Below are 64,128 nucleotides of genomic sequence, written 5' to 3' on the forward strand. Positions count from 1 at the left end.
AGAGTCTCAAATCCTTAGTGTCAGAGGAAAATTAAATGAAATTTGCTCTGGATTTTGAGAACAGAAAACCTTTTGTAGGACTTCTCTCCTTACTCTCGCCAGTGATAGCACGAGTTAAGGAGATAACCCACTTCTCCAACCCGTTGCTGAGATTCAAGTGGAATACCACTCGTCCTTTATTCATCCTGGATGATGCAGAATAGACATGCTGTGTGGTATACTAAGCTTTCATTATGCGGTCTGTAATGTAATTCATTGGTGGAGAATCTGAGAGCAGGTTTGCCCATGCCAAGTTCAAAGCAAGACTCAAGAGCCATGTTTATACTGCAGCTGTAGAACACCTATGATATTTCAATTAAGCTCTCGCTTCATCTGGTGGACCAATCACTTTGTTTTTCTCTTGCTACTCTGAGAAGGAGTGTTGCCCTGCAGGAAGACTACACAGACAAGTGTGCAACAGGATCAGATTTAGCTGCAGAATCTAAACAAAAGGATTGTATATATCCTCTGAGGCCTGGAATGAGTGACCTTTTAAGCAAGTACGGGGTTTCAAATGTTTCACTGTCGTAACAGAAAGTTTGATCTTTCAGCTTACTCAGGCTGTCATTTCTGTACTATAGGGATGATGTTTTCAAAGTTTTGTTAGAAGTACAGATGATTTCAATACATTCTCAGTTTGCATTATATCTATCGTTTGGATTCATCATTTCAAAAAACTGACCAATCAGCACTGCCACAGTGTGAGAGAAAGTCTATAGGAGGAGGGATATTCAAGTTTACATCATCATCATCATTAATATCTGTCTGAACATATGTTTATAAATTACACAGCTCATTTCCCTCTGCGTAATCGATCGGATGCTTTCTCGAGTCTCGACACTCTTTACCACCATGTAAAGAGAGATGCCCCATGGCAGAGCAAACTGTGCGTTAGATCAGAGCACAAATAGTCTGTTGCTGGGTGGGGCCGTTACTAATAAGATAGGCCTACTCTACAGACAAGTCACAGTTCAAAGCAGCATTGCCACTCAAATGATAATCACTTTTAATTGATCATCACAACATTTTCACTGTTATGTGATCCATTAACTAAGCGTGAACACTGAAGATGGAGGAAGAAGTATGTTTTAGCCTGGCAACTTTTCGCATGCATCTTTTCCATTCAACTGGCCTTCAAAATGCTCAACGACATGAAGCTGTATTCTAATGCAGCACTACATTCTCTAAAGGCATTTTATAACCCTAAGCCCAAAATGGAGGGACCTTTCACATTCCTGGTCAGACATTTTCCTTCAGTTAACACAGTTCAGTGAATATCCCTCCCCCACTCTCACTCCCATCTCATCCCCCTTTAACTTACCAGGCTCTATCAGCAGTTTTACTCTAGTTTCTCTCTCAGCTTCCACACGGACAGATCTTCAGCTGGTCTATAAACCGTGGGAAATGAATTTCTGGAAGTTGGGAAAATAAGTATTTCAATGAGGTGCAGTGATTTTCCATGCACAGTGAGCTGAGCTGGGCCCTCCCACTGTATCCCATTACTGTGGAGCAGCTATGCAAGAGGGACTTTCCCCCTCCAGGTCCTAAAGCCTGAGACACACTGAGCGCTCATTCACACTGTAGACAGACATCTGGCAGAGTTTCTGTAAAGTTCATAGTTCTGTATTCTAAAATGATGCTAATTTAATATACTGTACACAGTTTTAGACCATGCAACATTATTTACCATAGCCCTACTGCAAGGCTGAAGGCTGAAGAATAATCATTTTTAGGGTGTAGAAAGTACTTCGGTATTATAATTGTTATGATTAGTAAAGTTTGCTTTCTAGTTGTGAAGGTTTTACTGTCCACCTCTTCCTCCCAGTGCCACGTCTGCGGCTGTGTCTGTCTGATTTGCGAGGCTGGTAGCGTGGGATGCAGGAGGGGGATGTGTCCATTCAATGCCTGGCCATGCCAAATTGTTACATTATGCCCTGGTGTCTAACGGCACATAGTTTGATTCTCTTTTCCCAAAAATGGGCACCATTTCTTCCTCTGTGGACTTGCAGTATATCCAATTATTCCTTGTCTAAAAAGCACTCATTTAGGCACTCTAAAACATAGTAGTGTTTCTACTGAGCAGTAATAAAGTTTAGGAAATCACTCAACATGCCACAGTAGCCCAGTGTTTGGTGCCAAGGAATTTGTGACATCATGTTAGAAATTAGGTCACATTACATTGGCTACGCCTCAGCACTGCTAGAGTGAAAAGGCTATGTATAAGAAGCATGTTCTGTTGATGTTTAGATTAATGAACTACTTACATAGAGCCAACATTGGTCTGAGGACGAAAAAAGTAACCCCACACCACATCTTCAACCTCAACATGAAAAGCATAGCTTTCAGCTACATGTTTAGTGCTTTTGTACTAAACTCAGCAAACAAAGAAACGTCCCCTTTTCAGGACCCTGTCTTTCAAAGATCATGCATAAAAATCCAAATAACTTCACAGATCTTCATTGTAAAGGGTTTAAACACTGTTTCCCATGCTTGTTCAATGAACCATAAACAATTAATGAACATGCACCTGTGGAACGGTCGTTAAGACACTAACAGCTTACAGACGGTAAGCAATTAAGGTCACAGTTATGAAAACTTAGGACACTAAAGAGGCCTTTCTACTGACTCTGAAAACACCAAAAGAAAGATGCCCAGGGTCCCTGTTCATCTGCGTGAATGTGCCTTAGCCATGCTGCAAGGAGGCATGAGGACTGCAGATGTGACCAGGGCAATAAATTGCAATGTCTGTACTGTGAGACACCTAAGACAGCGCTACAGGGAGACAGGACGGACAGCTGATCATCCTCGCAGTGGCAGACCACGTGTAACAACACCTGCATAGGATCGGTACATCCGAACCTCACACCTGTTGGGCAGGTACAGGATGGCAACAACAACTGCTCGAGTTACACCAGGAATGCACAATCCCTCCATCAGTGCTCAGACTGTCCGCAATAGGCTGAGGGAGGCTGGACTGAGGGCTTGTAGGCCTGTTGTAAGGCAAGTCCTCACCAGACATCACCGGCAACAACGCCGCCTATGGGCACAAACCCACCATCGCTGGATCAGACAGGACTGGCAAAAAGTGCTCTTCACTGACGAGTCGTGGTTTTATCTCATCAGGGGTGATGGTCGGGTTCTCGTTTATCGTCGAAAGAAAGAGCGTTACACCGAGGCCTGTACTCTGGAGCGGGATCGATTTGGAGGTGGAGGGTCCGTCATGGTCTGGGGCGGTGTGTCACAGCATCATCGGACTGAGCTTGTTGTCATTGCAGGTATTCTCAACGCTGTGCGTTACAGGGAAGACATCCTCCTCCCTCATGTGGTACCCTTCCTGCAGGCTCATCCTGACATTACCCTCCAGCATGACAATGCCACCAGCCATACTGCTCGTTCTGTATGTGATTTCCTGCAAGACAGGAATGTCAGTGTTCTGCCATGGCCAGCGAAGAGCCCGGATCTCAATCCCATGAGCACGTCTGGGACCTGTTGGATCGGAGGGTGAGAGCAAGGGCCATTCCCCCCAGAAATGTCCGGGAACTTGCAGGTGCCTTGGTGGAAGAGTGGGGTAACATCTCACAGCAATAACTGGCAAATCTGGTGCAGTCCATGAGGAGGAGTTGCACTGCAGTGCATAATGCAGCTGGTGGACACACCAGATACTGACTGTTACTTTTGATTTGGACCCCCTCTTTGTTCAGGTACACATTATTCAATTTCTGTTCGTCACATGTCTGTGGAACTTGTTTAGTTTGTGTCAGTTGTTGAACTTGATGGCACAGACCCTCTTTACATACTGTAATGGTTGATAACATCTTGTGGCTTTTGCTCACATTTCTACACATTCTTACAGACCAGTCCGTGATTAGTTTCATTGTGGTAAGGCTGTGTACAGTATATAAAGGGCTATATAGTGCAGTCTCCAACTAAGATCTTATAGGCAAAGGGAAACACAATGTTCTCCATCGTTATTATTATAGAACTTCATAGCTCACTTTGGTTACTGCCTGCAAATTATTGCATGTTAAGATGCATGTAAAAATAGCAACAATAGCAGCATGGGAATCTCATCAACATACAGTAGGGAAAAGGGGCAGGGGAACAGGATGTGCATCCGTCTCCATGTTGTCCAGCTTCCTGTGATGGCCTGCCTTTTTCCACATCCAGAAATAACACGTAGCATAGGGGTGGAGACACAGATCATGGAGGGGGGAAAATAAGTATTCAAGAGAAAAACAGGTTTCAGCACCTTAGCTTCACTTACTAAATTAAATTATCTCATTAATAAGGGAGTTAAAAAAAAAAAATTGTGTATCAAATGAAGTAATTTTTTGTTTGAGAGAACCATCAGTTATTTTATCCATAAAAGAACCATCAGTATAGAGCAGGGTTTCCCAAACTCGGTCCTGGGGCCTCCCAGGGGTGCATGTTTTGGTTTTTGCTCTAATGCTACTGCGCTGATTAAAATAATCAAAGCTTGATGATGAGTTGGTTATTTGAATCACAGAATTGACAAACATTTTTTTACTCATGCTCTAAACCAGAGTATCCAAAACTCGGTCCTGGGGCCCCACCTGGGTGCACATTTTGCCTTTTGCCCAAGAGACCAAGTTTTGGATACTCTGGTTTAGAGCACGAGTAAAACATTATTTTGTAAATCCTCTATTTTGAGAATGGCAACTTCCATATGTTAATATAGCTCACAGTTCTCATGTATTGAAGCAGAGGAGCATCCCCAAGAGACACCTTATTCTTCAGCTGTAAACAATTTTTCAGCAAATCTTAACTTTTCTCTCAAATCTGAGCTTTCTGCTGTGAGGAAGCAGGTCACAGTGTGGGGGTATTCTTCTGTTAGTAATGGAATGTTGCCTGATCTTCGTATGATGCAAGACCTCAGTAACGTTGCCCTGCATGCTGATGCAACCTTCAGCTGTTTTAATATCACCGACTATGGCCAAACCTACTCAAAGATGTGATTTACTGTACAAACTATGGTACAGTAGTTTAGTGCCTGTCTGGAAGGCGTGAAAGGGTTTAGAGATATTCTGTTATAGTTCATTCTGATCCCATTTATGCAGTGTTCTTCAATCCTGTCCCTGAAGACCCACTGAGCAGGCTTTTGTTCCATCCCAGGACTAACATATCTGATTCTAATCAAGGGGTTAGTTGATATTATTTGAGGAATTAGGTGTGTTATTGCTGGGCTACAGCAAAATCCTGCACACACAGTAGGTATTTTGAATGATGATTGAAGACCACTACACTAATGAATGGAGTTTGTGTAGACAATTAGTATCAGGCATAAATAGGTGTAATTTTCATCATATTGCTTACTCACGTAGCCAGTCCTTTCAGATGGTGTGTCTATTAGGGACTAGTTTACATTTGGAACTGGACAAATGTAAAGAGAGGCCCTCAAGTTAGCTGTGTGAGATACAGAAGGCAATAGCATCCTCTGGTGGATGAAAATCATCAAACGAATACAGGAGATGATGATGATTCACCACCAGGGGCTGCCAAGTGCTGGGGAATATTCATGCAGCCACAAGCTCTGTATCTCTCTTGACTAGGATTTAGATATTTGGGGGTTTTCTCCAGTGACAGTCACACAATTTCAATCATAGTTTATAAATCTGTAATAAACAGTTACAAAACAATCAATAAACTTACAATTAACAGTATAAACTCCTTCTAAACCCCCTTATAAATCAGTGCAGTTAATCTACAGAATAGTGCTCTCAGAGACAGACAGAGACACAGAGAGTGTGTAGACCCACCTAACCTTCTTTGCTCACCAATCTCTGTTACAAGATGAAGTAAATTTACTCCACTTGTCAGTTACACAAGATTAGCGGTACCTGACACAAATGTCTCCCAAGCCAGGGGTTAATCTGTGGCCTGGAATAGATCTCCTGCTGGATGTCACTCCCTCCCTGTGCCTGGTGTTGGCTCACTGCCTCAGAGCTGTAACAGAGGTTGGTGCTAGATGGCACTTGCGAAGGGCAGCCATCCTGATTCTTGGAGGTACCATAGACATCATCAAGGAGAACAGTTGAAATGCCAAGTGATGGAAATGATTAAATAGTGCAGGACATGTCAATTAAGGCTCCCGAGTGGCGCAGCAGTCTAAGGGATTGCATCTTAGTGCAAGAGGCGTCACTACAGTCCCTAGTTCGAATCCAAACTATCACGTCCGGCCATGATTGGGAGTCCCATAGGGTGGCACACAATTGGTCCAGCGTCGTCTGAGTTTGGCCGGGGTAGGCCATCATTGTAAATAAAAATGTGTTCTTAACTAACTTGCCTAGTTAAATAAAATAAAAATTGAAGCATCGACACCAAATTCACCCTGTAAAAATGACCAGCCTTCATGATTTAGGACTACGATCCAGGGAACCTATGGAAAAGAATTGATCCTTCAGTTATTGAGTCGTTATTGGAAAATGTCCTATACATTGTGCACTTTTATTTACCTATCCAATGTGTGGGCCTTATTCTGATTCATCTGATCATATGTCAGATGCTCATTGTCAGTCACTAGCTGCAACCTGGGTCAGGGGTAGACATAACATAGTGAATGTAAATCAGTTACACTCGTATGATATGTTACATTTAATTTGATATGTATTAATTTCTGGATGTCCATCATCCATTGTGTATGATATGGTATACATTCAAATTCGTATGATATGTTGCGAATTGCAATTCTTAAAAATATGTTACAAATTACAATCATACAATATGTTATGATTTAGCAAAACGTATCATATTTTATGAATTCCAATTTGTTGAGGCTAACGTTAGCCAGGTGGCTAGGTGGCTAGCTAGGCTAAGGGTTTTGGGTTAAGGTTAAGGTTAGGCGTTAGGTTAAAGGGTTAAGGTTAGGGTTAGGGGAAGGGTTAGCTAACAAGTAGTTGCAAAGTAGCTAAAAAGTAGTAATTCATTGCTAATTAGCTGAAATGCTAAAGTCCATGATGAGATTCGAACACACAACCTTTAGGCCCTACTTTCGTTTTTGTCTGAAGTAAGTAACCTACTGTCTTATATAACCATACCAAACATAACATATCATACTATATTGAACACACATGGGAACGCAACATGCAACAATTTCAAAGATTTGGCTGAGGTACAGTTCTTATCACGAATTCAGTCAATTGAAATATATGCATTAGGCCATAATATATGGATTTCACATGACTGGGCAGGGGCGCAGACATGGGTGGGCCTGGGAGGGCATAGGCCCACCACTTGGAAGCCTGACCCAGCCAATAAGAACATGTTTTCCCCCACAAAAGGGCTTTATTACAGACAGAAATACTCCTCAGTTTCATCAGCTGTCTGGGTGGCTGGTTACAGACGTTCCCGCAGGTAAAGAAGCCGGATGTGGAGGTCCTAGACTGGCGTGGTAACATGTGGTCAGCGGTTGTGAGGCTGGTTGGACGTACTGACAAATTCTCTAAAACGACATTAGAGGCAGCTTATGGTAGAGCTATGAATATTCAATGGTGGACATTTCTGCAGTCATCATGCCAATTGCACGCTCCCTCAAAACTTGAGACATCTGTGGCATTGTGTTGTGTGACAAAACTGCACATTTTAGAGTGGCCTTTTATGTGGCCATCAGTGGCCTGATCATGCTGTTTAGTCAGCTTCTTGATATGCCACACCTGTCAGGTTGATGGATTATCTTGGCAAAGAAGAAATGCCCACTAACAGGGATGTAGACACATTTTTGCACAACATTTGAGATAAATAAGCTTTTTGTGTGTTTGGAAATGTCTGGGATATTTTCTTTAAGTCCATGAAACATGGGACCACACTTTACATGTTGCATTTATATTTTTGTCCAGTATAATTTGATACTCCCGGATTTATGTTTACTATGTTACGTCTAGCCTATGAGACCAGGCTGCTAGTTTCTAAAGCCCATACCCTGAACCAGTGCCCGGCAGAGGATACGTAGCCTTTTCGTAACAGGTCTCTCAGTGCGAAGTGGGTTCACTACAGCTCCACCCACACCGTGTCGGACGGATTAAGGTTCTATCCTTTTCTGAGAAGTGTGTAAACCTTCGGTGAGTCACAATCTTGTGAGTTATTTTGTTAGAATTCCAATGAAAATTCACTTCGGACATTGTCATTGGAAATTATCATTCTCGGTGCGCCCGCGTCTGTAGTTTATGTACCCTAAATGTTATATTTTGTCATTAGATGGTTTGCCGACATAACCTGAAACCTAATTCTCGCGAACCATAAACTTTAGCGAATTATTTGAAGTCGAACGAACCTGCAATAACTTCAACTAGGGGACAAGTATCGGTGTACTATCACGGGAATATGGCTATGGCATATATATCTAATAGGCTACCTAGTTTTATAACTTTTGCTTTGGAGAAGATACGCAGTCGTGGAGGGAAGGTGAGTGTTGACATTGTGTTCAGGTTAACGGATTAAATTGAATATAAACCGACCAATATCACATAGTCTACTGTGTGGCTTGCCTTGTTTACCTGCGATCATTTCATGAGACCTAATGAGACATTGATGACCAGACAGTTGTACTGTAGGGGAGACCGGTAATGGCTGTAACACTTCTGACATTTTTGTCAATTTCTCATAGATTGTTTGAGCTACTACATTCAAAACGTGATAGGAACAGCTTCCATCTGTCTGCTACAAATGGGTATAGGTATTATCTCTCTAAATAAAACCGATAAATTGTGACTTTGTGGAAACATTACCCCACCTTCGGGTCAGTTGAAACAGGGCTTGGGGAAATGTAACAGTTTGAATAAATGCATAAATCACGACATGCAACGAAATATTGATAGCTTTTATTGAAAACATGAGAACAGCAGAATTAATCATGTTTATTATTTTTACATTCCATTAACTGGCCATTCTCAACTAAACTACAACATCTGGATTAAACAATTGAATGTTTGTGGTGTCCCTTATGGAAAAAACAAATGAATTCCACATGTGAACACGTGTGATCTTGTGTGATGACATGTGATTTTATGTGAAGTTGATGTGAAAACATGTGACATTTCACTTGTGAAAACGTGTTTCACATATGAAAACATGTTTTTGGAATACTTCACATTAGATATTGAAGGGGTTTGATTAACTGACACAGGTTGCCCCGGCGGGAGGAGATTTCCCCCAGTGTAACCGGTGTGAAATGGCTAGCTAGTTAGCGGGGTGCACGCTAATAGCTTTTCAATCGGTGACATCACTCGCTCTGAGACCTTGAAGTAGTTGTTTCCCTTGCTCTGCAAGGGCCGCGGCTTTTGTGGAGCAATAGGTAATGATGCTTTGTGGGATACCTAGTCAGTTGTACAACTGAATGCATTCAACTGAAATGTGTCTTCCACATTTAACCCAACCCCTCTGAATCAGAGAAGTATGGGGGCCTGCCTTAATTGACATCCTTGTCTTTGGCACCCAGGGAACAGTGGGGTAACTGCCTTGCTCAGGGGTAGAACAACAGATTTTTACCTCGTCAGCTCAGTGATTCGATCGAGCAACCTTTCGGTTACTGGCCCAACGCTCTAACCACTAGCCTACCTGCCTAGTGGTTTTGCTGATGTGTTCAGAGGGTCCCTGGTTCGAGCCCAGGTTGGAGAAGGACAGAAGCAAAACTGTTACATTGATGCTGTTGACCCGGATCACTGGTTGCTGCAGAAAAGGAGGAGGTCAAGGGGGGAGGGTGTGTAACTGGTGTGAAATGGCTAGCTAGTTAGCGGGGTGTGCGCTAATAGCGTTTCAATTGGTGACGTCACTCACACTGAGACCTTGAAGTAGTTGTTTCCCTTGCTCTGCAAGGGCTGCGGCTTTTGTGGAGTGATGGGTAACGGTGCTTTGTGGGAGGCAGTTGTTAATGTGTTCAGAGGGTCCTTGGTTCGAGCCCAGGTTGGGGCGAGGAGAGGGACGGAAGAGATACTGTTACACCAGGTAAAAAATGATTGCATTCATTTTGGAACCAGGTTGCCTCCCGGGCGTGAGCCAGGTGCCCTGTTCAAAGCCCATTGCGAAGTCGGCTCAAAACAAAAGTGACGTAGATTAAGCACACACATATTCTCAAGACATTTGTTTTACCAGTCTTCAGGATGTCACGTGATGGTCCCAGATAGTCCCAAACCATTATAAGTAAAGTAATGGTATGGTGGTTTTAAAGTAAGTGGTACGCTGTTCCATCTCATATAACCCCACCTGGGATTTGGACTCCCAGTTTCTGGATTTTAGGTGTGCTGATCTTTCTGCTGAGCAATAATGTCTGTAGCATTCCCCTACACATTCGATGCCTATAATAAATCTATGCACAGAGTGCCATCTGCACTGCTCTTTTAGTTAACAGTTCATCTGACTTTTCTCTCATCGTTGATTTAATTGACTTATTTCAGCAATTTGAGGGTATTCTGTATAGTTGTCTAATGTTGTTTCAATGTTACTCCTGAATTACTATGAGAAATACAATATCATAGTTTTTCTTGAGCGTATATTTAACAAAACTGAGATTTAATTTGAAGTCCAAAGTGCAGGAATACAGGTGTGGTGGCATAGCATAAATATCATAATGCAGGCAACCAAGAAGTTGTGAGTTCAAATCCCAGATGATGACACATTGAATAATAATTACTGTATAAATATACAGTTGAAGTCGGAAGTTTACATACACTTAGGTTGGAGTCGTTAACTTGTTTTTTAACCGCTCTACAAATTTCTTGTTAACAAACTATAGTTTTGGCAAGTCGGTTAGGACATCTACTGTGTGCATGACACAAGTAATTTTTCCAACAATTGTTTTCAGACAGATTATTTCACATAATTCACTGTATCACAATGCCAGTGGGTCAGAAGTTTACATACACTAAGTTTACTGTTCCTTCAAACAGCTTGGAAAATTCCAGAAAATGATGTCATGGCTTTAGAAGCTTCTGATAGGCTAAATTACATAATTTGATTCAATTGGAGGTGTACCTGTGGATGTATTTCAAGGCCTACCTTCAAACTTTGCTTGACATCATGGGAAAATCCAAAAGAAATCAGCCAAGACCTGGTTGATCCTTGGGAGCAATTTCCAAACGCCTGAAGGTACCATGTTCATCTGTACAAACAATAGCACACAAGGATAAACACCATGGGACCATGGTGTTTATCCTAGCCGTCATACCGCTCAGGAAGGAGACGCGTTCTGTCTCGTAGAGATGAACGTACTTTGGTGCGAAAAGTGTAAATCAATCCCAGAACAACAGCAAAGGACCTTGTGAAGATGCTGGAGGAAACGGGTACAAACGTATCTATATCCACAGTAAAACGAGTCCTATATCGACATAATCTGAAAGGCTGCTCAGCAAGGAAGAAGCCACTGCTCCAAAAACGCCATAAAAAAGCCAGACTACGGTTTGCAACTGCACATGGGGACGAAGATCGTACTTTTTTGGAGAAATATCCTCTGGTCTGATGAAACAAAAATAGAACTGTTTGGCCATAACGACATGTTTGGAGGAAAAAGGGGGAGGCTTGCAAGTCGAAGAACACCATCCCAACCGTGAAGCACAAGGTTAGCAGCATCGTGTTGTGGGGGTGCTTTGCTGCAGGAGGGACTGGTGCACTTCACAAAATAGATGGCATCATGAGGGATGAAAATTATGTGAATATATTGAAGCAACATCCCAAGACATCAGTCAGGAAGTTAAAGCTTGGTCGCAAATGGGTCTTCCAAATGGACAATGACCCCAAGTATACTTAAAAAGTTGTGGGCTAAATGGCTTAAGGACAACAAAGTCAAGGTATTGGAATGGCCATCACAAAGCCCTGACCTCAATCCTATAGAAATGTTGTGGGCAGAACTGAAAAAGCGTGTGTGAGCATGGAGGCTTACAAACCTGCCTCAGTTACACCAGCTCTGTCAGGAGGAATGGGCCAAAATTCACCCAACTTATTGTGGGAAGCTTGTGGAAGGCTACCCGAAACGTTTGACACAAGTTAAACAATTTAAAGGCAATGCTCTCAAATACTAATTGAGTGTATGTAAACTTCTGACCCACTGGGAATGTGATGAAAGAAATAAAAGCTGAAATAAATCATTCTCTCAACTATTATTCTGACATTTTCACATTCTTAAAATAGTGGTGATCCTAACTGACCTAAGACAGGCAATTTGTACTAGGATTAAATGTCAGGAATTGTGAAAAAGTCAGTTTAAACGTATTTGGCTAAGGTGCATGTAAACTTCTGATTTCAACTGTACATACACAATGTAGTCAAATATGTAAACACTATGTTAAAAGCACTGTGTGGTGTCACATGTGAAGTGTTCTAAAAACACGTGTCTTTTGTGTGTGTGAATGAATGTTGGACATGTTCACTCAAACAGACTCATTGTTGTGACAGTGGTATGGTAGTCCTGGGGTACGGGCTTGGTGGGTCCATCAATTTCATTCCCAGCACCCAGACCTCCTTAGGCGGGTCACAATTAATCTTGACCCTTGCAGCCATTAGCTATCTTCAATTTATTTACATGTTCAAACTTTAGCATTGTTAACTTACATCAAATATATCTACACACACTGGTTATAAACCTGATATAAGTTTGGTGAATCTAACGACAAAGCAGGTGATGCCAGCGCAAAAACAAATTTGGTCAAAAAAAAAAAAATCTTACCTCAAAATCAGATTAATTTCATTAAAATCTATCACAGGGTCTTGCTTCTTCAGATGAGGGTTGAGGACTAAATTGACCATGTGCACAGTGAGTCACATGATTCTAGCTTGTCCCTGATTAAACATATTGAGAGTGTTACAACTATCCTGTGTTAGAACCATCCCAATGTCCCCGAATTGATTTAAAACATGTTAATTGGCCTAGGTCAGGTAGCCCACAGTGGCTGACCAGACCTGGACTGTTTAAAAAGGATTTAAAATAAATAAGAATTCACAATATCTCATCAACATCATCCTACGGTACCTCATTGTATAATTTCTCACTGTACATGAAGTTGCACTGATACCTAGTTAAACAATTGTATTCACTTGCATAATTACCAAATAACCACACAGTAACTGTACTAGTAACTAATGCTAAAATAACTGGCCCAGTTGCTTCAAATCTAGTTTAATATTTGTTTTATACACCTTGTCTGAAAGTACAGTTTAGGCCTACAGCTGAGTAATTACACAATGGTTACAATATAGTTACAGATTCCAGAAGGGCAACTTCATGCAAAATGTTTCCCAACTCCTGTCTCCTGATCTATAACCAAATATATAAATGAAAGGCCAAATGAAGAAATAGCCAGTGAAGACATAAATGCAACCATCTAGCTTGGTATTTGAATACAATAAAAATATAGGCCTGTTTTGACAGTTTTACAGTCTAGTAGGTTATATACTGTCTGAAATCTTTTGAGCAGGTGTTGGCCAACCATATTGTGGTGTGGATCTCTTCCTATCTTTGTCTTGTGTGTTGGTCAGTAATGTATTCAGGTTTAGAGAGAAGGTTGGGATGAGCTCTTAAGTTATCACAGCAGCCAAATGCACCACGGCAGTTGTAACATCTCAGTCATAGTAACTCTAGGGTCTCTGTTAAATGAAATTGTCAGTCTTTTTGCGTTTGATATTCTGGTAGAGATATTATATAGTCACTGCATTTGTAACAACACTTTCCAGACTGTTGTATCCTGCTTTTCCCAACATACGTCATCATGAGGTTATTATCTGTCAGGTCTGAATCATCATTAATGATTGAATGATTAGGCTGCTACTTGGGAGACTGCATAAATGATCAAATGCTGGCCAAGAGGTTATACAGCTTTGCTACTGAGGAACATCTCATTCAGCCATTAAAAGTCACATCCTCCCACCATCTGATAAAGTCAGGTACATAAGTGTCAGCAAAGGCTATTTCTGGCACCAGCCACCCAAGTGATGATTGATTTGACATGTATGGGTCATGTCTGAAGCCATGTTTTCACGATGAGGGCAGTAGTAAATGTGTTATGTCCTCCCATCCCTTTGATGAGTAGCTAATGAGAACGTTGCTCAAACCCTATTGTGGGGCAGTGAATACACTGAATGAGTGATCCAGGGATGAATAATTCATGTGTGATATATTTTTCATGAGGGAATGAATGAATAATGGAGGAGCTTGGAAATAAGTGACACTGACCGATATAAAGGGCTAATTTTAGACATATCCATGGCTGAAACTCAGTGGATTATACTATGAATAACTATGGGCTGATGATTCTAATGACACAGGCAACTTTGTAATGTGCTGTCATCTGAGAGGCCAATTCTAGAACACTGCTGTCGTCAGAGAGGCCCATTCTAGAAAACTGCTATAGACCCAGTCAGTATTAGAACATAGTGACACTGCCCAGCTGTGGGGAAAACAACATGTGGTTACCTAGGTTACCCCAGTGGCTCACTGCAAAAGCTTGACCTTTTTCAAGCGCAATTTTCTTGTTTTCTGCTAGTTTTAGTCAACTACAAAACTACATTGAAGAAAAGTACATGTCTAAAGATTATTTTCAACATCGGCTGCTCCCTAGCATTCTCACTACTTAGAAAAACGTAATATTCTAGGGCTTCCCTCGTGCCCCTGTTCAAGAAAATGCTAGACCAGAACACTGAAGTGGAACTGCCAGCGTTTTAATTACTTTGCCAATATGAAACAAACAGACAATCATAATATCAGTCAAAAAGATCAAAATCCCAGTTCATGCTACAAAACCAACTTTATAAGAGGTTTTAAAAATAGGTTATATTTGACTCAACATTCCATAGTGTACACTAAGGCAATGTTGGCAGAACAGAGGGATGCAGTTCAATGCATGATTTAATATAATTCACCAATACATTTCTTGGTAGTCCAAAAAATATTGCTATCAGGATGTAAATCACAGTTGGCCTGGTACAGTGTTTGCTGCCTCCATTCGGGAGGCACTGTTTCAGTTTCAATGACTCAATATTTTGGACAAAAATTGACGAATGTAACTAAGGCTGGGAATGTCAATACAATCAAACTAGCAAGGACAATGATCACAAATTAGTCATAACGTGGCTAATAGGCTAGCATATCTACAGTTGAAGTCGGGAGTTTAAATACACTTATGTTGGAGTCATTAAAACTCGTTTTTCAACCACTCCACAAATTTCTTGTTAACAAACTATAGTTTTGGCAAGTCGGTTAGGACATCTAATTTGTGCATGACACAAGTAATTTATCCAACAATTGTTTACAGACAGATTATTTCACTTATAATTCACTGTATCACAATTCCAGTGGGTCAGAAGTTTACATACACTAAGTTGACTGTGCCTTGAAACAGCTTGGAAAATTCCAGAAAATGATGTCATGGCTTTAGAAGCTTCTGATAGGCTAATTGACATAATTTGAGTCAATTGGAGGTGTACCTGTGGATGTTTTTCAAGGTCTACCTTCAAACTCAGTGCCTCTTTGCTTGACATCATGGGAAAATCAAAAGATATCAGCCAATTTGTAGACCTCAAAGTCTGGTTCATCCTTGGGAGCAATTTCCAAACGCCTGAAGGTACCACGTTCATCTGTACAAACAATAGTACGCAAGTATAAACACCATGGGACCACGCAGCCGTCGTACTGCTCAGGAAGGAGATGCGTTCTGTCTCCTAGAGATGAACGTACTTTGACCCAAGTTAAACAATTTAAAGGCAATGCTACCAAATACTAATTGAGTGTATGTAAACTTCTGACCCACTGGGAATGTGATGAAAGAAATAAAAGCTGAAATAAACAATTCTCTCTACTATTATTCTGACATTTCACATTCTTAAAATAAAGTGGTGATCCTAACTGACCTAAGACAGGGCATTTTTACTTGGATAAAATGTCAGGAATTGTGAAAAACTGAGTTTAAATGTATTTGGCTATAGTGTATGTAAACTTCCGAATTCAACTGTTACGTAATTCCCAAACTTCTAAGAATTTATGAAAACTTGAAAATGACCATGACTGACTGCCTTCATTTGTCTTCTGTAGCAACATTTGATATTGTGTTTTTTACATTGGGTAAAAGTAGAGACTCCGAGCTAGAAAATGGTATATCATATACTACAGTTTAGGAACCATGTGAAAGTAATTCTGCTTTGAAAGTTGATGAACTTAAATGTTTTGGTACCTACTGGAGAGCTCTTCTTTGTCTACACCCATTCAGTATCGTTCACACCCTCTTAAGGTTTAGTTCCATCCATCTCTTCAATGATTCACATGTGAAGCTATGTACTAAACAACCAAAGAATTCAAGACTAATGGCTGTCTTATACTGCGGGTGTGTTCGTGAATTTAATCTGGAGTGCCAGAGTGAGCTCTGGGTGTTTGTAAACTAAGCGTTGTCAGATTGTCAGTTCGTAAATTCAGAGCATTTCGCTTTCGGAGGAGTAGGGTTGATCCGAGTGTTCTGACCTAACAGCAGTCAAGCACCCAAGCTAACTTGCTAATGTTGGTTAGCTTGCTAGCTACTTCCAGACACAAATGAGAGAACAGTTCATTACGACCATATTACACGCCCTAGCAGAGCTGGTTAGGCTGTTTTTATGTTATCCAGAGCGTTGGTGACGGCAACTGTGCTGCTGGCAAAAATTAAATCACCCTTTTTTGCCAACATTTATTGACACTGGCCATATTAAACGGGTGTTGAGTGTTTGTAAATTCGTCAGTTATTCTGTCACACTCAGACGAGAGTGTACTGAAATCAGAGTAGATAGCCAGAGCGAATTTACCAGCTACGTCTATCGGTAGTTGTTGCAGTGACATCATAAACATTCTATTGAAATAGTTATTTGCATAGTGTATAAGTATTTTGTTTAGACATGTAGCTAGCTAAACAATGAAGCATAATCCCAACTCATAACGTTACTACCCTGCATAAATCTGCAGGTAGCTAACCAACCAGGTTCAATGTTAAATAGATAACATTAGGCTATAACTAGCATTTCAAATAGCTCTGAGATACGAATAATATTAGTACACAGATAATACGTAACGCTAACTAGCTAGCTAGCGAACAGTACACTAACTTGAAATGAAAACAACTTTCTGACAAAATTAGAAACGTATAATATCTGAAAATGTAGCTAACTAGACTCTTTTACCAATATATCTGGACGGACGCTTCTCCCTCTGTCACAGATGCCATGGTTGCCCTTAGTTTGAAGATGTAATCCGGATAGGTTTTTTATACAACAGCCACAGAAGTGTGTTCTCTTTTTGACTCCGTCTGCATATTTGCAATCAAACGCCAGAATTTGCTCCATCTCCTTAGGTATCATCCTCTAATTCCACTCATTTCAAAACTCAGTCCTCCAGAAAATGGAGCGCAACACTTATGCAGTTATACTACGTGATATCTTTAAAAAAAAATCTGCGTTAGAAAAGATTACCTACACATACTGACCAGCTCATATTATAGACAGAAAGTGCTACATGGCAGACCAATCCGAACTCATCTCTCGGCATGTCCAGCCCCCTCATTATCTCAGCCACTCATGGCTAGCGGGAAGTTTGCTGACTTTTTCCATGAATAAACCAACTGGGCCTGTAATTTTAACAATTGTATTTGTAATTTTGATTTGAAAAAAATAAGTTTACATTCAAATGGCGCTCCTGTGAAGTAGTGATGCGCTACATACCCTTAGTTTCCTGAAACGAGTCACATATCTAAGTGCTCGCTTGTCAGAAAATGTTTTAACCTTTTCACAAGTACCAACAAAAGAGTGTGATCATTCTACAGTGGTCCCTGCAGCGGAAGCTCAGTCCGGTTTGATTAGAACGCTTATTTAGATTATTGCGTCAATCGAAACTGGACAGTCAGCATTTGAGCTAGCCACACTGTTTTTTCACAGAAACATTTTGCACAAACACAGTCCTTATAAAATTATGTCCTGAATGTGACAAGTTTATTTTTGGATGCCATGTTCAGACATTCACAGAAGTACCAACAGCATACACAGTCATCCAAACCGGAAAATGTAAGCTACATTAGTCCTAGCGCTAACTGAAGAAATATTGACATAACACTAGCGGTGATATTTAGATAACGCTCAGCTGACAATATGAATTAGTTAATGGCAATTACTATTTATAATTCATCACATCACGGTTGAGCTCAACATTGATCTAAATAATTGAGTAAAACAATTATTGGGTAGTTTGTGCACGCCGCCATGTTTGTTTTTTGCGTTAACCAAGGATAATAAGAGGAGACAAGATGAGTTGTCTGTTTGCAGTACGCGTGTTGAAGGGGGTGTGTCGTCTACAATCATTCACTTCCCTTCATTCACTTCCGGAAGTTTACCCGAAAGATGAGTGAACCATTCCTTCACCTCATTATAACATCTTTGGTCTGACAGACTTTTACGTGACACCCAGAATGCATTGTATAATGTCAACAAACATGGCACCACACATAGCTGGCAAATAGCTTAGCATTAGCTCATTATGATCAGTACAACCTTCAAAAAAGTATTTTACATACATCATAGGTGTCCGTTACAATCTATGTAATAATTGTCACCAGTACTTGAAAACGTGAATAAAACTGTAAATATATTATGCTCCATACATACATAATTCATGCTACAGTAGAAACGACAGCATGATATACAGAAAATAAGGCACTTACTTTGATAGGAAAGCACACTTGTCCAAAGTTATTATTTGAAAGGAAAACAACAATGGTGGCAAAGTGAGCACCAGCCAGAAAATGTGCCAGTTCGTGCAAGTCTGCATACTTGATGTGTGGACAAAATGGGTAAGGGCTGTCCTCGAAGAGGGAAAGCCTCAAACATAAATTGTCCGCAACACTGAAATTGGCTACTTCCCTATGTGAATTAATGAGGTGAAACACACCTCAATTCAAACTGTAGTTAGAAAATACAACTTGTTAGAAAATAATTTGAAATTGACATGTTGAAACAGCCTATAGATAATTAGCAGGCAGTGCGTGTTAACTGTCCTGTTGCGTCACAATCACATTTTGGAACAGTGAATGCATTCTGACATCACGTACATAAAACAACTCCCGCTGGGGCGATCGTTAGAGATATTTGGAACTCGCGTATGAAAAGGTTAAAAAGTGTAATATTCTTCCTGAGGGTGTATATGAACAGATTTTTATAAGATTTCATGTTGCTAAAATGCTGTCAGTTCCACTTTAAATGGGCCAAGACCAACAACACCAACAAACAGACTATACAGCTACACGTAGTGAGTGGAGTTACAAACGGACTGTACTAAACAAGTTAAATATCTTACCTGTGATGAAATGTTTTCCACACACACAGCTTCGTGTAGCCTACTTGGACACCGAGTCTCCACATTTCCCACTCTCCCACACCGAATAGCCTGAAGCCACAGGGCTCTTCTTGCAAGCTCTATGTCCCTACGTGGGAGCATTGCGAACCGTAGGTCGGGATTATTTACCTGGCTACATGTACATTGTACAACACAGCAGCTTTTCTGCATTTTTTGTTATTTCGGTATAAAATCAATGACGAAGTTGCCTCTTTTACAATGGAGGTCAATGGGGGGAATTATTGCGTGAATACCGACTGGGACTATTGCTTGAGGCCAATTCTCGCAAACTGCTGTGGTTTTAGAGGCCATTTATAAAATACTGATACCGTTTGAGAGGATGGTTCTAAAACATTGTCTGAGAAGCTAATTCTAGAACAGATTGTAAAGGAAGAGAAACACCCAGAGAGACAACCAGAGTCTTCTTAGGTAGTTGTGGGCTGCCTCTCAAATAATCATAACAGATTTCCTCCGTGTCTCCTCCGTGTCTCCTCCGTGTCTCCTCCATGTCTCCCCTCCATCTGCACTCTGGACAGAAGAAAATAAGTTCCTCTACTGTAAGGCTTTCACTTGGCTTGCCTTCACATACTGGTGCAGGTGGAGAAAAGGAGACAACCACTTTAAATGATTGAGACGCAGCCGTGGTGGTAGGTAGCTTCAAGGAAGGCAGACTCAAAAAGGAGATGAGAAGAAGAAGCCACTTTAGATGATTCAGATGCCGCCATGATATATTTTTCACCAGGGAATGCAGACTGAGGAAAGACATAATGACACCCCAACAGGAAGGAAGCCCTGTCTCTTCACTTAAGTCCCTTGGGCTGTGGACATATAAAACCACAAACAGCTGAGGAGGCTGTCGAGGAAAATATGTCACAGGAAGTTTAGGAGCCAGTCAGTTGGGTGGCTCTTCTGCATGGTTATTATAAGTTGCTAGGATGACGTTAAAACAACTGGTGATAGAGACACTCAGGTCAGTAGACTGAGAACTATACTGACATCTCCATCCCTCACAGGTGGAACTAGACATTGCCTTATGATAGTGTGTGTTGTTGATAGGTTGTCTGTCAATCAATGTCCCACTTCCGGCATTAAATTGCCACGGATTATGGAAGTTTGGTTTATTTATTCCAGGAGAAATAGGAAAACCACCATTGCACGGCAGCCCACACCTGCAAATGTTGCTCTAGTTTTGAACAATTTATTAAACTTACAACTAACTCTACACCCCTCTCTGTTATTTGCCAGTTGTTTTGTGATACACATCACCCTGTCTCCTGCCTTGTTTCAGGTTGTTTTGCTTTTCTCTGTTTAACCCTGGGCCACTTGTTCCTCAGTACCCACTGGGCACAGCCATCAATTCGACGTCTATTTCACGTTGATTCAACGTCATTTCGTTGAAATGTCGTGGAAACAACGTTGACTCAACAAGTGTGTGCCCAGTGGGTAGCTACAGAAAGGTGCCAGTTATGAAACTCCCTGCAGCGATCCTTTAAAGTCTTACTATCAGAGATTTTTTTTTCCTGCCCAGGGTCAATGTTTACATTCCAAATAGCTTGAAAGGCTTTGTTATAGGTTTTTTCCAGTTAACTGCATCAACCATTGGCAGTTTGATATGTTAAACCCCAAAGAGTGCTTGAACTTATTGCAAAAAATAACCTAGTCTCTGTTTAAGGCAGTTTGATTGATTGTAAGGTATGAGTGTTTTTTTCGGCTGACACTTCATCCCTCTAGCACCTGTCCTTCTGTCTATTTGACACCTATTCAGAAGAAAAAGTAAGGCCTTTACTTTTGTGTTCAACTATTCATTTGAATGGAACAGCTTAACAGAGAAAAATATTTAGCCTGTCATCAGATTTCTTGTTCTGAAAAGCCACAGTGTGTCAATAGGGGGGTGACCTGACCTGGGTAAAATCTTTCCCTTGTGATGGAAGGCTGAGCAGCCCTGCGTGACCCTCTCCTGGGGGCCCGTCCGGGATGTGGACTCTGGCAGGGTGCCCACGGCCCAGCTCCCCCCAGCATGGTGGGCCACTCTGGGCTAGGTCTCCAGGAAGTATCTCCCCTGGGCTGGGGTGTTCCCATACAAGTCAAACAATGAATAAACAGCGATTGGACCGACGCGGATCGCGGATTTCTCTCTCTGTCTGGGCCTTGTTATATGAATTTAGGTCGCCAGTGATTTACAAACAATATGTCCCCAATTAGTCCCCAGAGAGAGGTGGAATATGGTACATGGCCTGGGATAGAGATGTAACCTCTAAAGAGGACATGATAGTAGGGATGTAAAGGGCATGTATCATGATGGAGACAAGGCAGTGAGTTATCCGGTTTAGTTATGTTTAATAACTCTTATATTAACAGGCAGTCCACAGAACTACTATCTGCTAGTTCTCATTGCTAGGTTAGTCTTATTAGCGTAGTCCGCTAGGTCAGTCACATCTGGTTATGATGATGACACGCATAACCAATGATGGAATTTTGGATGACAGTTATTGGTCAGCCAAATGACCATGGTCACCAGAGTGCGAATTACGGGGAGCCCAGGGGGGTCTTAGACCTCCTGAATGAGACATGAGACCGCCTAAATTCAACAGTCAAACTAATGCTAATTTAACCATTCTCCTATTTGTTTATAATACAATTTGAGACGAGGCAACGAAGAATCGTCTTCAGGTCCTGATTGGCTCGCCCCGACTGGCCGTTAGATTGGGGATGAAACCCGGAGGACAGGCTGGCCGATGACCCAATGAGGGTGCAGAGCGCCTTCCAGAATCGGGATGAGAACTGAGGACCATGTCAACCGGAAGTCCATGGATCTGGAAAATGTGCTGGACCATGAGCTAGGCCGTCTCCTTGGCTGAGGGTAACTTGGGAAGGGGAATGAAATGGGTGGCTTTGGAAAACCTATCCACTACCGTAAGGATGGTCATGTTGCCATCGGACGGAGGGAGACCAGTGACAAAGTCCAGGGGTATATGGGACCAGGGGCGGTGAGGAACAGGGAGTGTTTGAAGGAGGCCTGCCGCAGCTTGCCGTGGAGTCTTACTCTGTGCACACACAATGCAGGCGGCGATGAACGTGGAGACGTCAGGAACCATGGTGGGGCACCAAAACCATTGTCGGAGGAAAGCCAGGGTCCGGTGGTAGCCGGGATGGCTGGTGAGGTTAGAGGAATGAGCCCAGGGCACTAGGAGATGGTCAAATTAAAACGAGTGAATAACCGAGCCCAATGAGCCTACCTTGAGTGGATTCTTTTGGTCGGTCCACACTAAGAATGGATGTTCTGCCCCTTCTAGCCAGTGTCTCCACTCCTCCAGCCCCATCTTGACCTCAAGAAGTTCCCAATTTCCCACGTCGTAGTTCGTCTCAGCGGGATTAAGACAATGGGAGAGGAAGGGTCAGGGATGCAGCTTTTGATCCTGGACAGAACGCTGGGAAAGGACGGCCCCCACTCCAACGTCCGAGGTGTCGACCTGCACCACGAACTGACGGGACAGGTCCGGATGGATTAAGATGGGGACTGTGGTGAATTGATGCTTGAGATCCGAAAATGCCTGGTCAGCAGCTGGGGACCACGTGAATGAAAACTTGAGTGAGGTGAGTGCAGAGAGGGGGGAAGCCAGGGTGCTGTAGCGGCGGTAGAAATGAGCAAACCCCAAGAAGCTTTGAAGCTACACTCTGGAGGTGGCTTGGGGTCACTCCACCACCGCTCTCACCTTGTTAGGATCCATCTGAATGTCCTCTGCAGCGATGACGTATCCCAGAAAAGAGATAGTGGAGGGATGGAATTCACATTTTCAGCTTTAACAAACAGCGGCGTTCCGAAGGTCCAACTTCGAGGAAATGGTCGCCCCCTGGAGATGCTCGAAAGCCGAGGAGAAGAGTGGTAAAAGGTAACGTTTCTTTACCGTGATGTCATTAAGCCCCCTGTAGTCAATACACAGGCGCAGAGTCTTTCTTCTTGTCCTTCTTCTCCACAAAGACACACGGAGAGGAGAGAGCAGTGCGAGTAATAGGAGATGGGAGACTCCCTGTATGGCCCACAGCTTACCTCCGTCATGAAATCCTCCAGACTAAGGCAAACGGTGGATTGTTGCTCCCACACCACCCTAGCCCAGGCGAGCACCCTCCTGGGCATCAGCGTTATAAGATACGCTATCCTCGAATGATCCAATGCAAACAAAGATGGCTGTAGCTCGAAGATGAGGGAGCACTGGGAGAGAAACGCCCGGCAGGTTCCAGGATCCCCAGCGTAGTGCTCATGGAGGAGGTAAGCGGGATTCTTGGGAAACTGGGGTAGGCTGGGGAGAAGCACCACTGGTAGAGGAGTTACTGGGAGTCTGGAAGGTTACCGTTGTGGCTTGCTGCCTAGTAGATAGTAGAATTGTTCCAACAATGCATGGAAGGCATGGTCATGGCATTCCGCCAAGATATGGAGTCCCTCCACAAGGTTATGCAGTAACTCCTTGTGTCTTCCAATGGTGGCTCCTTGGAGGGAGACAGTGTTGTGGAGCTTGTCCGAGTCTGCTGGGTCAGTCATGGCCAGTTCGTACTATAACGACTCAGGATATGACCCAGATGCAGACACCGGAGGTAGATAGTTCAGTTCTTAGAATATATATTATACAAAGGGGCAGGCAAAGTGCAGGTCGAGGGCAGGCAAAGGTTTGTAATCCAAGGCAGAGTCAATCAGGGACAGAACGGCAGGCAGGCTCAGGGTCAGGACAGGCAGAAAAGTCAGAACCGGGAAGACTAGAAAAAAATGACTGGAGAAATGGGAAATACGCTTGTAAGATCTGACAAAGCAAGATGAAATGGCAAAGACAAACAGAAAACGCAGGTATAAATACACAGGGGATAATGGGGAAGAATAGGAGACTCCTTGTAGGGGGTGGAGACAAGCACAAGACGGATGAAACAGATCAGGGTGTGACGAAAAGCGGATTTATGTGATTTTCAAGATTTCTTTTGGCCTTTTTAGTTGTGATTACAAACCTTATCAAAACATAAGGCCTATGGGCTAGGCTACATGAGGTGTGTGACTACGATTCGAAAAAGTCACACAAAAAAGTGATAATATATCATAAGTGATTGTCACCCATCACACTATTCTTGATTTAATCTTGTCTTTACATATACTAAATAATATATGTGTGAAATTTGTTTTGATTTAGAATGGGCCATTATCATGCACCTGTCTTGATTTATTTCCATGCCAGCCAGGTAGGCTATACTCCTGTTGTAAAGATAAGCAATGTGATTAATATTAGGAAAGTTGAGAAATAAATATAGTAGGCCTAGCCTATAGAAAGCTAATGGGATCTTCCTCTATTTACTCTTTTCTCTCGTAATTGCTAAGCCTATGGAAATGTTGCGCAACATGAGCTCATGGGCTCTCATGAAGTTTGAATTGATTTTAAATTACATTTGCATTGATGTCAGAGTGATTAGAGGGACAATAGAGTGCTGTGTACCAGGCAGTTAGCAAGTTTGGTTGGCTACTAATGACCATTAGCAGCATCAGAGCTTGGAGAAGACTAATTACCGTGACTAAACGGTCACATGGAATTTGACTGCCTTCATGACTCGTCACCGCCGGTGTGGCGGTAATACGATCACGCAAAAGCCCTACACATGTCCTGGTTTTACTTCCTGCTTTGCTCCTATGGGTACAGTCGCAATGGCCGGCAGTCCACCCATTATGCCATCATTGTCTTGAATGAGATCACCCGTTCTATTCAATGAAGGGATTCGACTAATCTGGCCTGAGCGCCCAGGTAGGTGTGTTTTACTCCATTTGGAACCGGGCTGCCTCCCAGGCATGAGCCAGCACATGGGGTCATGAGTAGGATTCTGTTTGAAGTTCTCAACTGCATAATCCTCACGTCCTCTCCTCGTCTCTTTCTCAAAACACATTGGATGAGAAAGCCAGAGATCCTCTAGCTTTCTCATTCAATGTGTTTTGAGAAGGAGAGAGGATGCAAATTGGGATCTTCCCTTTGTTTTACATAACCCCACGGTTCTCAAACCTTCTAGCTCGAGTGCTACTGCCCTATAGTTTTTCAATCCAACCCAACCCTAATCAACATCACCTGTTGGAGTGAAAACCTACAAAACGGCTGCTCCCCAGGAACATGTTTGTAAATCCCTTGTCTGAGTGACAGTGTGAATGGCATAGTAACTGTGTAATTGTTGTTTTATAATAACATTAAATTGTTCATAAAGAATTATTGAACTACAATGTTATTTCTTGAAAATGTCCTCAACAATGGTTGGATGTAATTGCTGCCACCACAGAGGCTGGGAGTACCCGTCGTTGACCTTGACCTAGATGTTCTCCCCTCAGCATCCACTCCAGGGTGATCCGATAAAAGACCAGTCTGTATTGTCTCTAGAGAGACAGAAAATAAATACATGACAATGTTATGTACAACAATCAAGAAAATAAATAGGCCTAGGCCTGTACAACATAAAATATAACAGGCTCAGGGATCATTAATCATGTTAATTTATAATCCGTATTGATGATGGCACATACATTTAGGTAATTTTAGCAGATGCTCTTATCCAGAGCAACTAACAGGAACAGTTAGGATTAAATGCCTTGCTCATGGGCACATAGGTGGATTTTTCACTATGTCGGCTAGGGATTTGAACCAGCAATCATTCGGGTACTGGCCCAAAATTCTGATAGGCTACATGCCACAATACTATTGATGTCTCTCTTTGTCTGTACAGAATGTACAGTATAGCCAACTCATTGTTCAAAGGGTTTTAGTGGTCAGCTGTTTTTCTTTCTCTTTTGTGTGGGTTTACAGGCTAATTAGGATATTATTGGTATAAAAGCTAGACTGGCATTTGCAAGTAACATGTTCTTCTCTACAAGCACTATTGACTTTATACTTCTTACACCTTTTGGTAATATAAATTATTGTTTATGTAGACCCAGATTGTGAAGTGTGCGTCCTATACATTTTATTTCTATGGCGCGCATCCTAGCCAGCATGTCATCATTGTCAGACCCTAACCCTAACTTGAAGGGGACTACAGTAGCCAGTTAAATTATGGGGTGTAGGCAGGATAATTGAAAATACAGTTGGAAGAGTGTCATTAGGTAGGCTATTTATTTATTTTTTATCTTAGAGAGTAATATAAATATACTCTGAGCAATGTTCCCTCAAAAATGTTTCTGCATTGAGCAAATTTCAGGTCTGCTGAGCGCAAACTTGAATGTTGTGAAAATTCTGTGCAACATCTGGTGCGTGTTAACTTGTGAACACTGAGGCTGTACCCGCTTTAAGTTCCAGCTATTTGATCATAGTGTAAGTGGTTTACCATAAAAAACTATGGAGAAGATTTATCCCATAACATTTTAACATTGAAATAGCTGTTCTATCATTCAGCCTACAGTAGCTGCAAGTGTGTGGGGTTCAATGTAGGCCTACATTCCATGAGACTTTTGACAAAAACTTGTAGGGATTGACATTAACCTGTTTATCAACTTGTCCTCTTTGCTTTGATCTCAAAACAAGCACATCTACTCATGACCACTCATGCTGTAAACACAGTCCAGTTCAAAGTGATTGGCACAGATCCATATATGACAATGGTCTATTTGCCGATAGGGATACTGCAGCTCTGATTGGTTATGTCTGTGTAGAGTATGGGCCTGAGTCATGCCTGTCAATGCAATAGAATCCTACTCCATTGCGCCCTGCCTACAAGAACATTTCTTGCATAGTTCATTTTGTTTCGATATGTTGCATTGAAAGTGGCTGATAGTGCATTGATTCGATCACAATTCCCACAGTAGATGGGGGAAAAGTATAGTGTTAAGGGGAAAACTAGAAAGTTGAGTGAAGTTCAGTCTCGTGCTTCTCTGCGCGAGCTGATAGTTCTTCTGGGTGGCGCTCACACGCACCCATCTTAGAGGTAACATTGCCTGTGAGTAATATTAGCCCAAACCTACGCTTCAGAGAGCTTTCCATTTAGACCGTCAGGTGTGGCACAATGTTTCCAGTTGATCCTGGGCATTCTAAAGAAAGTTTCCAGCACACCAGGATTGATGTGAGACAAGAAATCGGAGTGTTTAATTACACACATGCCATCTTCTACTGCATTGTCAGTCTGATTTTCTACCTCCTCCATTATCGGAATAAGCTGATCCCTTTCTCGACAGCTGACACATTCTCTGTCTGTTGGTAGAGGTTGGCATCTCCCGCAACTGCACCACCAGTCACCGTGCGTTTTGGGAAAAGCCTGTTTCCTCGACATCTGCTCGCTCCTGTCTCTCTGGCTCATTTCTCCTTCTGGTCTCTCTCTAGCTAATTTCTCTCGGTCAGCTGCAAATGGAATAACTCAGCCTCAGTATAATCCGTCACAAACCGATATGGCACGAGTACTATTCTGGAAAAAAAAGGCAGGTCTCCAATTTCCTCTTCGTTCTTGATCTGACATTCTTTACTCTAATTAAATTTGATGAGGGCAGCAAATACTGTGAGGGAGTGAGAACAGAAAATTTATTGTTTACATCCTTCAACCACGCCCACCTTGGAAGTCCCGACCTAGGTCCTGACTCGCGGCGCGCATTAATCAACTTCCTGGAATTAAATATGAAAATAACAAAATACGTTGGTAAAAATGTGTCTACTAAAATAAGTTAGCTGAAAAATTGTGCCGAGAAAGTAATTACAAGGACTATTGTGGTCATGGGAGGCCAGAGCGGTGTGTTTGGGAGGTATTTATGATGAACTTTGATGTTGCATGGGGTTTCTATGGGGAAGACTGGTTTAGAATCAGCTTATTATCTACATATAAATACTCAAGCAATGGACCTAAACACTGTCTGGGGTACTGACAAACAACCAGGCAAGTGTTATAAAGGGCCCAGAAGTGTATTTCCGGTTGCCAAGTCATTTATGGGTTCTATGCCTTTAGTTTTCCATGTGGACCAATTTATCAGTAAATTCTGAAAAGCTATCCTAGGATTGTTATATAAGGTTGTGTTTTTAGGAAGTGATATTGGTTCTTGTAGAATTTGTTTAATTTTCTTCCAAATTGTTATAGTGTTCTTAACTATGTAGTTAATGTTCTTCGATTTATCCTTTGAAAATAGACACGTGAAAAGATTCTGGGGATGAGCATACGCATCTTCAATATGTACCCATTGTTCCTCTTTAGTGCATTTAACTATAAACTAAGTATATCAAACATTAGGATTTTCCTAATATTGAGTTGCAATAATATTGAGTTCAGGCATGAATGCTACAAGGTGTCAAAAGTGTTCCACAGGGATGCTGGCCCATGTTGACTCTAATTCTTCCCACAGTTGTGTGAAGTTGGCTAGGTGGACCATTCTTGATGCACACGGAAAACTACTGAATGTGAAAAACCCAGAAGTGTTGCAGTTCTTGACACAAAACGTTGCGCCTGGCACCTACAACAATACCCCGTTCAAAGGCACTTAAATCTTTTGTCTTGCCCATTCACAGTCTGAATTTCACACACAAATAATCCATTTATCAATTGTTTCAAGGCTTAAAAATCCTTCTTTAACCTTTCTCCTCCCATTCATCTACACTGATTGAAGTAGTTTTAACAGCTGGATTCAGCTGGTCAGACTATGTCATGGAAAGAGGTGTCCTTAATGTTTTGTATAGTCAGTGTATGTCGCAAGTAAAAGCCTTAGGTAGCGAGTTGATGCAATTCCAAGTCTGGAAGTTTAAAACCACCCTCAGTCTTAGGAAGATGTAAAACTTTCCTTTTTATTTTAGTAATTTTATTTCCCCATATAAAGTCTGTTATGACCGAGTATACTTTTTAAAAGAATGTCTTCGGTGGGGTAATTGGTATTACCGAAAATAAATAATTACAACTTTGGCAGCCATGCCATTATAAAGAGGTTTATTCTACTTGTAAGATTTATGGGAAGATTATTTAATTTAATTAGATCTGCTATAAAATTGTTGAGTAATGGAATTCAGTTTTCTTTATATGTTTGTTACTTATTTAGCATCTTAAGTATTTAATATTTTTTGTGGTCCACTTAAAGGATTGCTGTAGATAGTGAGTTATTACTTTCTTTTTTTCACATGACTTTTATATGCTTTTTTTAAATTCTGAAAATATTTTTAGTTAAGGGGTCATTGAGTTTTCAATATTGGTCAGGTATATCAGGAGTTAATCTGCAAATAAGTTTAGTTTATATTCATGTTTACCAATACTGATATGTGTTACGTTTGGGTCCTGTCTAATTCTTTCTGCAAGCGGTTCAATTGCTAGTACAACAGGAGGGGGGAGCGAGGACATCCCTGTCTTCTGCCCCTTCCTAAAGCAATTCAATCAGATAAAGTATTATTTGTGTATATTTTTGCTTTAGGACATTTATACAACCTTTTTATTACTTTTATTATTTCAGCTGGAAAGTTGAAAGCTTCCAAAGTTTTGAATAGGAAAGGCCATTCAAGATGGTCAAAACCCTTTTTGTCATCAACAGCTATTATTGATAAATCTATATCTTGTTTTTGTTGTGTATTGTATTAAACTGAAACATGCTGTCACGCCCTGACCTTAGATATCTGTTTTTCTATATATTTTGGTTAGGTCAGGGTGTGACTAGGGTGGGTACGCTAGTTTTTGTATGTCTATGGTTTTTGTATGTCTAGGTGTTTTTGTATGTCTATGTTGGCCTGATATGGTTCCCAATCAGAGGCAGCTGTTTATCGTTGTCTCTGATTGGGGATCATATTTAGGTAGCCATTTTCTTCATTTGTGTTGTGGGATCTTGTCTACGTATAGTTGCCTTAGTGCACATCAGTAGCGTCACGTTTCGTTTGTGCTTTTGTTTGTTTGTTTTGTTTTGCTGAGTTTCGGTTTTATTAAAATTATGTGGAACTCTGTGCACGCTGCGCCTTGGTCTCATCATTACGACGATCGTGACACATGCTCTTGTATATTGTAAGTGTCTATTTTTAATAAACCCTGTTTGATTGATATGTATCAAGTCTAGTCAAACTTTTGCCATTCTATTGCTTATAAGCTTTGTTATTATTTTATTGTCAGAATGTATTCAACTTATGGGTCTGTAATCAGCAGGGCCTCTCCAGACTTTCCTGGTTTTAATATAACTTAAATAATTGTTTGATACATGGAACTAGGAAGTACTGAATTGCGTGACATGTGTGTTGTCATTTGTGTAAATAGGGGGTTACTTTGGCCCAGAATGTTGAATAAAATTCTATGGGAAAGCCATCCATTCCTGGTGCTTTTCTCTGTGCTAATGTTTTAACAGTATCTAATATTTTTTCTTGGGTGATCTCTGTTTTTAGGGATTTTTTGTTGTCTGTTGATAAGTGCTTCAGTTGTTGAGTCTAAGAAGGCTATAGGATCCATTCAACTGTTTAATTCTGATTTATATAAATTTTCATAGAAGCTTTTAAAATGGTAATTAATCACATTATTGTTTCTAATTACCACTTGTATCTTTAACTTAAAAAATTATAACTGGTTTAGCATGTATTTGTTTTGTGAGAGCTGCAAGATGTTTACCAGGTGGATGCCTGTCACGGCCGTTTAAAGGAGTGGACCAAGGTGCAGCGCGATTGGAATACATCTTAATTCCACGAAGAACACTTAACAAACTATCAAACGAAACGTGAAGCCAACGTAGTGCTCACAGGCAACTGAACATGGACAACTACCCACCAAACCAACATGGAAAATGGCAACCTAAATAGGATCCCCAATCAGAGACAACGATAAACAGCTGTCTCTGATTGGGAACCCACTCAGGCCACCATAAACCTACAACCCCTAGACAATACAAAATCCCCATAGATAACAAAAAACCCTAGATAAGACAAAAACTAAACAAACCACCCCTTGTCACACCCTGACCTAACCAAATAATAAAGAAAGCAAATATAACTAAAGTCAGGACGTGACAGTACCCCCCCCCCCCCCCCCCCCAAAGGCGCGGACTCCCGGCCGCAAACCTAAACGGGAGGGTCTGGGTGGGCATCTCCCCGCGGTGGCAGCCCCGGTTGAGGGACGCAGACCGCTCTTTACCTCTGGCTTGGCCAACTTTGGTGGCGCCTCTAGAGCGGGACCCTCGCAGCGGGCCCCGGACAGGAGGGTGACTGGCGGCTCCGGACAGGAGGGCGGCTCCGGACAGGAGGGCGGCTCCGGACAGGAGGGCGGCTCCGGACAGGAGGGCGGCGGCTCCGGACAGGAGGGCGGCTCTGGCGGCTCCGGACAGGAGGGCGGATCTGGCGGCTCCGGACAGGAGGGCGGCTCTGGCGGCTCCGGACAGGAGGGCGGCTCTGGCGGCTCCGGACAGGAGGGCGGCTCTGGCGGCTCCGGACAGGAGGGCGGCTCTGGCGGCTCCGGACAGGAGGGCGGCTCCTCCGGACAGGAGGGCGGCTCTGGCGGCTCCGGACTGGAGGGCGACGCTGGAGGCCTCGTGCCATGGATCCTCACTGGAGGCCTCGTGCCATGGATCCTCACTGGAGGCCTCGTGCCATGGATCCTCACTGGAGGCTTCGTGCCATGGATCATCACTGGAGGCTTCGTGCCATGGATCATCACTGGAGGCTTCGTGCCATGGATCATCACTGGAGGCTTCGTGCCATGGATCATCACTGGAGGCTTCGTGCCATGGATCATCACTGGAGGCTTCGTGCCATGGATCATCACTGGAGGCTTCTTGCCATGGATCATCACTGGAATAGAGAGACACACAGGAGGCCTGGCTCTGGGAGAAGGCACCGGACTCACCAGGCTGGGGAGACATGCAGGAGGGTTAGGACTTAGCACAGGCACCGGACTCACCAGGCTGGGGAGACATGCTGGAGGCCTTGTCCTTGGCCGAGGCACCGGATATACTGGGCCGTGGAGGCGTACCGGCGGTCTCGAGCGCAGAGCTGGCCCCACCCGTTCTGGCTGGATGCCAGCTTCCACCCGGCAAATGCTGATGATGCTGGCACCGAGCACACCGGCCTGTGAATGCCCCGCCTCGACACCGTGAGCATCACCCCATAGCACGGGGCCTGACCAGTCCCATGCTCGCCACGGTAAGCATGGGGAGTTGGCTCAGGTCTCCAACCTGACTCTGCCACACTCCCCGTGTTCCCCCCCCATTTTTTGGGGGGGGCTGCCTCTCGGGCTTTCTTGCCAGCCGTGTTCCCTCGTACCGCTGGTTCCCCTTTCCTGCTGCCTCCGCTCTCCTGGCTGCCTCCACCTGTTCCCATGGGAGGCGATCCCTTCCAGCCAGGATCTCCTCCCATGTGTAGGATCCCTTGCCGTCTAGGATGTCCTCCCATGTCCAGTCCTCTCCTCGACGCTGCTTGGTCCTTTTTTGGTGGGTAGTTCTGTCACGGCCCGCTTAAAGGAGTGGACCAAGGTGCAGCGCGATTGGAATACATCTTTTAATTCCACGAAGAACATTTAACAAACTAACAAACGAAACGTGACGCCAACGTAGTGCTCACAGGCAACTAAACATGGACAACTACCCACCAAACCAACATGGAAATGGCAACCTAAATAGGCTCCCCAATCAGAGACAACGATAAACAGCTCTCTCTGATTGGGAACCCACTCAGGCCACCATAAACCTACAACCCCTAGACAATACAAAATCACCATACAAAATCCCCATAGATAACAAAAAAAGAAAGCAAATATAACTAAAGTCAGGGCGTGACAATGCCATTAAGTAGTATTCTTTATTTGAGTTAACCTGTAGTTGTAGGCTTTCTTCAAAAGTGTAAGATCGCACTGTTTAAGTTCCGAATTTTCTTTTTACCTTGGAAAGATATTTTGTGCTTTTTCTAAGATAGATTTTAAAATGAAAGAAAAAGAAATCACTAAGTCAGATTAAATTTGTGCAGAGTATGATATTATCATCCCTCTAATGTATGCCTTAGTCGTCCCAAATTATATCAGGACTTGGCTTTTCTCTGTCCTGTATGTATACATTTGTAATGGTAAAGGTTTAAAAAAAGAATTTTTAACGTATAATATATTTCGTGTCCGGAAGATGCACTCTGTTCGTTCTCTAAACTCTATCCCTAAGTGTATTTTTTAATTGGTGTATTAAAACATGATACCAGAAAATGATCCGATATCACTTTACTGAATCCAGTAAATTGTTGAGTGCATTACATAGGGAATAGGGTTGCCATTTGGCTGGCCCAAAGTAGTGCACTACATGGGGAATAGGGTGCCATTTTTGTAAATAATTCTTGAATAACTTTTCTTACTTTGAGAAAAAAAGGGATAGTGTTTTGTAGTTGGGAATAATAATCTCCAGGTGTCCTGTTAATAATTTTTTTTATATAAAAATTTTCAGCCTCTTTAGAGGCTCTCTAAATTTGCCTTTTTTATTACTACACTATGGTTTAAAAGTTTGGAGTCACTTAGAAATGTTCTTGTTTTTGAAAGAAAAGCACAATGTTTTTGGTACATTTTTTAAATATCATCAAATTGATCACAAATACAGTGTAGACATTGTTAATGTTGTAAATGACTATTGTAGCTGGAAACGACAGATTTTTTTTTATGGAATATCTACATAGGTGTACAGAGGCCCATTATCAGCAACCGTCACTCCTGTTTTTCAATGCCTGTTTTCCTAACGTTGTGTTAGCTAATCCAAGTGTATCATTTTAAAAGGCTAATTGATCATTAGAAAACCCTTTTGCAATTATGTTAGCACAGCTGAAAACTGTTGTTCTGATTTAAAGAAGCAATAAAACAGGCCTTCTTTAGACTTGTTGACTATCTGGAGCATCAGCATTTGTAGGTTCGATTACAGGCTCAAAATGGCCAGAAACAAAGCACTTCCTTCTGAAACTCGTCACTCTATTCTTGTTCTGAGAAATGAAGGCTATTCCATGCGAGAAATTGCCAAGAAACTGAAGATCTCGTACAACGCTGTGTACTACTCCCTTCACAGAGCAGCGCAAACTGGATCTAACCAGAATAGAAAGAGGAGTGGGAGGCCCCGGTGCACAACTGAGCAAGAGGACAAGTACATTAGAGTGTTTCGTTTGAGAAACAGACGCCTCACAAGTCCTCAACTGGCAGCTTAATTAAATAGTACCCGCAAACACCAGTCTCAACGTCAACAGTGAAGAGGCGACTCCAGGATGCTGGCCTTGAGGACCTTGAGAAATTCTCTGATCTGATTGAACTCTTTTGCCTGAATGCCAAGAGTCACATCTGGTGGAAACCTGGCTGTACTCTATATCATCTACTGCATCTTGCCATCTTTATGTAATACATGTATCACTAGCCACTTTGAACTATGCCACTTTATGTTTATATACCCTACATTACTCATCTCATATGTATATACTGTACTCTATACCATCTACTGCATCTTGCCTATGCCGTTCTGTACCATCACTCATTCATATATCTTTATGTACATATTCTTTATCGCTTTACACGTGTGTGTATAAGGTAGTAGTTGTGGAATTGTTAGGTTAGATTACTCGTTGGTTATTACTGCATTGTCGGAACTAGAAGCACAAGCATTTCGCTACACTCGCATTAACATCTGCTAACCATGTGTATGTGACAAATAAAATTTGATTTGATTTGGCACCATCCCTACGGTGAAGGATGGTGGTGGCAGCATCAAGCTGTGGGGATGTTTTTCAGTGGCAGGGACGGGAGACTCGTCAGGATCGAGGAAAAGATGAACGGAGCAGAGTACAGAGATATCCTTGATGAAAACCTGTGCACTCAGGACATCCGACTGGGGTGAAGGTTCACCTTCCAATAGGACAACGACCCTAAGCACACAGCGAAACAGTTCATTCAGCCTAATTTACTGCCTTTTAAAAAAAAACATAGTTGATATGGCTTGCTTAAACAAATGTGGTTTCTACTGACAATTGAGATGTACAAACTATGGCATAAGGTGACGACGAGCGCATAAGAGGCAATCCATAATTTCGATGAAAACATTAATGAGCGAGCTAGGACGGACGTAGTCAAAACTTTATTCATCACTTTTGAAATGTACAGCGACAATTCGGAACATGGACTGTTCTTACAGTATTCTCCCATGTACACAAAGTCAGAACCGTAGGATAAATAAAAGGGGCATATAAGCAGACAAAGAAAGCTCTTACAATATTTGATGATTACATTTCTCTAAAACAGGCTATAGGCTACATGTGCACCACCAAGTCAGAACAGTACGCTAAGTTATGAGGGGGAAAGGGACCAAATTATTAGGGTGCGGTACATGGGCTACTAACAGCTTACTACACAACATACACTTAGTATTATTTGCTTAGCTACAGTATACATATCTCCCTGGCATATTACATAATATATGCAGCAGCATACAATACATTTTTGGACTCACTTTGTTGTGCTGTGCTCACTTGAAGAGGAAGTTGGTGCTGCGGTCCCTCTTGTGGCCAAATTTTGTCATCAAACTTTGTCATCAAAGTCTGGCATTCTCTGGATTTATGGTGCTTTCAAGACAACTGGGAACTCTGAAAAAAACAAAGGATGAATCATGATACAGGTGATCTTCAGGTCGGAGTTCTAGAAAGAGGACCGAGTTCCCGACTTGGAATTCCGAGTTGGATGACCGATCAAAACTTATTTTCCAGCCGGAGCTAACTTTTTTCCAGGGTTCCCAGTTGTCTTGAACTCACTGAAGTCTGATATTTCCCAGGACTGAGTTTCCAGTTGTTTTAAACGCAGCAGAAGTCATGTGGGATTGAACCGTTTCTGGCCCATGGTGTACTGCGAGTGAATATTTATCCTTTTAAGCTTGGAAAAGAGACCCTTAAACCCAGACGTGGGCCACACACCCTCTCCACTGAATAGCAGTCTAGTGATTGCTTTGCAAAGCTTGCAGTTAGCCACTGATTCCTTCCAAACCACTCCTTGTTGAATTTGCAGTTTACAACTTGTGTAATGTTAATAGCCGATGAACACCGATATGTTTTATCTATAATTTGGCCAGGAGATTGTCGACTTGATTCATGATAATGACCATACAGCTACACTCTTCGAAAAAAAAGGTTACAAAAGGGTATTTTGGCTGTCCTCTGGGTTCCATGTAGAACCCTCTGTGGAAAGGTTTCTACATGTAACCCAAAAAGGTTCTACCTGGAACCAAAAAGGTTTCTCATTTTACATTCTAGTCATTTAGCAGACTATCTTTTTCAGAGCAACTTACAGTATTCGTTTGTGCTGGTCCCCCATGGGAATGAAATCCACAACCCTGGCATTGCAAGTGTCATGCTCTACCAATTGAGCCACACAGGACCTATGAGGACAGCTGAAGAAGTCTTTTAGGTTCTAGATAGCACCTTTTTTCTAAGCGCGTGCACCTTCCAGCCTCTCACATCTTCAATCTCACTCTCTCTCTGTTTCTCCATTCTGAGAATCTGTCTGTTAGGAGATAAGGATCAGGGGAAAATGTACTGCTCTCTTTGTCTGGGAAGATTACCCAGGAAATGGGCTCTTGTCACTGTTCTATGTCCTCATGTGACAGCCATTCACTGAGGGAACACTGACGCTCACCCAGTCCGCTGGTGTGATTAAAAAGACCAATCAATATTTCCGTGCTTATCTCATTTAGGCTGGCATGGTAAATCAACAGAGTAGAGGAGATAGTGGAAATGTAGCTGTTGGCAATGATTGATAACATTAGTTCTCATGAAGGATTGATTTTCAGCTTGAGGTCAAGAAAAACTAAGAGGATTTCGCTGATGTATAGAGCTGCGACGATAACCGGAAAAGTATCAACACCGACCATACCAGGCTCCTCAGAGGAGGAAGGGAAGGACCATCCTACTCAGTGAATTTCATAAAAATATTAAAACATTAAAAAAGTTTTAGATAAAACAATATATTCAGATGTCACCAAATAACTGCTTAAAACACAGTTTTGCAATGAAGGTCTCCAGTAGCCTCAACAGCCATCTCTGGGGTAGCACCATGGTGTATCTAGAGGACAGCTATTTTCCATCCTCTTCTGGGTATATTGACTTCAACACAAAACCTAGGGTTAACTAACTTTAGCCACTGTTTGCTAAAAATCTATGGAAGTGAATAGGGCATGTGAGCACATTTTATTTATTTATTTCTGAATCACTTTTAAGTACTATCAAACCAAATATGGAGTTGATTTGAACTGATTTCAGGCAATTTTATTTTTTGTAACATGATCACATGATCACATCACCTCCATAGATTTTTAGCTAGCAGTGGCAAAAGTTAGCTAATGTTTTCTAATGGCTGTTTAAAGACAACTGAACCATGGATTGCAGTTTCTCCTGGCCCATAGACTACTTACAGGGTGAGGAAATATGTAAAATGGTGAACTACTCATTTAACATTTTAGTTTCGCTATAGCTTTTTTCTTATTGAATGATGTGACAACTCAACAATGTAGCTTCTCTGCCTTTATTACTAATAAGTTGTGTGGACGATATCACTGATTGTTGGAAGTGTTCATACTGTAGTTTGTTGTTATGGTTCCCAGACAACCAGATGGTCACACACAAATTGTATCTGTGTTAGCCAGCCACATGCAATCTCCAGCTGTGAGACCTGTTTTATTTCACAGCTCAGAAGATATAATGGACCAAAAGTGCAATCATGTTCTGTTTTAGAAGTAATCAATACTTTTATTGAGTGTTGGAAAGAGTATCACGTGGTTTGGCGTAGCCTCTTGTGACAGCCTCAGCTAATTTGGTTCTGGGTGCCGAGTTAATAATAATTGATGGGAAGGCTGAAACTTGAAATTGTTCACTCATTTACTATGGGACTAGGCTGCTTTACCCAGCTTTATATTCATCATGTGAGTATGTTTTACCTGCCATCTCTGCTATGTCAGGGGACCTCTCCAGTTTCTTGTTTGTTTGTTGCTCATAAATATTTGAGTGGTGTTTGTGTACTGTAACTACTAACTCCTGGAGGTGTGCTCTGGTTACAGTTTAATACTTCTGGTCTATGGCTTCTAGGCTAATTTGTCTGTGCGTCCAACTGCAGCTAGAAAGATAACTAAAGGTCAATGGTTTACAAAATCGACTCTGTAGACAATTGACCCTTTTTTGTTGTGTCTATGTAATATGAAGCCATGAGAAAGGTTCATACTACAGTAGTTGCATTGAGCCACTTTCAAAGGTATTGTTTACGGTAATGTTGTATACTGCTGTTTAAATGATTGTCAAGATGAAAATGTTGAACCAAAGAGTAATACAACAAACGAAGGACATTCATTGACTCCAGAACAGAAGTGTTTGAAATTTGAGGAAATGTTTCCATCTTCTCCAGAGGGGTGTGAAAGAACTCTTTTCATTTTTAAAATGTATTTCACCTTTATTTAACCAGGTAGGCTAGTTGAGAACAAGTTCTCATTTGCAACTGTGACCTGGCCAAGATAAAGGAAAGCAGTTCGACACATCCAACACAGAGTTATACATGGAATAAACACAAACATACAATCAATAATACAGTAGAAAAGTCTATATACAGCATGTGCAAATGAGGTAGGATAAGGGAGGTAAGGCAATAAATGGGCCATGGTGGCGAAGTAATTACAATATAGCAATTAAACACTGGAATGGTAGAATGTGCAGAAGATGAATGTGCAAGTAGAGATACTGGGGTGCAAAGGAGCAAGATAAATAAATACAGTATGGGGATGAGGGAGTTTGATGGGCTATTTACAGATGGGCTATGTACAGGTGCAGTGATGTGTGAGCTGCTCTGACATCTGGTGCTTAAAGCTAGTGAGGGAGGTAAGAGTCTCCAGCTTTAGTGATTTTTACAGTTTGTTCCAGTCATTGGCAGCAGAGAACTGGAAGGAGAGGCGGCCAAAGGAAGAATTTGCTTTGGGGGTGACCAGTGAGATATACCTGCTGGAGCGCGTGCTATGGGTGGGTGCTGCTATGGTGACCAGTGAGCTGAGATAAGGCGGGGCTTTACCTAGCAGAGACTTGTAGATGACCTGGAGCCAGTGGTTTTGGCGACGAGTATGAAGCGAGGGCCAGCCAACAAGAGTGTACAGGTCGCAGTGGTCGGTAGTATATGGGGCTTTGGTGACAAAACGGATGGCACTGTGATAGACGGCATCCAATTTGTTGAGTAGAGTGTTGGAGGCTATTTTGTAAATGGCATCACCGAAGTCAAGGATCGGTAGGATGGTCAGTTTTACGAGGGTATGTTTGGCAGCATGAGTGAAGGATGCTTTGTTGCGAAATAGGAAGCCGATTCTAGAGTTCCTTTTGGATTGGAGATGTTTAATGTGAGTCTGGAAGGAGAGTTTACAGTCTAACCAGACACCTAGGTATTTGTAGTTGTCCACATTCTAAGTCAGAACCGTCCAGAGTAGTGATGCTGGACAGACGGGCAGGTTCGGTTGAATAGAATGCATTTAGTTTTACTTGCATTTAAGAGCAGTTGGAGGCCACGGAAGGAGAGTTGTATGGCATTGAAGCTCGTCTGGAGGTTAGTTAACACAGTGTCCAAAAATTGCCAGAAGTATACAGAATGGTGTAGTCTGCGTAGAGGTGGATCAGAGAATTATCAGCAGCAAGAGCGACATCATTGATGTACACAGAGAAAAGAGTCGGCCCGAGAATTTAACCATGTAGCACCCCCATAGAGACTGCCAGAGGTCCGGACAACAGGCCCTCAGATTTGACACAATAAGCTCTGTCTGAGAAGTAGTTGGTGAACCAGGCGAGGCAGTCATTTGAGAAACCAAGGCTGTTGAGTCTGCCGATAAGAATGTGGTGATTGACAGAGTCGAAAGCCTTGGCCAGGTTGATGAATACAGCTGCACAGTATTGTCTCTCATCGATGGCGGTTATGATATCGTTTCGGACCTTGAGCGTGGCTGAGGTGCACCCATGACACGCTCGGAAACCAGATTGCATAGTGGAGAAGGTACGGTGAGATTCGAAATGGTCTGTGATCTGGCTTTTTGTTATCTTGGCTTTCAAAGACCTTAGAAAGGCAGTGTAGGATAGATATAGGTCTGTAGTAGTTTGGGTCTGGAGTGTCTCCCCCTTTGAAGAGAGGTATGACCGCGACAGCTTTCCAAGAGGACATTTTTAAACACAACCAAGACAACCAATATTTTGGGAAGGATGAAGTGAGTAGGAGCTGGACGTGCTGGGCCTCTTTCTCGGGTATACTGTTATTGTAACAGGCTGTTGTGAAATGTGCTGATGTGTGCTTGGTTGCCAAGTGAAGTCTTGGGCGATATACCGTATACCGGTGTATTTGAAATATGATTTTCAATACCGTCCCACTAAAGGGGCCCACTAAAGCTCTAAGCTCCCCGTGTGTTATGCCACTCCTTATAACTAGATGTGCCAAATAAATTATCTGCAGCTCAGGGGTCCAGCTACGTATTTGGTTTTCTAACTTGCTAAGTGGCTAGATGGCAATATTAAGCTTCTTAGTTATAGCAGACAATCAATCCCCTCCTGGATCAACATCCCTGCTGTCTAATATTTGTTTTGTGAGTGCAGCAAACTGTGAGTAGCCTTTCAAGATATTTGTATAACTTTATGAGCTGGGTTGTCTGTCCTTGCAATTTGTTTATGTTTGCTTGCGCTTCTTAGCATTTAGCTAGTGTCCGCTATGGGAATTTTCTAGTAATTTGTTAGCATTTGTTGGGACCCCAACCCCCAAAATTAGAGTAATAAATATATATACAGTGCATTCGGAAAGTTTTCAGACCCCTTCACTTTTTCCACATTTTGTTACGTTACAGCCTTATTCTAAAATTGATTAAATAAAACATTTTCCTAATTAATCTACACACAATACTCCATAATGACGAATTTTTGCAAATAGAAATACCTTATTTACATAAGTGGGCAGACCCTTTGCTATCAGACTCGAAATTGAGCTCAGGTGCATCCTGTTTGCATTGATTATCCTTGATGTTTCTACAACTTGGAGTCCACCTGTGGTAAATTCAATTGATTTGAACATGATTTGGAAAGGCACACACCTGTCTATATAAGGTCCCACAGTTGACAGTGCATGTCAGAGCAAAAACCAAGCCATGCGATCGAAGGAATTGTCCATAGAGCTCCGAGACAAGATTGTGTCGAGGCACAGATCTGGGGAAGGGTACCAAAGCATTTCTGCAGCATTAAAGGTCCCCAAGAACACAGTGATTGAACTCTTTGGCCTGAATGCCAAGCATCACACCTGGAGGAAACCTGGCACCATCCCTAGAGTGAAGCATGGGGGTGGCAGCATCATGCTATGGGGATGTTTTTCAGAGGCAGGGACTGGGAGACTACAGGACAACGACCCTTAACAAACAGCCAAGACAACGTAGGAGTGGCTTTGGGACAAGTCTCTGAATGTCCTTGAGTGGCCCAGCCAGAGCATGGACTTCAACCCGATCAAACATCTCTGGAGAGACCTGAAAATAGCTGTGCAGCAACACTCCCCATCCAACTTGAAAAAGCTTGAGAGGATCTGCAGAGAAGAATGGGAGGAACTCCCCAAGTACAGGTGTTCCAAGCTTGTAGCTTCATATCCAAGAATACTCGAGGCTGTAATCGCTGCCAAAGGTGCTTCAACAAAGTACTGAGTAGAGGGTCTGAATACTTATGTAAATGTGATATTTCCCTTTTTTATGTTTAATACATTTGCAAAAATATTTTTAAAAAACAGTTTTTGCTTCATCATTATGGGGTATTGTGTCTAGATTGATGAGGGAAAAAAATATTTTATCCATTTTAGAAGGCTGTAACGTAACAAAATGTGGAAAACGTGAAGGGTATGAATACTTTCCGAATGCAGTGTGTATACACTGCTCAAAAAAATAAAGGGAACACTTAAACAACACAATGTAACTCCAAGTCAATCACACTTCTGTGAAATCAAACTGTCCACTTAGGAAGCAACACTGATTGACAATAAATTTCACATGCTGTTGTGCAAATGGAATAGACAAAAGGTGGAAATTATAGGCAATTAGCAAGACACCCCCAATAAAGGAGTGGTTCTGCAGGTGGTGACCACAGACCACTTCTCAGTTCCTATGCTTTCTGGCTGATGTTTTGGTCACTTTTGAATGCTGGCGGTGCTTTCACTCTAGTGGTAGCATGAGACGGAGTCTACAACCCACACAAGTGGCTCAGGTAGTGCAGCTCATCCAGGATGGCACATCAATGCGAGCTGTGGCAAGAAGGTTTGCTGTGTCTGTCAGCGTAGTGTCCAGAGCATGGAGGCGCTACCAGGAGACAAGCCAGTACATCAGGAGACGTGGAGGAGGCCGTAGGAGGGCAACAACCCAGCAGCAGGACCGCTACCTCTGCCTTTGTGCAAGGAGGAGCACTGCCAGAGCCCTGCAAAATGACCTCCAGCAGGACACAAATGTGCATGTGTCAGCATATGGTCTCACAAGGGGTCTGAGGATCTCATCTCGGTACCTAATCCCAGAACCACACGGGGGGACCTAGTGAATGACCTGCAGAGAGCTGGGACCAAAGTAACAAAGCCTACCATCAGTAACACACTACGCCGCCAGGGACTCAAATCCTGCAGTGCCAGACGTGTCCCCCTGCTTAAGCCAGTACATGTCCAGGCCCGTCTGAAGTTTGCTAGAGAGCATTTGGATGATCCAGAAGAAGATTGGGAGAATGTAATATGGTCAGATGAAACCAAAATAGAACTTTTTGGTAAAAACTCAACTCATCGTGTTTGGAGGACAAAGAATGCTGAGTTGCATCCAAAGAACACCATACCTACTGTGAAGCATGGGGGTGGAAACATCATGCTTTGGGGCTGTTTTTCTGCAAAGGGACCAGGACGACTGATCCGTGTAAAGGAAAGAATGAATGGGGCCATGTATCGTGAGATTTTGAGTGAAAACCTCCTTCCATCAGCAAGGGCATTGAAGATGAAACGTGGCTGGGTCTTTCAGCATGACAATGATCCCTAACACACCGCCCGGGCAACGAAGGAGTGGTCCTGGAGTGGCCTAGCCAGTCTCCAGATCTCAACCCCATAGAAAATCTTTGGAGGGAGTTGAAAGTCCGGGTTGCCCAGCAACAGCCCCAAAACATCACTGCTCTAGAGGAGATCTGCATGGAGGAATGGGCCAAAATACCAGCAACAGTGTGTGAAAACCTTGTGAAGACTTACAGAAAACGTTTGACCTCTGTCATTGCCAACAAAGGGTATATAACAAAGTATTGAGAAACTTTTGTTATTGACCAAATACTTATTTTCCACCATAATTTGCAAATAAATTCATTAAAAATCCTACAATGTGATTTTCTGGATTTCTTTTCTCATTTTGTCTGTCATAGTTGAAGTGTACCTATGATGAACATTACAGGCCTCTCATCTTTTTAAGTGGGAGAACTTGCACAATTGGTGGCTGACTAAATACTTTTTTGCCCCAATGTGTGTGTATAAATATATATATATATATAATATTCATACCATTCCTGTACCATAATGGGTATATAGTATTACCGTCAATGCACACAAGGATATATATATATAATACTGTATACCCGGTATGGTACAGGAACGGTTTGAAAATCAGGATACCGCCCAACCCTAGCAGAGAGAGCAACCAATCCACTGATCCACAACCCGACTACCCCTTACATGACTAAGTCACAGTATTCATGCAGGTTTTATAGGGTTCCTGTTGTTCCTCACAACGATCACCATGGAGTTCAGTTAATGAAAAGACAGGCACCATGTTGAGTAACTGGAAAATGTAATAAATGGTCTTCTACACAAACACTCTGACAACAAATTCCTTTTGGCCCATCTTCCTTCAAGATATAATATTTTCAAATTTTCCTTCTACTTTCTCCTCTCAACATTATTTCTCCAGTCTTGAATTATCTTCAATATGTTTCTGACTCCTGTCTTTTTTCCCTGCAGTGTTCCCTGTTCAGTGTGGGATGCTAGCGGACCGGTGGCGAGCCGAGGCTGAAGGAGCATGGTGAAGCACCAACCCTTGCAGCAGGTCTATGAGAAGCAGCTGTGTTTGTCCTTCCTCACTGGGATCTATGGCTGCCGCTGGAAACGCTACCAGCGTTCCCATGACAACAGCTCCAAGGTGAGAGTAAAGACGAATGCAAATGTCACAAGATGTTCTGTTGTGGACAAATTATGGGTGTATTGGTATGTTCTCTTCTCATACCAATCAATGGAATATCTGAGAGTTAGATTGTCCTGACCTTTAATTGCACATGCTGGCAACATGCCTGGACTTGTTACGGAAGACCACTCTTGTCCTCAATCAGTCAACTGACTTATTATTAAAGGGAGTGATGTACAGAGAGACCTGTCGTCTTGTCTCCTCTCATCGCCGTGTGGCACAGACTGGGGTAAGCTAGGCCTCAGTATCAAATTCCAAAGGAACTGATGCCCTTTCACTCACCTAATCAAACTGAGACAAACTGATGCCCCTTTAAGGAGTAAAACATATATAACCCGTACTGAATGACTGTAAGACATAATATCTATTTACCCACATGGATTGAGGCCAAAACAGGGGATCTGTGCTAATGATGCATGGCTGGAAAGCCTGCGTTAATAACTAGGCTTTGAGCTCAATAGAAAACGCTTTGGATCTCCTCATCGGACATTTACTGAGCAGCATGAGACCGCAAATCATCAATGATAATGATGAGTTACCGATATAGGGATTGATACACTTTCACAAGCACAGTTTGTGTGTGTGGGTGTGTCTGTGCGTGTGTGTGTGTCCCTGTACAGGATGTAGAACAAAAGTCGGCTAGCCTGTTTATTAGGCTGTCATTAGCACTACTGCAGCACCTGATTTAGCTCCAAGTACCAAAGTGGAATCACTATGGAAATTATGTAAAAATGTACCACTAGCCACTTTAAACAATGCCACTTAATATAATGTTTACATACCCTACATTACCCATCTCATATGTATATACTGTACTCTATATCATCTACTGCATCTTGCCATCTTTATGTAATACATGTACCACTAGCCACTTTAAACTATGCCACTTTATGTTTACATACCCTACAGTACTCATCTCATATGTATATACCGTACTCTATACCATCTACTGCATCTTGCCATGCCGTTCTGTACCACCACTCATTCATATATCTTTATGTACATATTCTTTATCCCTTTACACTTGTGTGTGTGTATAAGGTAGTAGTTGTGGAATTGTTAGGTTAGATTACTTGTTGGTTATTACTGCATTGTCGGAACTAGAAGCACAAGCATTTCGCTACACTCGCATTAACATCTGCTAACCATGTGTATGTGACTAATAAAATTTGATTTGATTTGATTTGATGTTTAAACCAGAATGATCTTTCATGAACTGGTTACCGTCTGATATGTTTTTATGGATAGGCTACTTTGAGATTTTAGTGTAAGCAATGAAAAGCTTGGCAAACGTCAGCAGCTGTGTTGAGCTAAATGATGAAACCAGCCTTGCTCTCAGTGGACAGTTTTACAAAACTTTGCTTAGCTTTTATTTTAGGCCACTGGCATGAAAGTAGGTATTTGGGCAGTGTAGGGCTACGAGCAGTGAGGGGCAACAGTAGTAAAAATGTCACTACACAACAGAAGTCTGTTAATTGAAGAACTGCCTTGTTCAGACCACGAGTGACAGATGAATTTCCAACACTGATAGTGAGGCTTGTTTGTAAGCAAAACAAAGCCAGGAGACGTATCACCTGCAGGGAAAGAACAGTGAACTTGTTTTGGGGACTTAGATACAGTAACCTGACACGTGTGAGATGGAGCACAACGATATCAGTCAGCCTGCCCAGCAAGAGCCTGCCTGAATGACCCCTACCTTAGATATATGCTTCCTGGAGATAAATAACATATTATAAGCCTTATAATAAGACATTATAGTTCATAGGTGCTTATAACAAGTAATAAAGTGTTATACCTGTCAGCTTTCTGTAAAATGTTACCATGTACTGTATTTTCTTGTCTAGAAGGGTGCAGAGTGTAGAGTGAGTAGTGTGCATTGCTATAGAGGTCAGTGTGTACTATAACACTCAACTCACTAAAGGGCTAGCAGAACATAGTTCTGCCCATCCTGCATTGAAACCTTATCACACCTCAGGAATAATTGAAACGTTTACCATTTGTCTGATTCTGTTCTGGAGGCCCAGAAATCTTTTCAAGCCTCTTCATACAAGAAAAAAGTGACAGACAGACAGGCAGGCAAGCAAGTATTTACCAAAAGCAAAAGTCTGAGTTATCCAATGCATTCAACCTTTCAGGAAAGCTTTATTATAGCTACCGTCCTTGTTAAATTGTTAAATTTATCCAATAGCATACTTTAAAAAATGTAATATTATTAAATGTAACTCAAATGATATTTTCTGTAAATAGTGGTCTGTAAAACTTTGCTCATTGTAAAGTATTAGGTTTATGGCAGGCATTGGTAGCCATAAGCTTGTTGTAGAAGTCAATGGGGGTGTTTTAATATAATGCTTCTACCCAGATTCCCAGCTGTGTGTGCAGACTGCTGTTCTTAACTTGTCATTGGACTACAAAAACCCAGTATGTTGTCCATAAATTAGGCCAGTTAGTAGGGAATGTGTGAGCGGGGCAGTAATGAGGTGCTGACCAAGAGGAAAAATACAAACACACAGCTGCACACCTGCTTTCCCTCTCTCCATTTACAAAGCACTCACTCACACGCGCACACGTGCACACTCATGCACATAGACATTCATATCATCCAAATACACATCAATGAGAATCACATGTACATCCCTACACATTCTAAATGCAACTCTCTTACAATACCTATCTCTCTGACTCTTATTATTAGAGTTCATTCTGCTATTGACTTGACCATTGAGATAGTGCTACTGTGATTCCCAGGCCTGAGTTGACCCTCCTGTGTTTGTATATCATCGCTTTCTCTTCTGGTACTTAGTGGTATTACTTTGAGTGGTAGGTTGTTATTTCTCAGAAACAGGTTACCTCTGTCCTGCTCTTCAAGCCCATAGAGAACTTTGTAATTAATGACCTAGAAACGCTTTCGCTCAAGATTAGCAAACCATAAAGCAGCCCATGCTGAACAAGTTACATTTCCAGCTGGAGTTGGATTCATAGCTCCATCAGTTGTCATTGAGACACAAATTATATTTGTCCTATTTTTATGTACCTATTTTCATGTAGTACCATGCTCCTGATATGGCAAAATCCATAGGATAATAAGTGTGCATAGTACTGTATCATACAGAAGTGAGATGTACACGTCAGTCTGAGGAGGTTTGCCAGAAATGGTAGGTAGTCATACTGTTTCTCTGACTTAGCTACTTCATTGTGATGAATCAATGTTCTTCTCAATAGATGAAACAGTGTGGTAGGGCAGCACTGTCTAGCAGGGTTATAATTAGCAGGCTGTGAAGACGTTAGAGAGGGAAGGAGAATGAAGCCAAGGCACAGTCTGGAGGAGGAAGTGATGGGATTAGAAGGACGTCAGAATTAGACGTCATCAGCTTGGTGACAATGGCACTGTGCTAAAGACTGACTTCCTGTATCATCGATAGTGTGGTTGGTTATGGTTGTGTCTGAAATGGCCCTACTATACTGTAAAATGACTTCCACAGTGACTGGCTGTGCACTGGGCTGGTTGATGTATCTCACATATCGTTAAAAAAAAGACTACACCTGGAAAGGTGCAGTCTGCAAAATGATTCATTTCGACTCGGCATAGGGATGCTTCCTGTTTGCCCAATATGACTGGGGGTACCTAAGGACCAGAGTTGAGAAACAGTGAAATGTGCTAATGTGCACTTAGTGTTTGTCCAGTGGGAGAGTGTTTTTCAGTGAAACTTAAGAGAGTTAACTCTGAGCCCCATCATCCCTCTATTGATAAACCAGTAACCACAGATGGTCTATGGAGCTCAGGGAGAAGAACCAGGCTGGGGTCACTGGCTGGACTTCATGGTTTTCAGGAACTACTATGTGGATATTTCTACCCCCTTGAGTTTTAAAGGTGTGTGAGAGGTATGATCACCCACTGTAATGTGTTGTCTGCGAAAGGTGCAGAAAATATTATTATCCTTGGTTCTCTCCCAGCACTAGCTAACTTCCTGAATTAACGGAATCGAAAATAAAATTCAACCCAACCCTGCTTCCTCCAACTGTTCTTGAGTGAGTGTTAGATTCATAATGTGGCTGTAGTCCTACACCTATGCACTTTCACCTCAGCGTAAGTCAACCTTAAACCAATTAAATAAAACCTGACATTGTCAGAGCCCCTTCCCCATGTCACTTTCTATTACCTCTATTTGTCACATTAGGTCCAGAGTCTGACATTACTCCTTTTAGTGCCATGAAAAAGTGTTTGCCCCCTTCCTGATTTTCTCAATATTAGCATATTTTTACTTATGCTGAATGTTATCAGATCTTCAACCAAAATATTAGATAAAGGGAACCTGAGTTTACAAATAACAAAAATTGTACTGATTTTATTTATTTAATTAACAAAGTTATGCAACACCCAATTCCCATGTGAAAAATAAATTGCCCCCTTACACTCAATAACTGGTTCTGCCACCTTAAGCTGCAATGACTGCAACCAAATGCTTCCTGTAGTTGTTGATCAGTCTCATATCACTGTGGAGGAATTTTGGCCCACTCTTGCATGCAGAACCGCTTTAACTCAGCAACATTTGTGGGTTTTCAAGTAGAGGTCGACCGATTATGATTTTTCAACGCCGATACCGATTATTGGAGGACCAAAAAAAGCCGATACCGATTATTCGGCCAATTTTTTTATAAATTAAAAGAAAAATTGTAATAATGACAATTACAACAATACTGAATGAACACTTATTTTAACTTAATATAATACATCAATAAAATCAATTTAGCCTCAAATAAATAATGAAACATGTTCAATTTGGTTTAAATAATGCAAAAACAAAGTGTTGGAGAAGAAAGTAAAAGTGCAATATGTGCCATGTAAGAAAGCTAACGTTTAAGTTCCTTGCTCAGAACATGAGAACATATGAAAGCTGGTGGTTCCTTTTAACATGAGTCTTCAATATTCCCAGGTAAGAAGTTTTAGGTTGTAGTTATTATAGGAATTATAGGACTATTTCTCTCTATACGATTTGTATTTCATATACCTTTGACTATTGGATGTTCTTATAGGCACTTTAGTATTGCCAGTGTAACAGTATAGCTTCCGTCGCTCCTACCTGGGCTCGAACCAGGAACACATCGACAACAGCCACCCTCGAAGCAGCGTTACCCATGCAGAGCAAAGGGAACAACTACTCCAAGTCTCAGAGCGAGTGATGTTTGAAACGCTATTAGCGCGCACCCCGCTAACTAGCTAGCCATTTCACATCGGTTATACCAGCCTCATCTCGGGAGTTGATAGGCTTGAAGTCATAAACAGCTAATGCTTGAAGCACAGCGACGAGCTGCTGGCAAAACGCATGAAAGTGCTGTTTGAATGAATGCTTACGAGCCTGCTGGTGCCTACCATCACTGTCAGACTTCTCTATCAAATCATAGACTTAATTATAACATAACACACAAACACGAGCCTTAGGTCATTAATATGGTTGAATCCGGAAACTATCATCTCGAAAACAAAAAGTTTATTCTTTAAGTGAAATACAGAACCGTTCCGTATTTTATCTAACGGGTGGCTTCCATAAGTCTAAATATTCCTGTTACATTGCACAACCTTCAAAGTTATGTCATAATTACGTAAAATTCTGGCAAATTAGTTCGCAACGAGCCAGGCGGCCCAAACTGTTGCATATACCCTGACTATGCGTGCAATGAACGCAAGAGAAGTGACACAATTTCACCTTTTTAATATTGCCTGCTAACCTGGATTTCTTTTAGCTAAATATGCTGGTTTAAAAAATTATACTTCTGTGTATTGATTTTAAGAAAGGCATTGATGTTTATGGTTAGGTACAGTTGTGCAACGATTGTGCTTTTTTCACAAATGTGCTTTTGTTAACTTATGGATGAAATCCCGTTAACGGGATCGATTTGACAACAGCCAGTGAAAGCGCACGGCGCTGTCACTGCCATCAACAGAAATAGACCAAAGCGCAGCGTTGTGAGCGTACATATTCCTTTATTTATATGACGCCGACAAAAACAATAAACAATCCAAAACAACCGTGAATCTAAAGGGCTATGTACCACAAACAAAGTTAACCTCCCACAAAGACAGGTGGGAAAAAGGGCTACCTAAGTATGGTTCTCAAGAACCCTACCCGGCCAAAACATAGAAATACAAATAATAGAACTAAAGAACATAGAATACCCACCCCAAATCACACCCTGACCAAACCAAATAGAGACATAAAAAGGATCTCTAAGGTCAGACAGGCGCCAAATTCAAACAACAGAAATCTCATAATTAAAATTCTTCAAACATACAAGTATTTTACACCATTTTAAAGATTAACAATAAGTTTATCTCACCACAGTGTCCGATTTCAAAAAGGCTTTATGGCGAAAGCATACCATGCGATTATGTTAGGTCAGCGCCAAGTCACAGAAAAACACAGCCATTTTTCCAGCCAAAGAGAGGAGTCACAAAAAGCAGAAATAGAGAGAAAATGAATCACTAACCTTTGATGATCTTCATCAGATGACACTCATATGACTTCATGTTACACAATACATGTATGTTTTGTTTGATAAAGTTCATATTTATATCCAAAAATCGCAGTTTACATTGGCGCGTTATGTTCAGTAATGTTTTGCTTCCAAAACATCCGGTGATTTTGCAGAGAGCCACATAAATTTACAGAAATACTCATCATAAATGTTGATGAAAATACAAGTGTTATGCATGGAATTAAAGATATACTTCTCCTTAATACAACCGCTGTGTCAGATTTCAAAAAAGCTTTACGGAAAAAGCACACCATGCAATAATCTGAGTACAGCGCTCAGAGACCAAAACAAGCCATACAGATACCCGCCATGTTGTGGAGTCAACAAGTCAGAAATAGCATTATAAATATTCACTTACCTTTGATGATCTTCATCGGAATGCACTCCCAGGAATCCCTGTTCCACAATAAATGTTTGTTTTGTTCGATAAAGTCCATCATTTATGTCCAAATACCTCCTTTTTGTTCACGCGTTTAGTTCACAATTTCAAATTCAAGAGGCGCAGGCCCTTAGTCCAGATGAAAAGTTAAAAAAGTTATATTACAGTTCGTAGAAACATGTCAAACGATGTATAGAATCAATCTTTAGGATGTTTTTAACATAAATCTTCAATAATATTCCAACCGGACAATTCCTTTGTCTTTAGAAAGGAAAAGGAACGCAGCTAACTCTCTTGGCATTCTGCCAGACACCTGACTCAAACAGGTCTTATTCTCTCCCTCTTCACAGTAGAAGCCTGAAACAAGGTTCTAAAGACTGTTGACATCTAGTGGAAGCCTTAGGAAGTGCAATCGGACCACATTTTACACTGTATATTGGATAGGCAAAGACTTGAAAACCTACAAACCTCAGATTTCCCACTTCCTGGTTGGATTTTTTCTCAGGTTTTTGCCTGCCATATGAGTTCTGTTGTACTCACAGACATCATTCAAACAGTTGTTTTCTATCAAAATCTACTAATAATATGCATATCTTAGCTTCTGGACCTGAGTAGCAGGCAGTTTACTCTGGGCACCTTATTCATCCAAGCTACTCAATACTGCCCCCCAGCCATAAGAAGTTAAATCATCCCCCGTTTGGTGAAGTTGGCTGTCTTTGTTAGGAAGAAATAGTCTTCACACAGTTCGCAACGAGCCAGGCGGCCCAAACTGCTGCATATACCCTGACTCTGTTGCAAGAGAAGTGACACAACGAAATTCATGTTAGCAGGCAATATTAACTAAATATGCAGGTTTAAAAATATATACACTGCTCAAAAAAATAAAGGGAACACTTAAACAACACAATGTAACTCCAAGTCAATCACACTTCTGTGATATCAAACTGTCCACTTAGGAAGCAACACTGATTGACAATAAATTTCACATGCTGTTGTGCAAATGGAATAGAATAAAGGTGGAAATTATAGGCAATTAGCAAGACACCCCCAATAAAGGAGTGGTTCTGCAGGTGGTGACCACAGACCACTTCTCAGTTCATATGCTTCCTGGCTGATGTTTTGGTCACTTTTGAATGCTGGCGGTGCTTTCACTCTAGTGGTAGCATGAGACAGAGTCTACAACCCACACAATTGGCTCAGGTAGTGCAGCTCATCCAGGATGGCACATCAATGCGAGCTGTGGCAAGAAGGTTTGCTGTGTCTGTCAGCGTAGTGTCCAGAGCATGGAGGCGCTACCAGGAGACAGGCCAGTACATCAGGAGACGTGGAGGAGGCCGTAGGAGGGCAACAACCCAGCAGCAGGACCGCTACCTCCGCCTTTGTGCAAGGAGGAGCACTGCCAGAGCCCTGCAAAATGACCTCCAGCATGCCACAAATGTGCGGTCCTGCTGTGTACTTGTGTATTGATTTTAAGAAAGGCATTGATGTTTATGGTTAGATACACGTTGGAGCAACGACAGTCCTTTTTCGCGAATGCGCACCGCATCGATTATATGCAACGCAGGACACGCTAGATAAACTAGTAATATCATCAACCATGTGTAGTTAACTAGTGATTATAATTGATTGATTGATTGATTGTTTTTTATAAGATAAGTTTAATGCTAGCTAGCAACTTACCTTGGCTTCTTACTGCATTCGCGTAACAGGCAGGCTCCTCGTGGAATGCAATGTAAGGCAGGTGGTTAGAGCGTTGGACTAGTTAACCGTAAAGTTGCAAGATTGAATCCCCGAGCTGACAAGGTAAAAATCTGTCGTTCTGCCCCTGAACAAGGTAGTTAACCCACCGTTCCTAGGCCGTCATTGAAAATAAGAATGTGTTCTTAACTGACTTGCCTAGTTAAATAAAGGTGTAAAAAAAATATATATATATTTTTTAAATAAAAAAATCGGTGTCCAACAATACCGATTGCCGATTGTTATGAAAACTTGAAATCGGCCCTAATTAATCGGCCATTCCGATTAATCGGTCGACCTCTATTTTCAAGCATGAACTGCAACATCTCAATTGGGATTATATCTGGACTTTGACTAGGCCATTCCATAACTTCAAATGTGATGCTTTTTAGCCATTTTCATGTAGACTTGATTGTGTGCTTTGGATCATTGTCTTGCTGCATGACCCAGCTGCGCTTCAGCTCACAGACGGTTCCTTCTATTAAGGCAAGTCACCCCAAACCAAAGCATCCCCAAACCATCACACTACCACCACCATGCTTCACCGTTGGTATGAGTTTCTTACTTTGGAATGCAATGTTTGGTTTTCGCTAGACATAATTGGACCCATCTCATGCAAAAAGTTGACTGAAGTTTGCCAAAAAAGCACCTGTAAGCACCTGGATGATCATCAAGACTCTTGGAAGAATGTTCTCTGGACAGATGAGTCAAAAGTATCACTTTTTGGATGACATGGGTCCATAATGCTTGGCGAAAACCAAACACTTCATTCCACAGTAAGAACCAAATACCAACAGTCACCCATTGTGGTGGAAGTGTGATGTTTTGGGGATACTTTGCTACCTCAGGACCTGGACGACTTGCCTTAAAAGAAGGAACCATGTATTTTGCTCTGTATCAGAGAATTCTACCGGAGAATGTCAGGCCATCTGTCTGTGAGCTGAATCTGAAGCGCAGCTGGGTCAGGCAGCAAGACAATGATCCAAAACACTCAATCAAGTCAACATGAACATGGTTAAAAAGCAATAATGTGAAGTTTTGGAATAGCCAGTCAAAGTCCAGACCTAATCCCAATTGAGATGTTGTGGCAGGACTTGAAACCAGCAGGTCATGCTTGAAAACCCACAAATGTCGCTGAGTTAAAGAAGTTCTGTATGCAAGAGTGGGACAAAATTCCTCCACACTGATGTGAGAGACTGATCAACAACTACAGGAAGCGTTTGATTGGAGTCATTGCAGTTAAAGGTGGCACACCAACCAGTTGAGTGTCAGGTGGCAATTACTTTTTCACACAGGGGCATTGGGTATTGCATAACTTTGATTATGAAATAAATGAAATAAGTATGTAATCGTTGTGTTATTTGTTCACTCAGGTTCCCTTTATCTAATATTAGGTTTTGGTTGGAGATCTGATAATGTTCAATATAAAAAATATACAACAGTAGAGAAACTTATGTAGTGGGCAAATACTTTTTCACAGCACTGTACACACACAGACACACACAGACACACACACACACACACACACAGTCTTGTCACGGCTGTGAAGTATTGTGTGAGACCAGGTAATTGACTACCTCAACAGAAGTAGTGTGGTGGTTACCTCAGAAACCAGACTTCATTAAAACACCAGCCCTCTACTCTCCCATTCTCCCCTGTGCATTAACTCTAACCAGCAGAAGGTGAGGCCTCACTGATGAGATTCCTAGCCTTTCCTCTGAGTGCAGTGTAAGTGTTAATGTGGTATTCCCCTCTTAACTACCACGCGTCTACACATTATCGCCAGGCCTCTAATAATAGACTGTAGGAGATGTGGAAGAGATGCAGCACTAGTCTGGCCAGCATGAGATGTAAAGCTGATCACTGGTCAACTCCACCTGGCTGTGGTCTGACCTGGGCCACATTCAGTACGCAAACGTTGTAAAACATGGCAGATAGAGATGTCATGAATACAGCTGACATTATTCCATATTCTTTATAATTACTTATTTACATTTTAGTAATTTACCAGATGCTTTTATCCAGAGTGACTTACAGTTAGTGCATTCATCTTAAGATGGCTAGGTGAGACAACCACATGTCACAGTAAGTACATTTCCCCTCAATAAAATAATTATAACTGGGAAATTTGCTATTTCGCAACCTTGTTCCCTTTCTGCATGCGCCCCTGACCTGTTTTACCCCCCTCAATCCAGTCAATTACTATGGGAGAAGTGCCTGGTAATCTGACCAGACTTTCATGCCAGTCATGCCAGAGGACAGATGAAAGGTGGAAGTTATGTTACCAATCAAAGGGGAAATTCATAAAAATTGGATTTTTATACGGTTTTGTTTCGTTTTAAGAGGTAATTTGTTTTAACTTGTTTTACACGTTGTGTGATTGTTTAAGCTGAAGGTTGTGGAACGTTATGTTAAAAGTGTTATAGAAAGTACATGTCTTCTTCATTCTGTTGTGTGTTCACCAGTGGGAATGTGCATGGTTCATCATCTTGTGCAGCACCTTCTCCCTGCTCCTCTTCTGGGCTTACTTCTGGTTGGAGGCCCACAATGACTACAACCAATTCAACTGGTGAGTGTAAGTTAGTCCTTACCAGAGTGGCTGTGAGCTGAGTTTGCACCATTGTTTCTGTCCCCCAGAAGCAATCTCTCTTTTGGGCAGTTTTCAATTAGTAATTTAATGTGTGCATATTTCAATATCTCCTATCAGGGCTGGTCCTCTTCTTATCAAGACACTGGCTCACCTTCCACACCCTCTGTCTCTCTTTCTCAGGTTACTATACAACCGTTCTGGGGAATGGAAGGACGGCACTGTCCCCATTCTCGCAACCACCGCAGTTGGCTTTAGTTACATAACATTTTTAATGGTGAGTAAGTTTCATGTTTGGTTAAATGCCTGTACACACAGTAAAACACATGTTGCTGCTGCAGGTTCAGTAAGATATAACCTGATTGTGGCGCTGTTCGTATCCAGATTTTAGCACTCTGTCATATTTCACTGGGACAGCAGCTGAACCTCTACTGGATCCACAAGGTAGGCCTTCAAATGAACTCTGACCTACTGATGAGGAAATGAATACCATGTTACTGTTAGCCCTGCATAGGAATGTGTAGAACAAATCAAACTGTGATATGTTGGTCCCCACAGATTAGTGTGTTGGCTGCCTTGATCACCACTGTCAGTGGGGTGGTCTCCATCAGTGACGTGTGGGGGGACGAATGGGACATCATTCTTATATCGCTACAGGTCAACATCTCTATTTGTTGGTTTCTCTACGTGTGTGTGTGTGTGTATGTATGTGTGTGTGAACAAGGTTATAAAACTCCTGTCTTCCTGTGTTGTAATTCAGTCCACAGGTCCTTTCCTGCACATAGGAGCTCTGGCTGCTGTCACAGCGCTGGGTTGGCTGGTCGCTGGACATGTGATCCGTGCAGGGAGAACCAGTAAGTATTGGGTTGGATTTTGATTGGCTTTCACTGTAACTCAAATCAGGATACCAATAATATCAATATTATACATTATTACATTACTTCATGATTATTATCATTATAACCATAAAGATGTTTGATAATGAACAATGATTGCAGCAGCAGTCAGAAATCTGGGAACTAATGTCCTCACTTTATGGTCTTCCTCCTTCCCAGAGTTCCACTTGATTGTGCTGCTTGTCTACCTAAGTTTCCTGCTGGTCCTCTACATGGCTCCCCTTGCCATCACCTCACCCTGCATCATGGACAGGAACAGCCTCAAACCTCGACCTGATGTCATTGGAAGACGGGGGGCTCCAATGGTGAGTCCGTGTCCCCCTACAGAAATATCTTCTTGCCCCCTACTCTCTAGTCGCTTCATGTAGATCCTAAGGAATCTCCACATGTATTCGGCTGCTAACCTATTTCCTATTTCATTAAAGCTGAAATAATTTGCCTTTCCACCACTAGCTCAAATGACTGCCATCAAATTCTAACAACCCCTGATAACCCATTGTACCTCCTGTGTGTGTGTGTGTGTGTGTGTGTGTGTGTGTGTGTGTGTGTGTGTGTGTGTGTGTGTGTGTGTGTGTGTGTGTGTGTGTGTGTGTGTCCTGTGCTGTAGCTGGCTCCAGAGAACACCCTGATGTCCTTCAACAAGGCCCTGCAACAGGGGGTCAGCTCCCTGGAGGCCGACGTCTCCGTCAGGTACCCAACTATACTCTACCAGCCAATAACCTAACCCCACCCTACCACCTTAATGTTAGGAGTAATGAGTTCTCTACAGTAGACCGGTAACGACGGGTGGGCCTTTCTGTAGTGAAGCCATAGCAACATTCACAGCGTGTAAAAGGTTATGGAGAAAATCTAAACACCCCCATTCTGACCCTGCCTTTGATATAGTCAACTTGTTTTAAGACCATTTTAATCTCACATCCATTCCTTTTCACTAGTGCATTATAGCCTGTTATTACAGGCCCATTTTAGTACTCCCATTGCCACAGAACCTCTTTATTTTATTTATGAAAGCAGTGACATAAATGACATAAGTGTTACTGGTTCAGTGATGTCAGTCTGTGTTCCCAACTGTCCTCTACAGTCTGGACGGGGTGCCCTTCCTGATGCGAGACCGCACCCTGAGAAGGACCACTAACATCGCCAAGGTCTTTCCAGACAAACAGCACGAGGACGCCTCTCTCTTCAATTGGACAGAGATTCGCTCTCTAAATGCGGGGCAGTGGTTTTTGGAGGTACCTCTCTCTCTCTCTCTCTCGCTCTCGCTCTCGCTCTCGCTCTCGCTCTCTCTCAATGGGTATATGTCTCTCCCCCTCCTTGTATTGCTCTTTCTCTTAGTCTCTCCCCTTCTCTAGTCTACCCTTCCCTCTCCCCACACCAAGTATATTTTTTCACTCCACTTTGCATCACTTCATAAAATAAAACACCTCTCTTCTCTCTCCAGAGCGACCCCTACTGGACGGTTGGGTCTCTGACAGGGAGGGACCGGAACCGAATGGGGAATCTGACAGTGTGTAGCCTGGTAGAGATGCTCCGCCTGACAGCCAGGGCCAACCGCTCAGCCCTGTTAAACCTCCATAGACCTCCCCCAGAACACCCACACTACAAGACCTGGATCATGGACACCCTGTGGGCCGTCCAGAGGTCTGGGATATCACAGAAGAGGGTGAGGAGGACTTTCTGTGTATCTATCTGTCACTGAGTCCTTAGCAACATTGGTAGAAATGTGTGAATCAAAAAGCAGGTCCAGACTCTTACCCTGTGTCTTGTGCCCTGTGGTTTTTTTAGGTGACATGGACCCCGGACACAGACAGGGGCCGTGTCAGGGGGCTGCAGCAGACCTCCTTAGAGAAACTGTCAGTGGAGGAGCTCAGACACAGGGGCATCAGCAGCCTCACCCTGCGCTACTCACAGGCCAGTAACAAGGACATTCAGTAAGACATACTACTGTTACTCTCAAACTCTAACCCTAACCATTCACCTGCTGGGATTGTCCAAAATGTTATCTGGGAGGTCCAAACATGTCATCTAAAAAGTCCTAGAATCTTATCTTAAACCCTAACCTCACCCTGCGTTACGGTTACTCACAGACCAGCATGTCCAATAACTATTTATCTTTGTAGGGACTTCCTGGTGAACAACATGAGTGTGATGGTGTACCCGGTGAATGAGCCGTGGCTTTACTCAGTGCTGTGGTGCAGCGGAGTGCCTTCTGTCTCCTCCGACGCCCCCCAGGTCCTCCGCAAGGTGCCCTACCCCATCTGGCTCATGGTAAGAATCTCCGTCTACACCACTTCATTGCAATAACTACACTTTTAGTACAGTATAGACATATGGAAGATACCCATGAGTGTAACAGTACATTTTCTATGACTGGGTACCCCTTTTAACTGCTACAGTACAGAGGCAAGGCAACACAGAGAGGCTGGGGATCGCAGGGGAGAGTACAGATAGTGACTAGGGAACAGCAGAATAGCTGGGTAAGAGCGAAGTGAGGCACGGGGACACAGCAGCAGACCCAAGGACACAGCTCGAGACTAGGACTTAAAACTCAAGTAGTTTCATTCATGTTCTGATCGTCATCGCATGTTCATCATGATAAGAGGTATAGTATATTTGTGGTGATGCTGCGATCTAGTGGTGGTTGTTGGTTCTGAACAACTGTTCTTGTTTACAGAGCCCATATGAATACTGCTTAGTCTGGATCACCTCAGATCTTGTCTCCATCGCCATAGTTACAGGAATATTCATCTTTCAAAAGTAAGTTCCCATTTTCCATTACGATCAAACTGAATCTCCTTTCATTTAGCTGTGAATGGTTGTGTATTTGCAGCATACCCCTCACCCTCACACTTTTGAGTATTTCCAGAGTATTGTAATAACACTGCAAAGTTCTCTACTACACTGATCCGCGAATAAAGCTGGATGCACACACTTCAGTGATATGTCTGCTCTGCTCCATTGTCTAGTCTGATGTACTAAGTGTTTCTCAGGACTGTTGTGTAAATGTAAAGGTCTGTGTGTTCTGAACTTTGTGTTGCGTAGCCTTCTGCTTCTAAACTGACGCTTCTGCTCTTTCCCTTTCACTGCCCTGTCTCTCTTCTCCTCATCTGGCAATTTCTCTCCTTCTGTTTGTCCATATCATATTTTTTTCTTATGTCCTCTTTCATTCCCTCCTCTCTCTCGTTCTTCCCTATTTGTCCTCTGTTCTGCCTGATCTGTTCCGACTGATTTTGTTCTGCCTGATCTGCATGCTACGTTTCTCTGCTGCACTCTGGCGTCTGTCAGCTATCACTTGATCAGGTAACTGGGGTGACTCCCATGTTGCTTTGTTGTTTTCTGTCCTTGTGCTTTACTTGTGTCTGAAGCTCAAACGCTTGTACTCAGTGTACACTGTTTCATTTAGATATGTATTCATCAATATGTATTCATCATTTGACTATGTTTATATTGACTCTAAATGTGTCTCTGACGGTGCGGTGTCGCCCTGTCAGATGGAGGATGAGTGGCATGCAGAACTACAACCCAGAGCAGATCATGCTGAGTGCTGTGACACGCCGGCCCAGCCGAGACGTCAACATCATGAAGGAGAAACTCATATTCTCAGGTCCGTAATAAATCAAATATGATATAGGCATTTAGCAGACACTTTTATCCAAAGCAACTGACAGAACTGTTGGAAGTTGACACGGAAACATACAGTATAATCAGTATGTAGCCCATACATGTATCAAACCCACAACCCTGATGTTGCCAGCACTATTCTCCAACTAACCCACTGAACCAAATCAAGAATGGAAAAGAGTGAGGGTCAAAGTTGAACTCTTCTTTTTTCTCTCCTTTTTTAGAGGTAAGCAATGGAGTAACCAATACAGATGAACATTTATATCCAGAGAATGGCTATGACATTGGGCAGTACAAGTGAGCTGTGTCTGTATACCTGGAGAATGGCCAGGACAATGGGCAGTTCAGATGAATTGTCTCTATATCCTGAGAATGGCAATGCAATGCGCAGTAGAGATGCGTTGTCTCTGTACCTGTTTGAGCTGGTTGTGCCAACTACACTTATGACGACATCACACGGAGACTGCAACAGACAGAATCACAATGGCTGCTACTTTAAACTTAGATGTTTCCCGCCAACATGTTAGAACTTTGAACTTCTAAAAGTTGTGAATGTTCAATGTTTTGAAGACTGTTGATCTACTTGCTGGAGTGACCTTTTTAAAAGTTGTATTTCAAGCTCTGAAGGATCATGGGATGTTTTTTCTTCTCAACTTTTTGTAAATATGACTTTTTGTTTTTCAGTTATTTTCTTTTCCCTCTGAGAGGATTGTCATGGTTTGGTGTTCTAAATACACTGCTCAAAAAAATAAAGGGAACACTAAAATAACACATCCTAGATCTGAATGAATGAAATATTCTTATTAAATATATTTTTCTTTACATAGTTGAATGTGCTGACAACAAAATCACACAAAAATGTATCAACCCATGGAGGTCTGGATTTGGAGTCACACTCGAAATTAAAGTGGATAACCACACTACAGGCTGATCCAACTTTGCTGTAATGTCCTTAAAACAAGTCAAAATGAGGCTCAGTAGTGTGTGTGGCCTCCACTCAACGCCTGGGCATGCTCCTGATGAGGTGGCGGATGGTCTCCGGAGGCATCTCCTCCCAGACCTGGACTAAAGCATCCGCCAACTCCTGGACAGTCTGTGGTGCAACGTGGCGTTGGTGGATGGAGCGAGACATGATGTCCCAGATGTGCTCAATTGGATTCAGGTCTGGGGAACGGGCGGGCCAGTCCATAGCATCAATGCCTTCCTCTTGCAGGAACTCCTGACACACTCCAGCCACATGAGGTCTAGCATTGTCTTGCATTAGGAGGAACCCAGGGCCAACCGCACTAGCATATGGTCTCACAAGGGGTCTGAGGATCTCATCTCGGTACCTAATGGCAGTCAGGCTACCTCTGGTGAGCACATGGAGGGCTGTGCGGCCCCCCAAAGAAATGCCACCCCACACCATGACTGACCCACCGCCAAACCGGTCATGCTGGAGGATGTTGCAGGCAGCAGAACGTTCTCCACGGCGTCTCCAGACTCTGTCACGTCTGTCACATGTGCTCAGTGTGAACCTGCTTTCATCTGTGAAGAGCACAGGGCGCCAGTGGCGAATTTGCCAATCTTGGTGTTCTCTGGCAAATGCCAAACGTCCTGCACGGTGTTGGGCTGTAAGCACAACCCCCACCTGTGGACGTCGGGCCCTCATACCACCCTCATGGAGTCTGTTTCTGACCGTTTGAGCAGACACATGCACATTTGTGGCCTGCTGGAGGTCATTTTGCAGGGCTCTGGCAGTGCTCCACCTGCTCCTCCTTGCACAAAGGCGGAGGTAGCGGTCCTGCTGCTGGGTTGTTGCCCTCCTACGGCCTCCTCCATGTCTCCTGATGTACTGGCCTGTCTCCTGGTAGCGCCTCCATGCTCTGGACACTACGCTGACAGACACAGCAAACCTTCTTGCCACAGCTCGCATTGATGTGCCATCCTGGATGAGCTGCACTACCTGAGCCACTTGTGTGGGTTGTAGACTCCGTCTCATGCTACCACTAGAGTGAAAGCACCGCCAGCATTCAAAAGTGACCAAAACATCATCCAGGAAGCATAGGAACTGAGAAGTGGTCTGTGGTCACCACCTGCAGAACCACTCATTTATTGGGGGTGTCTTGCTAATTGCCTATAATTTCCACCTTTTGTCTATTCCATTTGCACAACAGCATGTGAAATGTATTGTCAATCAGTGTTGCTTCCTAAGTGGACAGTTTGATTTCACAGAAGTGTGATTGACTTGGAGTTACATTGTGTTGTTTAAGTGTTCCCTTTATTTTTTTGAGCAGTGTAGTATGCTATTATAAGACTGAATTCACTCTCATGATAAGTAGTGTGTGTCCTCTCCTATCGATGTGTGAAGGACATTTTGCATCATTGGGAATGTACACTGTTCTTGCATTGTGGTTATACAGGTATGCACATGAAGGGCATTCAATAGTCAACATAGTCCATGTTGCAATCATATTTTCTCTGCCTATTCTGTCATGCCATGATTGGTTTGCTTTAGGTTGAAGTTATTATATCCTTATCTCTTCACGTGGCTGCCTTTTTGTAAAGTAGTTTCTAGGTATGTTACAATAAGAGTCTGTTGCAGGGGCAGTGTGTTTCAGTACTTATATTGTTATATGACACAACTCCTATAAATAGTATTTCAGGAACAGTACCAGTCAAAAGTTTGGACACACCTACAGTACTCATTCCAGGTTTTTTCTTTATTTTTACTATTTTCTACATTGTAGAATAATCAAAACTATTAAATAACACATGGAATCATGTAGTAACCAAAAAAGTGTTAAACAGATCAAATATATTTTACATTTGAGATTCTTCAAAGTAGCCACCCTTTTCCTTGACAGCTTTGCACACTCTTGGCATTCTCTCAACCAGCTTCATGAGGTAGTCAATTGGAATGCATTTCAATGAACAGGTGTGCCTGGTTAAAAGTTAATTTGTGGAATTTCTTTACTTCTTAATGCATTTCAGCCAATCAGTTGTGTTGTGACAAGGTAGGTGTGGTATATGGATGATAGCCCTATTTGGTAAAAGACCACGTCCATATTATGCCAAGAACAGCTCAAATAAGCAAAGAGAAATGACAATCCATTATTACTTTAAGACATGAAGGTCAGTCAATACGGAAAATTTCAAGAACTTTGTAGGTTTCTTCAAGTGCAGTCTCAAAAACCATTAAGCGCTATGATGACTGGCTCCCATGAGGACCTTTGCTGCAGAGGATAAGTTCATTAGAGTTACCAGCCTCAGAAATTGCAGACCAAATAAGTGCTTCACAGATTTAAAGTAACAGACACATCTCAACATCAACTGTTCAGAGGAGACTGCGTGAAATAGGCCTTCATGGTCGAATTTCTGCAAACAAACCACTACTAAAGGACACCAAAAAGAAGAAGAGACTTGCTCTGTCTTTGTGAGACGCAAAGTAGGTGAACGGATAATCTCCGCATGTGTGGTTCCCACCGTAAAGCATGGAGGAGGAGGTGTGATGGTGCTTTGCTGGTGACAATGTCAATGATTTATTTAGAATTCAAGGCACACTTAACCAGCATGGCGACCACAGCATTCTGAAGCGATACGCCATCCCATCTGGTTTGCGCTTAGTGGGACTATCATTTGTTTTTCAACTGGACAATGACCCAACACACATCCAGGCTGTGTAAGGGATATTTGACCAAGAAGGAGAGTGATGGAGTGCTGCATCAGATGATCTGGCCTCCACAATCCCCCGACCTCAATCCAATTGAGATGGTTTGGGAAGAGTTGGACGGCAGAGTGAAAGAAAAGTGCTCAGCATATGTGGGAACTCCTTCAAGACTGTTGGAAAAGCATTCCAGGTGAAGCTGGTTGAGAGAATGC

General features: G+C 42.3%; 2 protein-coding genes across 4 annotated transcripts in view; one reads left to right on the forward strand and one right to left on the reverse strand.

Moving 5' to 3' along the window:
- The window catches only part of serpinh1a (serpin peptidase inhibitor, clade H (heat shock protein 47), member 1a), a 4,639-nt gene extending 3,107 nt beyond the window's left edge, over positions 1 to 1,532 (reverse strand). Inside the window, exon 1 of one of the 2 annotated variants that reach the window (XM_071338725.1) lies at positions 1,361 to 1,532. The gene's annotated coding sequence lies outside the window, so the exon portion shown is untranslated. The remainder of the gene's footprint in view (positions 1 to 1,360) is intronic. The other variant, XM_071338724.1, reaches the window with a different exon arrangement.
- A 6,472-nt stretch (positions 1,533 to 8,004) lies between these two features.
- Positions 8,005 to 60,736, forward strand: LOC139537411 (glycerophosphodiester phosphodiesterase domain-containing protein 5-like). Of its 2 annotated transcripts, none has more exons than XM_071338664.1 (16): positions 8,005 to 8,114; positions 44,297 to 44,474; positions 55,629 to 55,732; positions 55,934 to 56,027; positions 56,135 to 56,194; positions 56,309 to 56,407; positions 56,511 to 56,604; positions 56,806 to 56,951; positions 57,254 to 57,336; positions 57,728 to 57,878; positions 58,088 to 58,309; positions 58,432 to 58,577; positions 58,767 to 58,914; positions 59,321 to 59,403; positions 60,138 to 60,250; positions 60,492 to 60,736. In XM_071338664.1, exons 2-16 carry the CDS (start codon positions 44,355 to 44,357, stop codon positions 60,566 to 60,568), a joined length of 1,740 nt encoding a protein of 579 aa, XP_071194765.1. In that variant the 5' UTR covers positions 8,005 to 8,114; positions 44,297 to 44,354; the 3' UTR covers positions 60,569 to 60,736. The 2 variants fall into 2 exon arrangements, with proteins under 2 accessions (XP_071194765.1, XP_071194766.1); XM_071338665.1 differs by lacking the exon at positions 8,005 to 8,114 and adding an exon at positions 8,132 to 8,457.
- The last annotated feature ends 3,392 nt before the right edge of the window (positions 60,737 to 64,128 follow it).

Source organism: Salvelinus alpinus, chromosome 13 (genome assembly GCF_045679555.1).
Source record: "Salvelinus alpinus chromosome 13, SLU_Salpinus.1, whole genome shotgun sequence".
Taxonomy (NCBI): Eukaryota; Metazoa; Chordata; class Actinopteri; order Salmoniformes; family Salmonidae; genus Salvelinus; species Salvelinus alpinus.

Coding starts and splice junctions, on each gene's coding strand:
- LOC139537411 (XM_071338664.1), top strand. CDS start 44,355: ATGGTGAAGCACCAACCCTTGCAGCAGGTCTATGAGAAGCAGCTGTGT. Junction 56,952..57,253: donor GAAGACGGGGGGCTCCAATG/GTGAGTCCGTGT, acceptor CCTGTGCTGTAG/CTGGCTCCAGAGAACACCCT. Junction 58,310..58,431: donor CTGGGATATCACAGAAGAGG/GTGAGGAGGACT, acceptor TGGTTTTTTTAG/GTGACATGGACCCCGGACAC.